The sequence below is a fragment of the Panthera onca genome, chromosome A2 (assembly GCF_046562875.1).
Source record: "Panthera onca isolate mPanOnc1 chromosome A2, mPanOnc1 haplotype 2, whole genome shotgun sequence".
NCBI lineage: Eukaryota > Metazoa > Chordata > Mammalia > Carnivora > Felidae > Panthera > Panthera onca.
Genome location: NC_138340.1, coordinates 90004229 through 90076317, shown reverse-complemented (window position 1 = coordinate 90076317; position 72089 = coordinate 90004229). Strand labels below are relative to the sequence as shown.

The 72089-nt window shown below is 36.1% G+C and overlaps 2 pseudogenes; one reads left to right on the top strand and one right to left on the bottom strand.

Moving 5' to 3' along the window:
* Positions 1 to 18055: 18055 nt before the first annotated feature.
* On the top strand, positions 18056 to 49893 carry LOC132676484 (transmembrane protein 138-like; annotated as a pseudogene).
* A 14099-nt stretch (positions 49894 to 63992) lies between these two features.
* On the bottom strand, positions 63993 to 64369 carry LOC132676473 (small ribosomal subunit protein eS21 pseudogene; annotated as a pseudogene).
* Between the last annotated feature and the right edge of the window lie 7720 nt (positions 64370 to 72089).

Here is a 72089-nt window from a genome sequence, read left to right as displayed (position 1 = left end):
AGAGTCAGACATTTAAAGGGCACTTCGGTGGCTTAGTCTGCTAAGCATCTGACTTGGGCTCGGGTCATGATCTCCCAGTTCATGGGTTTGAGCCCAGCGTCAGTCTCTGTGCTGACAGCTCAGAGCCTGAAGCCTGCTTTGGATTCTAGGTCTCCCTCTCTCTCTGCCCTTCCCCTGCTCCCACTGTGTGTGTGTGTGTCTCTCTCTCTCTCGAAAATAAATGTTAAAAAAATTTAAAACAATAAAATACATTTAAAAAAAGATTCTCATCAGAGTAGAACCTATGAATAAAATTGTGCAGTATCTTGATCACTTTGATTGTCAAGTATGATTTGGAACCTAAAATTCTCTATCTACATGGACCACCAGACAGGAATATTAGTAACAGTGACAGGAAAGTGATTTTGATATAATGCCTCAGCTATCATAACACCAAGTCATGACATAATTGTTAGTGATAAAAAAACAGAGACTATGTTATTTGGTGATAAGCAGTTAACAGTTACATTGTTGAGAAGGTACTGGGCTCAGCTAGGACTCTGGCTTTCAGTTATGATTCCTTCACCATTTTTTTTCACCATGCATATACACATGGCTTTATATTAAACAGGGAAAAAACAAAATAAATCAACACACTATATACGTGTCTGTCTGAAATTGTAATTATGAGACTAATAACTTATCATAGCGGTGCCTGGATGGCATAGTCAGTTCAGCGTAGGACTCTTGATTTTGGCTCAGATCATGAACTTATTCTCCTGAGCTACAGCACGGTGTGGAGCTCCACACAGGGGGTGGACAGACTGTTGAGATCCTCTCCCCAACTCTTTCCCCACCCCTCCCCACTTGTGCTCTTTCTCAGAATAAATAAACTTTAAAAAAATGATGCATACATTTCAAATATAGGCAAAAGTTATTTTTGTAGGCCATAACGTGATCATTTTCTTATGTTTATTCATTTATTTTTTCTCTATTAATTTCAAATAACTCTAACATAATTTTCAGTTATGAACTTGACTCACTCTCAATTTGCTTCCATGTTCCGCCTGTAATCAAATTTAACAGTTAATTTTCATATAAATGTAATAGTTTTCATTTCTTTATTACATTTCATTGGTCTCAATTTGTCAATGGGCACTTAACACAACTTAGCCCACATTGCAATTATATTAAATAAAATAATTTCATAAGTGTAATAGACATGGGATAAATGATTTCATCTAAATAAATCAATTACAGAGCAACTGGTACCAATTCAAGTACGAAGTTTTTCATTGGCTTCACTTCACTGCATATTTATTTTAAATGTTTACTTTGAGAGAGAGAGACAGAGAGAGAGAGACGGAGGGAGGGAGAGAGAGCTCATGAGTGGGGAGGGGCAGAGAGAGAAGGAAAGAAAGAATCTCAAGCAGGCTCCATGCTGAGGGTGCAGAGCCCGTATCAAGGCTCAAACCCATGAACGGAAAGATCATGTCTTGAACGAAAACCAACTGTTTGCTGCTAAACTGATGAACCCACCCGGGTGTCCCTGAGTATTTATAATGAGGTAACCAAGGATCATTTTCTTGAATATATATGCCAACCAATAAACTCACTTACCAAAATGTATCAGAACATAATTCTTCTTTCCTATCAAAAAATTATGAAAACATTTAGCATTTTTAGCAAATATACATCTACCCTCTGATAAGCACCAGTATGGTTTAAAATGGAAAAAGAGAAAGAAGTCACAAGCCATTTCAGAATGAGAAGCAACTACGTTGAAAATATAGAAGCAGAGGTAGCTTTATGGGTATGCAACTTGGGCAATCACACACAGAGCCCAGAGCTCTGAACCCAGAAGAACCCCACACTTGGTCTCATGCTCCTCTGTGGTTGTTAGATGTTAATAATTTAATACAAGTCCTCACAATTTCGTTTTCTCTTGGGCCCTGCAAATTATGCAGATGAGCATATACCTCAATGACGATTTCAACAAATCGGTACGCTTAATGAACACAAGTATGCCTTTAGGAAGAAAATCCGAGTTACTTTCTTTCTTTCTTTTTTTTTTTAATGTTTATTTGTTTTTGAAGGAGAGAGACACAGAGTGCGAGCAAGGGAGGGGCAGAGAGAGAAGGAGACACAGCATCCGAACCAGGCTCCAGGCTCTAAGCTGTCAGCAGAGCCTGATGCAGGGCTTGAATACACCAACTGTGATACCATAACCTGAGTCAAAGTCAGACACTTAACCAAGTGAGCCACCCAGGTGCCCCTCAGTTACTTTATTTTTACTCTCCTAAAAGACCTGGATTTTTCTGTGATTTTTTTTCTGTAATTTTTAATTTGTGGGTCCCCAGAGACTGAAAGCAAAATTGATAAGAATAATCATTTTTGAGGGGTTTTTTATACTTAAAATACATAGTTCAAAAAGGAAAGATTAAGTAGGGTTGAAATCTTTTCTAGATTTTATTTTAATAACAAGTCATTATTCAATATTCTCTTTAGCCCAGATATGGGTCTGAGCTGTAGGAGACACACACACACACACACACACACACACACACACACACACACACACACACACAGAGTTTCCTTTGATGTTAAAAACGGAGACATTTTTGTGTCGTGTTTTAGTTCTCTTAAGACTGTTAAAAACCAACTTTAAATTCAAACACAGATCTGTTAGGTCATACCTCTGGCCATATACACTTTAGAAATAATGTATTAAAATTAATTTGCTAGATCATTCCTTTGCTCTTAGGAAAGAAGAATCTTAGCTCATCTAAACTACAATTATTTTTCTAAACTAATTTAGGCCTAGTGTTACAAGATCAAAGGCCAAAGTATATACATGAGGTTATCTTCTGTCTCCCCCAATGGGTAGGGGAGATGAAATTATCCAAATGTGGCTTCCGTCTTTTAAGAATGTTAGCAAAAAGATTAGATGATCATGGGGTCCACTGAAAAATTACCAACCCCAAAGCTCAAATTTTAATTACATTCATTTATTAGAATTTGAGGACTTTAAGGTTAGCTCTCCCAAGTTTCTCCCAAAATCAGAACTCTGATCATCACTTAACTATTCAAACACATAGAGAGAGCCTAAGTTTCAAACATGGTGGCCCATCCTATAAATGGGCTGTATTATCTTACCTAAGGAGAAGAATTTTTCCCTTGGCTTTGGAGAAACTTTGATTCTCTGTAATTTATGATTTGTACTGAAATGTTAAAAATGCGTTGGGTGTTTCTCAAGATTTTTAATCCTGAATATGGTAAACCTGTCCCCTAAAGTTGCCTGAACATCAATTTCCCTAAAATAACGGAGATTAAATTAGTAAAATCACTCATGATAAGAAAGCCACTCTTGGAAAATGTAAGGCAACAACGAAGAGTAGGTGTAGGAGCCCAAAAGCTTTTCTCATTTGGCATGCCCTCCAAGACCCTGTTTACTTTCTAAGTCATACATAGCTTTTAGCCAAAGCTGAGAATGTTCATTTTACAAATGAAGATGACGACTAAATGATAGTTTAATACGATGATAATTTAATATACATTAAATTACTATAAATGATATTTAACATGAATTAATATGCATTAATGATGTAAACCAGTAAGTTATCATCCATCCCTGAATTAGGAAAAGTCAGATTTGAAGAACAAATACTTTAGCTATATGTATGAATAATGTACAGATGAAGATTTATACAGGCATAAATGCAAATCATCAGACTAACCAGGTGGTCTTAGAGTGCATTCCACTTACAACTTCACGTGATACTGACACCACATTTAAACAACCTAGTTCCCTAAGTTTTAAGTGATTGACTGAAAGGTTTTGATAGACATTTGTTAGAATTTTACCTACATCCTAAAAGCCTGAACACTATAGTAGTATGTTGCACATTTATGTCGACATATGATTTTCTATTTTCTTATCTGTGTATCACTCTCTATTTTAATATTCTGAAAGAATAGATAGTAGGCATTTGTAATAGAAAGCCATCAATTTAAGAGATGGCCTAGATTTCTGAAAATTACACTGGGGTTACATCTTCAGATTTTTAGAGAAACCTAACTACAGTATTTCCTTTTCTCCTTCGTGTTTGAAGGGAGGCAGTATTAACTCAGTGCTGGCTTGGTGGGGCCAAGGAGGGGCGGGTTAGGCTCCTAATGGGGAGGCCAGGGAGCACCAATAAGGGAGTATAGTTGAGATAATAACGTGCAAAACCTGGGTATCTGATCATGCTTTTTAAACTGCAGGCCCATATTCTTTGCCCCAGGGTTCATATGAATACCAAGGCAATCACAAAGTCTGAAATTAGCAAATGGGAGATGACATCATTATCTAATAACAAAGGGAAAATAGACTTAACAAGATTAGATGCCTGCACAATCTTTCTGGTAATCTGTAATGGGCTAATACTAAATACATCACTTCAACAACTTGATTTTAAGATAAGTAATTCTGGGGTCCTAAGATGCCGTCACATGCCCTTAATACTATTACTCTTCTCAGAGCTATGATCACAGTATTTATCTTTTTTTTTTGACTTTACAATAGAAGTTTTTTATTTTTTTTTAATTTTTAATTTTAATTTTTATTTATTGTTTAAATATGAAATTTATTGTCAAGTTGGTTCTTTTTCCTTTTTAATTTTTATTGCTAGTATTTGAAGTTCTTGAAGGGCAGTGACAAATCTGGCTTGCTGAGGAGTATTGGTCCATTGTCTAAAAAATTGTGGGCACTCAAGGAATGTTTGATGAGTGAAATTAGGAACCCAATGGTTTTGGTTCACTTCGGTTGACTCGAATGGTTGTTTAATGAACACCTACTACAGGCTGAGATGACACAGATTAATAAAGCAGGGCACTGCTATAAAAAGCAGCCACACTGACAGTACATGATATTGTCTACCTAACAGCCGATTATGCTGGAAGTCTGTGTGAGATGCCACGGGAGCACAGAGATAGTCAGAACTCTGCCAGCAAGCCCCAACAAGACGTTTTGTCTAAACTGAATCCCGAAATTAAACTAAGCATTTGCCATTTAAATCGGGATGATAAAAGCATTTGGGGCCAGGGAAAGAGAATAAGAAATGTTAAAGCATGAGAAAACATGATGTATGGGGGGGAAAACTAAGTCATTGACTATATACACATATATACATATATACATATATATTTATCAAGCAATGTTGAAACTCACTTTTGTCAAATGTTTCTAATTAGAAGGGTTATAAAACCATATAATCCTATTTTACACGTAATTTAATTTTTACCAAGAAGAAGTATCATGACATGAAAAAAAAGTTGTACTGTTTGGAGACATTTGGGCTCAGACTAACACAGCAGAATGAAAACAATGGTTCTAAGCATAAAATAGGCAGCTCTAAGGATACCTGGGTGGCTCAGTTGGTTGAGCATCTGACTTTGGCTAAGGTCATGATCTCACGGCTCATGAGTTCGAGCCCCATGTCAGGCTCTGTGCTGACAGCTCAGAGCTTGGAGTCCGCTTTGGATTCTGTGTCTCCTTCTCTTTCTGCCCCTCCATCACTCAGGCTCTGTCTCTCTCTCTCTCTCTCTCTCTCAAGAATAAAGAAAACATTTAAAACATTTTTTAAAAAGTAGGCAGCTCTCAGCAGAGTTCTCCAGAAGAAAATATACATTATAGTTAATATATGAAGATATGTTTTTGTATTTTTTCTAACTATGGTCAGAGAGGTATAAGTTCTTTTCCTTCACAGCTCACCTATATCCCTTAAAAAAAAATAATAGCTCTTGTATACATTCCTATTGTATGGACTTTTTCCCTAGTGGATTATGTATTACTGCCTACATATCATACTGGGCACCCAACAACTCATCATTACAGAAATTACTTAGAACATTACAATGAGGGCAAGTTTTAGAGTTGCCTCAACCCTAGTCTATTTATAAAATTTAGAAATAAAGAAGGAGTAGTTGTTATTCTGAAATCTACTTAAAGCTTTGCTTTAGGCGTCTTGAAATTCTTCATTTTTAAACAAGGGCCCCGCATCTTCATTTTGCATTCCGTTAAATTATGACAAATTATGTAGCCAGTCTTGCTTCTTATTTCTCTTTTGCTTAATGCGGACAATTATTATATGTTGTTGTTTTTAGAAGGATTATATTGCTGTCACAAAGAAAGATCTCTCCCCACTCTCCCTCTCTCTCTCCAAAGGTATGTATGTATGTATGTATGTATATATGTATCTCTCTCCAGATATAGATGCTTCCTTAAACCGGCATGGTACAACAAGAAAACAATCACCGTAACAATTGGAAGTCATCAATACATTCTCTGTTATTAAAATTAAAAGCCTGACTCAAAAGAATGAAAGGTATTTGAGTTTAATATGTATTGGTCTAAAAATAAAAGCGCTTTTTTTCCTCTTTTCTGAGACCTCAATCAGCACAACATGCCGTCAACTGAAACAGTCGCAAATTTTAACCCCAAATCAATTTGTAAAGAGAGTTTCCACATTTAGCTAGAATGATATAGCTTGTATTAGACTAACTCTTCTTGCAGAAATGAAAACAAAGTGGGTTTTTTAAGGTGTTTAAATCTATCAGAAAAACACAAAGCGAGGATTTAAGAAGTATCACTATCTTGGAAATCAAATCAAATGAGCCCCAAAGTCCTCACATAATCTCATCTTAAAATCAACAATACATGCATTGGAGGAGATGCTGAGAATGTTAAAACTGACACCCAAGAGGTTATAACACTAATCAGAGTTTCCAGAATTAGTGCTGCAAGACAGAAATAGGTATCACAGCCGGACAAGAATGAGAGGCTACTGTTAAAATTCAGGCTTTTACGTGAGCTCCTGAAAGAGGTAAATTCTAGAAGGTAAAACAGAACAACAGACAGAAAGAGAAACCTGAGCTGAAGAAAATTAAATGTAGTGGTGGGGAAACAAACAAAACGTCATCTAGGACCTTTGCTATTGTTCATGTATACTGCATTCAGTAAACATTATCCTGAGCAACAAGAAAGAAAACCAAGTGACAAAAATCAGGAAGAACATAAAGTAATAAATCTACAAGTAATCCAGCTACTGGAGTTTTCAAAAATGGACTCACACTAATAACTTTAATAAAATAGATTTACAAAGATGGATAATTTCACCAGGGAATTGGCATCTAATTTTTTAAAGGCAAATATTCCTAGATATTAAAAATATGCAAACCACAACCAGATGTTGCAGATAGGACAGAAAAGAGGACTAGCGACATCAAAGACTAATAATGAGAAAATATCCAGAAATAAATATGAAGAAAACAGATGGAAATTGTAGAAAAGTATGAAAGGAACACATAGATGTGATAGAAAGATGGAAAATTGTGTAACTGCAGTTCCAGAAGACAGAAGGTGAAAGAATGAATGTATTAAGAAATACAAGCAAAGGGGCGCCTGGGTGGCTTGGTCGGTTAAGCATCCGACTTCGGCTCAGCTCATGATCTCATGGTCCGTGAGTTTGAGCCCCGCGTCGGGCTCTGTGCTGACAGCTCAGAGCCTGGAGCCTGTTTCAGATTCTGTGTCTCCCTCCTCTCTGCCCCTTCCCTGTTCATGCTCTGTCTCTGTCTCAAAAATAAATAAACGTTAAAATTTTTTCTAAATAAAAAAATACAAGCAGAAAATTTTCCAAGATTTATGACACTTATCAAGCCACAATTTCAAAAATGAGTATGAAGGCATAGTAGTATAAATACTAAGAAAAAGTACAAGCAGGCACATGCAATTAAACCTCTGAAAACCAAAAGGAAAGAAACATTTTAAGCAAATAGAGGAAATCACACCAATTTCCTTCAGACAGGTAACTATAAGCTTAAAAATGTGTTTTCAATATAAATTTCTGTTAATTTATTCATTGTTCTTTTCTTCCCCCCTCATTAAACTTTTGTTTTAATGGGTCTCAAAATTCCACAACAGATTTTTGGTCAAGTTGTTTCCTTTAAATAGTACAGATTCTACAAACTAGTAACTTAAAACTGCCCCCCCCCCCCACACACACACGCATGCGCGCACAAATGATGCAAAAAACCTCCTTTCCTTTTCAAGGTTTACAATACATTGTTATCATTAACCAGGCTTCTATTTAAATTTAAAACGGCCAACTGACACTAACAGTTCTGTTCATCCACCAGTGATTAAGACCGGGTGGCAGGTATTGGAGATAATATTTATTTAGCCTTCTGAGCTTTCTGGGCAGATACGGTGACCTTGCCGGCCCCTGCGGACTTCTTGTTCACTGCTCTGATGACACCCACAGCAACTGTCTATCTCACGTGATGAACAGCACAGTGGCCCAGAAAAGGATAGTCAGAGAGGTGATCAAAACACATAGGCTTTCTACGAACCATATGAACGATGGCAGCATCACGAGATAGCAAGAACTTGGACCATCTTCCAGCTTTTCTTCTAGAATGGTGATCAATCTTCTTCAGCTCAGCAAACTCACAAGAGATGTGAGCTGGGTGACAATTCAGCACAGGTGTGTATCCAGCACTGATCTGTCCTAGATGGGTCAGGATATTCCCTAAGCCATGAAGCCAGCTGCTTCTACTGGTGGGTCATTTTTGCTGTCACCAGTCACACTGACACGATGAACATCTTTGACACATGTTTTCCTGACACATATCGTCCCCAGCAAGAGACTCTCTCAAAGCTTCATGGTGTATTTCAATAGACTTTACTTGAGTTGTGACATTGACTGGAGCAAAGGTGACCCCTTTTGCCAGGTTTAAGAACACCAGCCTCGACCTGGCACACAGGGACAATACCAATACCAACCAACTCTGTAGACGTCCTGGGGGAGTAGATGCAAGGGCCTGTCAGTTGGACAAGTTGGTGGGAAAATGCAAACCAGAGCTTCAAGCAGCATGGTTCCTCTGGCATTGCCATCTTTACTGGTGACTTTCCATCCCTGAACCAGAGCCTGTTAGTTAGCACTTAGCTCTAGGACTCTTACCATTCCAACCAGAAATCGGCAAATATGCTACTATGTTGGGGTTGTAGCCAATTTTCTTAATGTAAGTGCAGACTTCCTTAAAGATTTGCTCCTATATCTTGTGACTCTAGGGGGTCTCAGTGAAATTCATTTTGTTAACAATTAGTTGTTTCACAGCCAGTATATAAGCAAAAAGGGCATGTTCCTAAGTCTTCCCATTCTTGGAGAGATCTGCTTCAAATTCTCCAACACCAGCACCAATAGTCAGGATAGTACAATCAGGGTTATAAAGCCTGTGTGTCCTGGGGCATCAGTGATGGTTACATCATACTTGCTGGTCTTGAATTTCTACAGGGAGGTATCGATGATACCACATTCACAGTCAGCTTCCAGTCTAGCCAAGACCCAGGCATACTTAAAGGAGTCCTTTCCCATCTCAGCAGCCTCCTCAAATTTTTCAGTAGATCTTTTGTCAGTCCACCACGTTTGTAAATCAGATGACTAGAAGTGGTAGACTGGCCTGACCTATATGCCCAGTAATGATACTGTTGATAGGAGTCTTTTCCTTTGCCATTTTGATTCAGGTTTAGTGGTGATTTTCACACTTGTGTTCCGGTGGCGAACCCACTGAGAAAAAACGATTAATTTTTCAAGATTTTCTAATGTGATAGTCGTTTTAAGCTGTGGCTACACAATAGTGGATTAAAAAATTAACAAATTATTCATGTATCACACGAGCTTAAGATAAAAAAAAACATATTTGAGATGGGCATAATTTAGAATAATGCAGGAAAAAGGCTAGGGTATGACAAGAAGGTTGCTATTTAAGCAATTTGAGAAAATATTTGAAAAGGAAGCCATGTAGACATCTGGGGGGAGAGAATTTTCCAGGCCAAGGAACGGCCTATTCAAAGTACATGAGAGGGAATATGCTTGGTGTGTGATTAAGAGTAAATGGTCAGGGTCAAATAAGCAAGTAGAACAAAGCCTAAGAGGGGATCAATTCACGAAGGTCCTACTACACTCTATGAAGAATTTGGCTTTGGGATGCCTGGGTGGCTCAGTAAGTTGAACATCTGACTCTTGATTTCAGCTCAGGTCATGATCTCACGGTTGGTGGGATTGAGCCCCACATCGGGCTCCACGCTGACAGTGTGAAGCCTGTTTGGAATTCTCTCTCTCTCTCCCTCTCTCTCTCTCTGCTCCTACCCCACTTGCACTTTCTGTCTGTCAAAATAAACTTTTTTTTAAAAAAGAATTTGGGGGCACCTGAGTGGCTCAGTCGGTTAAGCGTCCGACTTCAGCTTAGGTCACGATCTTGCGGTCTGTGAGTTTGAGCCCCTGTCGGGCTCTGGGCTGATGGCTCAGAGCCTGGAGCCTGCTTCCGATTCTGTGTCTCCCTCTCTCTCTGCCCCTCCCCCATTCATGCTCTGTCTCTCTCTGTCTCAAAAATAAATAAACTGAAAAAAAATTAAAAAGAATTTGGGCTATTCACTTAAAATGAGAGGCAAAACCAATGGATAATTTTGAGACAAGGAGTTACAGGATCTGACTTGATGTTTTGATAAAATAACTCAGGTTGTTGAGCTACTGATAGGCTATAGAAAGTCAAGGACAGAATCTGGGAGACTTGTTTCACGATGTATTTTCTACTACCTCTTGACTTCCAGAGTAACTGCTATGAGGTCTCCTGTCATTTGACTATCACTTCTTTAAGATAATCTGTCTCTCTTTACTGACTTTTAAAAAAGTCAGAATGACCAACATAGAAAGGAAGAAGATTACAGAATTTGTAGAAAATATGGAGCAAATAGAACTCACACACTGCTGATGGGAAAGTAAACTGGGATGACTGTTTTAGAAAATTGTTTGGTGGTATCTATCAAAGCTGAACAGAATCATTCCCTGTAACCTAGCAGTCCTCCTCCTAAACATATACCCAAAATAGACATGTACACGTGCTGATTAACAGACATGCACAAAAATAATCATAGCAACATAGTCCTAAATAGATCTGGACTGGAAACTGCCAACTACCCATCAACAACGCAATGCATACAAACATTTTGATATATCCATACAGTGCAAACAATGCAACAAGAAGAATGAAGTTTAACAGTAGGTAGCAACTATGTATCTAACCAAAATAATGTTTTGTCTGATTGAAATGCCTCCTTTATACACTGAGCACCTCCTACTTTCTTTTTTATACCCTAAGATGTTCCAAACTCATCTTGCTCTCTCCTTGCCATGCAATCAACCATTTATTTAAAGAGCCTTGGTTATTTTATTTGAGGATGGCTTTAAAAACCAACATCGAGAAGACTGGGGTGCTCATTTGTCCCATGATGTCATTGCTTCTAAGGTCTTTTAGAGAAGTTTCTTCTCTACCTTAATCATTGTGGTTTATCAACATCATCTTTTTCCAATGGGATTTAACCATTTAAAAATGTTCCTTTTCATTGTTAACACTTGTAGGCTTAAATAATACTTGGTCTGATAATATAACTGCTACCCCTACTTTCTTACTGTTTCTATTTGCCTAACATACATTTGACCATTCCTTAAAACTTTGCCTTTGTAAATCAATTTCAGCCTACTTCTTGAAAGTAACATAATCGGGCCTTGTTCTGTAAACAAATTGAGTATCTTTATTTTTTTTTTAGTAGGTAAGCTAAGCTCGTTCCCATTTATTGTTCCGTCGGTATGTTTGGTTTTATTTCTGTAACAAGATTTTATAATTCAGGTTTGTGTTTTAATTTATGCTTCTTTATATGATTAAATCTTAACTAAAAACTATATTTTGGAAGGTTTGTATCTTTGTTCTAATTACCTTTGTATTTATACCCTGTGAATGCCCTTTAAAATTTTTTTTAATGTTTACTTATTTTTGAGACAGAGAGAGACAAAGCACGGATGGGGGAGGGTCAGAGAGAGGGAGACACAGAATCCAAAACAGGGTCCAGGCTCTGAGCTGACGCGGGGCTCAAACTCATGAACCATGAGATCATGACCTGAGCCGAAGTAGGCCGCTTAACCAACTGAGCCAGCCTGGCTCCCCAATGCCCTTTAGCTCCCAGTTTTCGTACTCCAACTTTTTTTTTCCAATATATGAAATTTATTGTCAAATGGGTTTCCATACAACACCCAGTGCTCATCCCAAAAGGTGCCCTCCTCAATACCCATCACCCACCCTCCCCTCCCTCCCACCCCCCATCAACCCTCAGTTTGTTCTCAGTTTTTAAGAGTCTCTTATGCTTTGGCTCTCTCCCACTCTACCCTCTCTTTTTTTTTTTTTTTCGTACTCCAACTTTTAATACCTGCTTTGCCCGATTTTAGTGGCATTTTTTATTTCCTATTTATTGCCTATACATGTGTCAAGGAGTATACTTTAATAGAATGTTATACATCAATTTAAAAAGAATTAATGCTCTCATTCGAATTCCTTCTTTGAATTTTTTCCTCCCGTTAAAAAAAAAAAATGTACTATGCCACCCTACATAGAATTCGTACATTAGCAGTCCATCCCATCCCCACTTTTTAGCATTAAATTTAAATTGCATATATTAAACTTCTTGGTATCTGTCCTTTTGTTGAAATTTCCCCAGGCATCTCTTGTTTTAGTGGAGCTCATTCGAGTTTCCCTAAGAAGGTCTCATTAGTCAAGAATCCCCTAAATTCATAGATGTTTAAAACTTTTTCCATAACCTTCTTATTTAAGGAATGTTTAACTAGATATAAAATCCTTGGTTCACACTTTCTTTTAATGATCTTTTGCATATCCTGCTCCATTACGGTCTTGCTCTGAATGTTGCTTTTAAAAAAATTGAATATCACCTTCATCCTTTTGGCCTTGTAAGCTATTTGATCTTTTTTGGCTAAAGAACTCGAATATTTTTTTCATCTCTATCTTCAAAGTTTAATAGTTTCACGAGGATACTTCTAAGACCTAATCATTCTGAGATAATTTTCTATTTGCCCTTTAATTTGTAGATTCGGGTCTTCATTTATTTTTTTTTAAAGATACTCAAAATGGTATTTTAAAATCTTGTATTATTTCTCCCCAAGGGATACCGTTCCTTTTTCTTTTCTTTTTCTCAAATGCTATGTGTTTCAAAGACAGCCAATTCACATTGCAAGAACTTAAGTTTCTTCTATGAAAATCATGCTGTGATCGTTCAGAACACTTTACTTTTAAAAAGTATTTTTACTATTACAGCTGTCAGACTCTTAAGGGCAATAGTTTTAGGTTAACTTTAGATCTATTGCCCACTCCCCTGTTCTCCCTTCTAGGGTTTCCTCCCCCACCCCTCCTCTCTCTCTCCCTCAGTCCCTTTCTCTCCCCCTCTTTCTGTCTGCTCTCTTCAACACAAAGCCTTGCAGCAGGGCAGGATTAAGATATAGTGTCCACTGGGATCTAATAACGTCTCTACTTATTCCCCCCCTTTTTTTTTTATTTTAAAGTTTGAGCATGCTCCATTTTCAACTTATGAAAGCAAAAAGCATGACTTTAGTACATTCTCTGTTCTTTTTCTTGTTCTTTTTAGTTTCAGAAGGAAATATTGGGAGATACACACCTAGGTAGTTACCCTTGTGTTATCTACCTGGAGATCTTTTAAATATATTCTGTGATACAAGAGTAAATCTATATACAGTTTCATTTTTTCTCTTTCATATCAAAATGGAATCACACTATGCATACTATTATGTATTTTTTTAAGAAAAACTCTACATTTATCTTGAAAATTTTCCCATAGCACAACTTATCATTTATCATGTATCTAATGGATATGTTGCTAAAAATTTCACATGTTGCTGAAACAAACACCTATGAGGAACAATAGGATTAGAACAGTGTCCTCAGTATCAATGGAACTTACAGCCAGAATCCTAACAATAATTACTAAGGAAAAATACTAGTACCGGTAAAGACATGGCAGATCATCGAATAAGGCAGCACTGTTACAAATACATGATCTTAAATTGTGAAGATAGCTCAACAGAGGGGGTGGGAAGAAGAGTTGACGCTATTGAACTGTGGGGAGACTAATGGTGACCACCTGCTAGCACTTCCAAGTCCAAGCTTGTGGCAAAAAAAGGAAGAACGTGGAGTGGATCTGCATCGTGTGCTTGTTGCCTTCAGCTGACACAGTTGCATTCAAATATTGGTGCTTGTGAGCACAAAATATTAAAATGCTGGGAAAATTCTCATATAAACCAACATGCAGTCCACCCGAAAGTGATCATCACTCCTCCAGTTTCTAATCATATAGGACCTTATTTGTATTTCATCAATAGGCTGTATTCAGTTGCATCGCACGCTCTCTCACACACAAACGAGATGCAATTTCAAAAGACTATCCTGGGGCGCCTGGGTGGCTCAGTCGGCTAAGCGTCCGACTTCAGCTCAGGTCACGATCTCACAGTTCGTGTGTTCGAGCCCCGCGTCGGGCTCTGTGCTGACAGCTCAGAGCCTGGAGCCTGTTTCAGATTCTGTGTCTCCCTCTCTCCCTGACCCTCCCCCGTTCATGCTCTATCTCTCTCTGTCTCAAAAATAAACAAAGTTAAAAAAAAATTAAAAAAAAACAAAAACAAAAACAAAAGACTATCCTGCGTCAACTATTTTTAACCTCATTTATAGAGGTGTCTGAGATCATGTATTTTTTTAATTTTTTGACATTAAATCATTTTTGAAAGAGAGAGAGAGAAAGAGTGTAAGTGTAAATCATTTTTGAAAGAGAAAGAGAGAGAGAAACAGAGTGTAAGCAGGGAAGGGGCAGAGAGAGAGAGAGGGAGACACGGAATCTGAAGCAGGCTCCAGGCTCTGAGCTGTCAGCACAGAGCCTGACGCGATGCTTGAACTCATGGGCTGCGAGATCATGACCTGAGCTTAAGTCTGACACTTAACAGACTGAGGCATCCAGGTGCCCCAAGGTCTTATATTTCTAAGGCTCTTGTGTATACTCTATTCAAGTTTTTTTTTTTTTTAATTTTTTTTTTTTTTTAATTTCTGACCCTGGGTTCAGTTTTCTTATTCCATTTGTGATGCCTCCCATCTTCTTAGATTGAATGGTTATCAAGTCCCCCATTTTGCTTTTTTTTTAAGATTTATAATTTTTGTTTGAAGCTTTCCAGTGGCATTTTTATTGCGATAAAGCCCCTGTTGATTATATAATCTCCTTAAGTATTCAATGTGCAATTATTTGTATAATCAATGTAACTATCAATAAAAACACTTTATATTCCTTTTAAGGCTACCAGTTTCCAGATTCTGCTAAAAACAAACACTAAGACAGACCTCACAATGTAACATTTTGGTTAGCAAATTTGGTTAGAAATTTTGAGTGAAACAACCAATATTTGAACTTTGGCTGTGGTGTTTACCAGCTAGGCAACTTTCAACAAATAGCTTCAGCTTTTTGATCTTCAGTTTTTACAATATGTATCGATTTTATGGGGTACATTAAGTGTGAGTAGAGATGTTGACAAGACTTCATAAATGCTGCATTTATAAATGCACTGCAGAGAAGGTATGTCCAATCACTTAGTTATCTTCCCCTTGTCAAAACTGTTAGAGGATGTGTATTAGCAGGACTCAAAAGTTAGCTAGAAAAGAACCCTAATGACATAAATGGGATGGGTCTGACCCTAGCATAGGTCATTGCTAGACAATGTACTCATTTTTTAATTTTGGCTGGGTAGAGTTTGAGCCTTAGAGGAAAGGAGACCTGTGTTGAAACACACTTACCATCTTGCAGAGAGTCAATTATAGCTGTCTTGGATGGTGATGAATGCCTTCTATTACATAGTAAAACGCTGAGTGTGAGTAAAACTAATGCGTATGACACCATACTGAATGGAGGAATGTTATAAACATTGCCTATGTGCTTCCGAATCTACTGTAGAACCCAGAATTCTTTTGTTAATGTTAGCTAACCACAAACCTAAAAACCTATTTAGGAAACTGAAGACAAATCTGCAAGTCAAGGATTTCTTGAGTCAGCAACCCTCTGTCACCTCATTGGATTGTTCGTCTCCTGAGACTAATAGAGAGCTTAGCGATTTTGTTTAGTCAGCCTTGTGGTTCAAGCTTTCTTCTTTATCAGCACCCCTTCATATGATCCTTGAACACAGGCATAAGGATTACCAAGTACTACCTAATTTTCTTTTTAAAAAGATAGTTCAATGTGAGGCTGACCTTAGTTTTGGGGATGAAGACTGAAATTTCCTACAACTTTATCATCAGCGGTAATTGCCAAATTTCAAAAACCTTAACCATAATGTCTTGACCTGCTTTCACATCATTATCTGTCTCCCCAAAGGATCTTAATTTTTTTTTAATTAAAAAAAAATTTTTTTTAACGTTTATTTATTTTTGAGACAGAGAGAGACACAGCATGAACAGGGGAGGAGCAGAAAGAGAGGGAGACACAGAATCTGAAACAGGCTCCAGGCTCTGAGCTGTCAGCACAGAGCCCGACCCGGGGCTCGAACTCACGGACCGTGAGATCGTGACCTGAGCCGAAGTCGGACGCTTAACCGACCAAGCCACCCAGGCGCCCCAGGATCTTAATTTTTGAATATTGATTTGCAAGTCAACTATTTCTCTTCATGTTTTCCACAGGAAGTTTCTGTACACCATGAATCCTAAGACTCCTATGTCATCATTTAAAGTCTAAGCTTGCAAACCTGATTTTATTGATACTCATAAACTTCTTTTCAGATGACTGGATTATCTAGATGTGTCTGTGTCTCTTCACAAGATTTCAACACACCTATTCAATAATGTAACTGCTCTAATGTTAAGAAAAACTACTGAAATTACAGGGGTTTTATTAACACCTAGCATTTTAGATTGACTTAAAATATGTGTATTTACTCAAATTGTATCATTTTCCAGTATACACATATTACACGGGCTTTCCTGTAAATATGTCTTTAAGTAGACACATCTTGAATGCTATATTAAGCCATACATTTCTTATCTCGTAAGTAGGTCAGGATACACTTGAGACATGGATTGCTAATATAGATAAGCCATTTGTACTCATCTTTCATCCATTCAACATGTTTTCTAAGTGCTTCCCATATACAAGGCATGCTTTTTAGGCTCTGTGGATACAACACAAGAAAATAAGTGAAGAGGGGCACCTGGGTGGCTCAGTCGGTTAAGCACTGGAGGGGAGTTAGAGCCCCATGGCCGGCTCTGTGCTGACAGCTCAGAGCCTGGAGCCTGCTTGGGATTCTGGGTCTCCCTCTCTTTCTGCCCCTCCCCGACTCATGCTGTCTCTCTCGCTCAAAAATAAATAAAACCTTAAAAAATTTCTATAACAAAAAGGCAAGAAGTGAAGCAATTTCCAACAAACATGGAGCTTGCATTTTAGGAATGATGGGAGAAAGTAAGTTAACACACATGCCCATACAAACACGACACAATCACATAGTCACACACCCCCGCACACAAACGCATGCTATAATTAAGAAAACTGGAATGGGTAAGAGAGGTGGACGACAGGTAACTAAAACAAAAATAGTCTTCAGGCCCGGGAAATGGAGTCCGGGGTTGCAGGGTGGTCCGCTCCTAGCATGCCAAGGTGCTCACCCCAAACCCAGTCCCTCTGCCGGCATATCTTCCCCCAAGGAGCGCGACCACAGCTATGCCCTCATCCCTCATCCCCCCATCTGGTGACCACGGAAGTGTTTGGGCAGATGTGAAGGCTCTTGCCTGGGTCTGCCCCTCACCGAGGCCTTGGGCAACGGCTGCCTAGGAGGGTCAGGAGCTGGGCGCAAGGATCTGGGAGGGCAGGAGAGGAGTGGGCCCAGCAAAGCAGGGGCCCAAACACAGTGGCAGGACCGGCCACAGAGCCCTGAGCGGGAACCGAGGATCAGCGGGTTACCATTGCCCAGACAGGGCCCGCGCCCACCGTCCACTTACGGAATTTAAAACCAGTTTCCCCAAACCATCATGTGGTTTCCTGACCATCGACCCAGGCAGGGTCTTTGAAGCCTTTGTCTTAGAGCAAGGGAAACAAGCTGATTTTGACTAACGGGTGCTTCCTTCAGTACTGGGAAGAAAGCCAGGAGCTGTTTTCTGTGGAATGTCACCCAGGCATCCCAAGAGATCAGAGGAAAGCTGCTTATACAGCCTGGTGCTCTCCCTGCAGTTCCTGCTGCTATCATGTGACCTCTTTGTCAGTTCCTTCTCAGAGCCACCCTGACTGGCCCCTGTCATTTAGCTGGTGTTTTTGTTTTTGTTTTTGTTTTATTATCCAGGTTATTGCAATCCTTTTCCTCATGTTCTTCCACACTTCATATTCCAGGCTGGCCTGGCCAACATTCTATGCCCTAACTTCATCCTCACAGCTCTGTTCTTTGCTCTCAGCATCTCCCTTCATGTCTGGGTCAGGAATTTACCCCGCAAAGACTCCAACCACTTGGTCTGGACAGAGGGACTTCAAACATTGTTTGTATTCCAGAGACTAGCAGCAGGGACTCTGGGTGATCCTCGCTTCTCCCAGTACTCTTCAGGGCTGCAGGAGGAGTTCACGCAAGTTCAAGGGTGGGAGGGAGGCTGGCTCATGCACAGAAAGCAGCTTAACTTTCCTAGGACAGGCTCAGGCCTCTTCTATTCAGCAGTCATGAAGGAAGCTCTTCCCTCTTGCAAATTAAAGTGCTTCCCAGTAGACTTCAGTGCATAACCCTCCCTGGCTTCCTCCCTCAGTTCTGCCCCTTTTCCTGCCTGCCGGCTACCCCTCTTCCTCACAGAAGGCTGTGGGATTTTATCCTTGGGAAGCTGTCACTTAGCCTAGTACAGGAGGGGCTCCTGGCACCTGCCTTCTTTGCACCAGACACTAATTAATGACTGAATGTTGCAGAGTGACATTTCTAAGCTCGTGACTGATCACACTATAGACATTTTGATTTTATACCCAAAGGCACTTTTTTTTCCCTTTTTATAAGGGAAGAAACTGCTTTCTTTTTCCATAGAAAAATAGTTGCTCAATTGAAAAATCAGTATTAGAACTCTTAAGTTAAAGTGTTGACGCATAAACTAACACTAATTTCTAAGTGTCGTCTTTTTAAAATGTATTTTTTTTGTTAATAATTTTACAATAACGTAAAGGTAACCAAGTTTGGAGGCTAAAAAATACTCTAGATGTCTTGATTTTATATATATATATATATATATATATATATATATATATATATATATATATATAATATATATTTTATATATATATTATATATATTTTATTATAATATAATATAAATATAATATATATATTATATATATACACACATACACACACATATATATACACACACATGTATATAGGCATACACACACACACACACACACACACACACACACACAAAGTATTTTCCCTAATTTTACTCTCCTAAATTTTATACATTTACAGAAAATTTTTGATGGTTTTAATAAATATCAGTATATGTGCACACACACACACAAGCCTATGTATGAACATATGCTTGCCCATGTTTAGGTTATATGAAAAGAAGGAACATGTTACCATATTCATCTCGTTTCTCAAAACAAAGCTTGGGTATAAGTCGTAATTCCTGATGGACACCTACTTCTTTGCAATCCCTTTTTCTTATCAGTATATCATTCGTTTCATCACCATGACCTTAGCATATTTATCAGATCCTAGTATCTTTTATAAGTGTACCATTCACCCATCTATCAAGCACCTGCGAAACAAAACCGGATTCAAAATAAATTAATCCGTGTTAATTTCTGTTATTTACTAATATGTTACTAGGTTGTAGTAAATTGGTTTTCTTTGGAAAATAGTTTTGGAAAATGAATTTTAACCCAAATGAAAATGTTTTAATGCTGAAATTCCAAGTATGTGACATGTCAATCAACAAGCATTTTATCTCCTAGTAAAAATACTTATGTATCATGCTAAACAGCAGCTATTTTTGTATAAGTTTCAAGAATATAACTATCACACACACACACACACACACACACACACACGAAATAATGGCACTAAAAATGTAAGAAATAGCTTTCAAGTCTTCCTAACCTGAGATTCACCCCCTTGCCTTTTTAGAGATAAAAAGACTGCCTCAGAGAAGAGACTGGATTTAAAAGTCTGTTGACTTTTAATGCTGTTGAGCTCAACCAGATTTCTATTTAAAAGTATAAGTCTAAGTGCTGCTACAGGCAGATAATAGTCATTTCAAGTAAGCTTAACAATTGAGGTAATTTTCACAAATGTCACTATCATGGGGCCAAATAGACAAGAATGTGGTTTTCTAGGACTATTTCCATCAAAAATGTAATTCTGTAACGATAGGTAGAAAATATGTGATAGAATTGCTTTGGGTAATATTTTATGAGAAAAACAAAAGAAGGTCACTTCTCTGGTACCCACATTATTTCATTAATTTAGATAAAATTCTCTCTGCCCTGCTATACATTTTTTTGAAGAAAATCTTGGATGGTACATATACTCAGAAAATGGCCCTGAAAGTCATTCTTTGCTGAGAAAGAAAAGTTGCATGTTACACTCTACTGTTAAGCTGGATTTAAATTTGAAAAACTAGTGTACTACCGCTGTCTCCATGACCTCCCTGAGCATCTTAGAAGCCTTATTTCACATTTTTATGTTTTATAGATACAGGGAAAATGTTTCTCAACTCAGCTCTGAACAATATTGAAGTAAGAGTTTACAATTCTCACTCAACTATTTTATACTTATACTTGAATAGATTTGTTCATAAAAGTATGTTTTCTTTTGCACGTTCTCAAAATCTAGATTAATGAAACTTGTTACTTTTCCAACGTGGTCTTTTCATTCAATACCGTATTGCAGAGCTGTAGAAAGAATGATGCATTGTCGATGTTGATCATATTCTATTGCATCTGTTAATCAGTTTATTTAGCCATGTATGAGTAAACAAATCCACTTTTAGATCAACTAAATATAGAATCATTCCAATACTTCACGCAATTTATCTTACCTCACCATGAGAGATAATGTGGTGAAAAAAGAGCTACAATGATTACTATTTCGTTTGACCACCTTCTCTGATTTACACTTAAATAAGAAACAGTTTTTACTACCGTTAGTGCGGCTATTTTTATTTCAGCAGAGTTCAGATATAAATCCTATGCCTATAAATTGTAGGCAGGTAAATCAAGGATTTCATTTGTCTACTGGCCTCAGATTGCAATGCAGTCGTAGAGTTTCCAATAGAAACGCACACTGCATGGGAGCAGAACGTTATGATTCAGATCCAATCCAATCGGGCACTATGTTATCACTGGATACTTCAGGTATTATATAGATCAAGAGCTTAAGAATCACTTTTAAGTATAAAGAATATTTAGTATAACGTATTTTATGACTGCTTCACAGATCATACCACTAGGAGAGCATTAAAATGGGTCTGTGTGTGATGGATGAAGCAGCATTTGCCATGAGGGAGAATCTTCTAAAGATCCTTCCTTGGAAACAGTAATCAATTTTATAATGAATTACATTTTAATGTATTTTCAGATAGGGCACTTTACCACATTTTTAGACAACTCTGTAAAATATGCAAGGTGCATATCGTTATCCAAGAGGACGAGTCTTCTTATGAAACCAGATCGGGTAAATGGAAAGTGAAGCATTTTTAAAAGATACCAGATATTTTATATGTAACTCAGGGTTACTGGAATACACTCATATTCATGTTTTCCATTAGAAAAAAATCAGGTCTGATGTTAGTGCAACATCCGATTTCATTTTAAAGCATGAGAAAGATCAGAACAAGATGGACAAGCTAAATATCCCCCACTCTGAACCTAGCCTGGACTCTGACGATCTCTGAAAAATTATGCTTCCTAAGACAGACTGAGGACTATATCCAAACAATATTAAATACCCATTTTAGTGTATACATAGTATCTCTTTAAATATACATACACATTTCTGATGAACAAAAGTCTGGTAAGATATTTAGTACTAAAATTTACTACTAATTACAACAGCAGGGTGATTATAGGTTTTTCTTTTTATAAACATGTGTTACATAAAAAAAAGTATTCATTTACAAGTGTTTACTAACACTATTATATAGAAGCAACTGTTTTAGGTTTTGAACGGTGAATAAGATAGTGTCTTTATCACGGAGACTATAACATTAGAATAATTTCTATTTGAAAATAACATAAATTTGTTATGATGACAATTTTGCAGTATTTTGTGCTTGAAAACGGTGATTATTTCTGCATGATGAGAACAAGAATAGTTTTTAATTCTTTTTCTGGTTGTTAAAAATGTCATAAAATAAAGTAAGACTATTATTACAAAAAAAAATTAAAAAAAAACTGCCTTAACTCCTTACATCCAACTATTTCAAAATTATGATTTACATTTTTTGTCTCTTCTAATTGTTCTCTCTCTGAGAAAACTCGCATTCTCAAAGTAGATCTTTATTTTATTACATCCCTGTCAACCATATTGTTTTCTCTGTTTATCAATGTTAAGTGTCTACATGATTAGTTTTTTTAACTTAAAATTCTGCCTCCTGCTATTTCCAACAAATACTATAATACAGTTACTTTCTTCCTAAAAGTTTAATTTTTCTTTAGCCAGTCACTTCCTTTCAACTTAAATTCTTTTCCTCGCATCTCTCTTCTCTCCTTGTGAATTTCTCCTTGAATTTCATGGATTTGTGTTCTATTATTAACTGAAACCCATTTTCTAAGCTATCTTCATTGTTAAATTTTAATTTCAAATCTAGTTGGTTAACACACAGTGTAGTATTAGTTTCAGGCACACAATGTAGCTATTCAACACTTCCATACATCACCCGGTGCTCATCATGACAAGTGCACTCCTTAATGCCCATCATCTACTTCACCCATCCCCTGCCTTCTCCCCTCTGGTAACTGTCAGTTTGTTCTCTATAGTTAAGAGTCTGTTTCTTGGTTTCCTTCTTTCTTCTTTTCCCCTTTGTTCCTTCATTTTGTTTCTCAAATTCCACATGAGTGAAATCCTATGGTATTTGTCTGACTGACTTATTTCACTTAGCATAATACAGTCTAATTTCATGCATGTCTTTGCAAATATCAAGATTTCATTCTTTTTATGGTTGAGTAATATTCCCATTGTATATACACGTATTTACACTCACCACATATTCTTTATCCATTCAGCAGTTGATGGATACTTGGACTATTTCCATAATTAGTCTATTATAGATAATGCTGCTATAATGCATGTATCCCTTTGAATTAATATTTTTGTATTCTTTGGGAAAATACCTAGTAGTTCAACTCCTGGATCCTAGGGTCGTTCTACTTTTAACTTCTTGAGGAAACTCCATACTGTTTTCCGGAGAGGCCGCACCAGTTTGCACTTCTATCAACAGTGCGAGAGGATTCCCCTTTTCCCACATCCTCACCAACCAACACCTGCTGTGTCTTGTGCTGTTAATTTTAGCCATTCTGACACATGTGAGGTGATAGTTCATTGTAGTTTTGATTTTTATTTCTTTTTGTATTTCTTGATGATCAGTGATGTTGAGCATCTTTTCATGTGCCTTCTGGCTATCTGCATGTCTTGTTTGGGAGAAGGGCTATTCATGTCTTCTGCCCATTTTTTAATTGGATTACTCATTTTGTGGGTCTAAGTTGTGTAAGTTCTTTATACATTCTGAATACTAACTCTTTATCAGGTTTGTCATGTGCAAGCATCTTCTCCCATTTCATAGGTTGTCTTTCAACTTTGTCGATTGTTTCCTTTACGGTGCAGAAGCTCTTTATTTTGATCAAGTGCTGGATAACAACATGCACAAGAATGAAACTGGACCAATTTCTTATACCATACACAAAAATAAATTCCAAGTGGATTACAGACATAATTTGTGAGACATAAAACCATAAAAATCCTGCAGGAGAGGGGCGCCTGGGTGGCTCAGTCGGTTAAGCGTCCGACTTCGGCTCAGGTGATGATCTCACGGTCTGTGAGTTCGAGCCCCACGTCGGGCTCTGTGCTGACAGCTCAGAGCCTGGAGCTGGTTTCCGATTCTGTGTCTCCCTCTCTCTCTGACCCTCCCATGTTCATGCTCTGTCTCTCTCTGTCTCAAAAATAAATAAACATTTAAAAAAAAAGTCCTGCAGGAGAACATAGGCAGTAACCTTACATCGGCTATAGCAACTTCTTTCTAGATATGGCCCCTGAAGCAAGGGAATTAAAAGTGAACATAAATTATCTTCTGATTACTGTAGGAGGTATTTTTTCTCAAGTATGGCCTAGCATCCTCTTTTCCGAGTGGCATTCCTTCCCATGCCACTGATATTTGTTGTTGTTTTTTGTTGACTGTTCTTTTTTTCATTTGCACAGTATGTGACCAGGGTATTTTGATTAATACCTACTTGGCAAGGTATAAAGATTGTCCACTCAATGACCTACAATATGCTGACTCATTCTCATTTTTACTCTTATGGCAGGAATGTGTGTTTATACCGAATGGTCCAAAGCTTGTCTACAATGTATTTTTTGTGAGTTTCTATTTGACTCAGTTGGGAAGCCTTATTGCCTGAATCTCTAGAAAACATAAACCTGTAATTCTCAGTATACATGTTTCTTAGTCTTTCATTTCCAAGTATTTACCCAAGACAACTATAATTCTTGGGATGCAGTTGAGTCACCCCCAACTGTGGGTATTTTCGCCCAAGTACTGTTATATTGATAGTCACAGTAGCTCCAAGCACGATTAATTTAAGACCAGATCCTCAAGTGCATTTTTAAAATGGTACCATGCTATTAAAAAAAAAAAAATCACTAAGGAATGCCACTTAAAACCCAGTAATTATTCCAAGACAAATACTCAAAAATCATAGTTATTTTAAGCCGATAGAAAGTAGACATGGGAATATAAACCCAATGTACTAAAATATAAGAGTGTAACAAGCCCCCTGCTCGATGAGATCCATGGTGGATTTAACCTTTAACAGAGCATTGAGAGGAGGAAGTCACCTCCCTAAATGCTGGTCAGAGGGAAAAAGCTAAAATTTGAACATGAAATGACTGTCTGTCTCTTGAATAGAAGCAGGAGAAGTAAGGGTCACTAGCTGCCAAGGGACAGAACAAAGGCCTGATGGAGAGTAAGCATGTATGTGAAGGAACGAAGAGAAAGCCAACAGGTAGGAGCTTACACAATCCATCAGGCCTTCTATCCTTCAATCCTAAATGGATGATTTGGAAGATGAAATAGTCTCATTTTTATGAGAATCATAACAATTTACATCAGCTTTTTTAATCAAAGTATTTCACATTTTATCAAATATTGTGAAATGTAACAACATATTACTATCCAAAAGAAAGAATACTTTGAGACCCAGAAATGTCCCACTGTTAGAATTATCAGAAATGGATTTTAAGGTAATTATTATAAGCCTGTTACAGAATTTAGACAAGAAAGCCAACAACATGAGGGAATAAATGATGCTTTTTACTAAAGAGATGGAAATTTTCAAAAGCACTGAATGGAAATTCTAGGATTGAAAAAAAATCTCACATTTGGCATTGAGATTTTTTGGAAGGGGGGAGGTGACTTTCCAGAAGACTGGAAGCAGCAGAGAAAGGATCAATGAATCACAGACACTTCAAACAAAATCTGGAAGAATTTATCTGTAGCAGAACTGCTAAATAAAATCTGTTAAAAATAATTTATTTACTTTTTATTTATTTTTTTTTATTATTTTTTTTTTTTTACTTTTTATTTTTTTAATGTTTATTTATTTTTGAGAGAGAAAGACAGACAGACAGACAGAACATGAGCAGGGGAGAGCAGAGAAAGAGGGAGACAAAGAATCCAGAGCAGACTCCAGGCTCCTAGTTGTCAGCACAGAGCCCTACCCAAGGCTCGAACTCACAAACCATGAGATCATGACCTGAGCCAAAGTTGGATGCTTAACTGACTGAGCCACGCAGGCGTCCCTAAAAGAATTTCTTTAGATTAAGAACAAATGATTCCATATAGAAAACTAATTCTGAAGGAATAGAAAATGCCCAGAAGAAAAATATATGGTAAATATAACCTTTAAAAAAAACCTCTTCATCAATTAGTAATTAGCCTCTTTTATACTCTTCCAGTCATTGATAGAAGAATTAGGCAAGAAAATAGTAAGTATATGTAAGATTGAAGAACTGTACCAAATAATATGATTTAATTGATATTTATATAACATCACACCCAATAGTGGTAAAATATACACTTCTCTCAAATGTTCCAGAAACATTCCATGACAAAAGCCATGTGCTGAGCCATAAAACAAGTCCAAACATTTTGTTAGATACAATTTGTACAGAATTTGTTATGAACTATGTTAATATCAAATCATAAATCACTAACTAGTATGTATCAAGAAAATCTCCACATGCTTCAAGATTAGACAATCTATCTCTAATAAATCATGGGTCACAAGAAAAAACCTTAACAAAAATAACTGATGAAAACACAATTTGTTAAAAGCTTTTTCATGAGCTATTCAATGCTTAGATTTATATATAGCATTAAATTCAAGAAAGAAAAAGGAAAAGGAAGTCAAACCAATAATATAAACTTCCACGTGAAGAAACTAGTTTAAGAAAATAAACCCAAAGTCAAAATTGTCAACATAAAAAAAAAACCTTCTATATAATTCAATTAATATTAAAAGAGGAACATTATATGTTAATGGCAAAAGAGACAGAAAAGGTACTTGAGAAAATTCAATATACATTCATGATAAAACCTCTCAGCAAATTAGGAGTACTAGCAAATTTTCTCAACCTGATAAATTTAGCCTCAAAAACAAAATCAAAACCAAAAACTGTATGTGGTATTATAATTAATGGTAAAATACAGACCATCTTACCCATGATCAGGGAGAATACAAGGTGTTTTAGTCTTACCAGGGCAATTCAACATTGTATTGAAGATCATAGCTAGTGCAATAAGGCAGCAGTCCAGAAGACAAATTACACCTAAAAACAGTAGTAGCTAAAAAGTAGGAACCAGAATGACATTCAACAAATAAGTTATTAAGAAGACTGAGTAACAACCACAACAATCAACAATGTAAGGAAAAATAATTGAAGACTCTTCTTCTCATGTCTTCCGTATTAAACACACACATACGCGCGCACGCACACACACACACCCCTCAAACCCTTAGCAATATCAGTATTATCTAAGATGTTCCAAAATTAAATGTACCAGCCAATCCCTGTTTTCACTGTGCCTCATCTAGTAATAGCAAACTATGGTACATATGTCGTGGTTTCTAGTTTATCTGTAGCTCTTTCTCAGAACTTTCAAAAGAGCTGAAGGTAGGTGATTCAGATTTTTGGCCTCAATTATGACCCTAAAAATAGTTCTTAACCCATTAAAAAAATGTACTTTGTACTCTCATTAGAATAAATTATATAATCAAAATCATTTGATAGTTGAGAGAAAATAAGGAAACAATTTAAGTCACAGTACAATTAAGTTTGGAGGTGTTTTATAGATTTATAGATCATAGCTTTATATGGGATAATCAGATGGTTATTGGTAACATATAAATATGAACCCCTTATGATATAGTTAGTAGCACCATCCTCTTTTATCCACAAAAAAGTGAATGTTTTCCTCTGTTATAACCTTACTGTCATCATTACTTGTTTCCATGCCTCCTCTCCTAGCTCTTTGTCTGCTCCCCAGGGATACTCCTAGGGCACTGTCTCCTACTCATCCTCAAAGGGGAGCACAGTTCCTAGCTCAATGTAAAAGTTTTGAATTGAATTAAATTGAAGTATAAGAACAGACAAAGTAGTCGTCAGTAGTCATCCCTAAATTCTAGATAGAGGACAACTGTTAGGATCAAACACAAGATCCTGGACCAACTAGAAAAGGCACCCACAAGGAGGATTTGGACATCACACTGTTTAAGAAAAACCTTGAAGAACTTTGTAGTAGCCTAATAACACAAAGCAAAAAGCAAACAAAAACAGTTTGTTCAGCACAGTGAAGTATTTTAATAGCTACAACAGTAATATTAATGTTTAATGTGACAACCTATCTATATACGCATAATTCCATTATGCACTCTGGAGAAACATCTGGAATAAAACTATTGACTTGAATATCTAAACAGATGTCTAAGTCTGCTGTTGAAAGCATGATCATTTCTGAGAAAGTCTGACCATTTTGAGATTGCCTTAAGTCCTCACGTGGCTTAAAGATCTTCAGGCACTATTGCATTTCGGATTATAAGTAATAATAACACATTACCTCCTCTTAGAATAGAGCAATGATACAGTAACTTGTAAATGGAATTAAGTAGCAATGGAGCAGCACTGAAGATTTATGTTAAAGTTTCAGCTAGGGATCAACATTTTATGAAACTAACAGGTAATACATTGCTTCTTAAATTCTACTGAGTCTTAATTTAGTTATTTTTAACCAGAAATATCAGTATTCAAAGCAGAGACTGTGCATTTCCAAAATTTGACATTAATTAGGCTGACAACATTTTTTCACTGACAGATTTGAACTTTTTGGGTAACCATGAAATTAAATTTCATGAATATAAAACAGACTGAAATTATTTCCTTTTCAGAGAATTAATCAATTTTATAATTCCCCTTAAAAGTTTTTAATAATAGCAACCGTCCGTATAACAAACTTTTACTAAATAGCATTCTATAATCTAAGAACTCTGAGGCTCTTAATATGAGATACATATTATGAGTAATTTATATATAATGGCAGTATCCAAAAAAAAAAACAATATAGAACACAAGATGGTCTGGGCGCCTGGGTGGCTCAGCAGGTTAAGCACTGGACTTCAGCTCAGGTCACGATCTCAAGGTTCATAGGTTTGAGCCTTGCGCTGGACTCTGTGCTGGCTCTGAGCCTGGAGCCTGCTTTGGATTCTGAGTCTCCCTATCTCTGTCGCTACCCCACTCGTGCTCTGTGTCTGTCTCTGTCTCTCTGTCTCTCTCTTTCTCAAAAATAAACAAATAAAAAAAATAAACTATTTCAAAAAAGAACACAAGAAGGGCTATTCTTTACATTCCTTAATCAGGAGAAAAATGCTCATGCATGGAAATAAATACAAGTTTAGCCTTTGCATAGATTAGTACCATTTTAACAAAAGTAAACAAAATTTAATTTTGGTAACAAGAGTCAAAGTTATGTTCATTTGTTCATTGAATAAATAAAAAAAAAAAAAAATAAACATCTACCATTGTTCTTAAAGTCATGGTGAGTGTGTTAATAGAAAAAAAAAGTACTTGTCCTCAAATAGATTTTAATCTACATAAGGACATCAGATAACATGTAAATTTTGGAAATGAAAACAAATGAAAAGAACATCAGGTGTTAGAATATGTGGTGCAGAGTGAAGTAAATGCTAGTACTTTTTGATCTTAAATGTCACTTATGATACAAATCAGAAACCCAGACACAGTGATATTTTCTAAAAATCAAGGGGATGTTTGTGTTTTTTTTATGACCACACATAGTCTAGTCTGGTTTATGGATGATTTATTGCCTTCTCACACCAATGAACAATAGGTTAATAATGTCTGTATCTCTTTGAAGTGATTTTTTTTATTACTTGCATTGCTATTTAATTTACTAATTTAAGTATAAACCAGATAAAATTATGTAGTTAATGCATAATGAATTTCAAACAAGTTAGTGTAATAAAAAATACTAGCTGCATTATCCAAAGGTATAGATCTTTCCTTATCTTTTCTAGGAACTTGAAAATTACTTCTACAAACCTCAGTTTTCTTGACTCTAACACTTAGAGGACACACAACATACATTTGGTCTAACTCACAACATTTTAAGGATCAGATGCTACAAGTGTGAAAATATTTTTTTCAATGACAAAAGATACACAAATATTGGGTAGGTTAGAATATTTGCAGAGAAAAAAATAGTTCTAATGGGTCTCTGTCTCCCCTACTGTAATATACAAGTTCTTTTCAAGGGTGCCTGGGTGGCTCAGTTGGTTAAGTGGCAGACTTCGGCTCAGGTCATGATCTCGCGGTCCATGAGTTCGAGCCCCGCGTCGGGCTCTGTGCTGACAGCTCAGAGCCTGGAGCCTGTTTCAGATTCTGTGTCTCCCTCTCTCTGACCCTCCCCCGTTCATGCTCTGTCTCTCTCTGTCTCAAAAATAAATAAACGTTAAAAAAATTTTTTTTTAATATACAAGTTCTTTTCTGCCAAAAAACCAACCACATTTATTGGTAACTTACAAAAATAACATTTATTTTTTAACCTATGTTATGTGAAGTTTGCTGGATGATTGTAGCTCAGATAGTTGGTTCAATTTTTCTAGGCTCTGTTAATTTGACTGGTTTATAGGAAACTTGAATTGAGATGTCCATATGAAAATATTCCCTCTGAACTGAATTATTCCATGCAGATATCTTAGCAATTAATTTTATAAATATGGGTCCTTTAAATTTCTCTTTGCCCAAAACGGTATCTTAAGTAGCAAAATGTTATTCATTTCACTTCTCAAACTCATCTATTATAATTTTATAAAGAAACAGTCACAACTTCTGAGGCTCATTACAGATTTTCTAGAACATTTTATTTTTTTCAGTGAGTTCCTGATTGAAAACAGTTGAACTCCTTTTTGAATTAAACTTCTTGTAGTTCTTAATGAGATGAAATTAATAACATACAACTTGCAATATTAGCATTCTTTCTCAAACTTTTTCTACCAAAATAAGTTCACTAGGTATCTTTTCTACCGCCCACTTTAACTAGGCCAACACTTTTCCTTTGCCAAAACAAAATATGGATCACTACTTTTTCAGTCTTCTTTAACAGTAAAATTTATAAGCTCAAGCTACCAAAGGGGGATAAAAATACAAGAGAAGACACAAGTTACAATTACCAGAAGCTTAAGAGTGCCCATCACTACTGAACCCATGGACATTACAATGTCAATAAACAAATAATATTAACAGCTGTATGCCTACAAATTAGATAACTTAATGAAATAAAAATTCTATGCCAGTCATAATCTAAAGAAACTCACACAAGGAGTTATATCATCTGAATAGACCTCTATTACAACAACCATATCGGGGAGCCTGGGTGGCTCAGTCGGTTAAGCATCAACCTCAGTTCAGGTCATGATCTTGCGGCTTGTGAGTTCGAGCCCTGCGTCAGGCTCTGGGCTGACATCTCAGAGCCTGGAGCCTGCTTCTGATTCTGTCTCCCTATCTCTCTGCTCCTCCTATTCACTCTCTCTCTGTCTCTCTCTCAAAAATTAATAAACATTAATAAAAAAAACTTATCAATAATTAATAACCTTCCAAAATGAAATTACCTGTTGCAGGTGGTTTTAATAGTGAATTCTAACAAACATCTCAGGAATAATGATACAATTCTCTGTAATTTCAAAACATAGATAGCTAGCAATCACTTCCTAACTCATTCTGAGGCCAACGTTACTCAAATAACAAAACTGGAAAACAACATGACAAAAAAGGAAAAAAAAAAAACTACAAACCAATATCCTTCATGAAAACAGATATAAAAACCCACAACAATATATTAGTAAATAAAATTCAACTGTGTATTAAAATAATCGTATACCATGAACAAGTAGAATTGATTCCAGGTACATAAGGCTGGGTTAGCATTTTAAAATTAATTACTATAATCCATCACACCAGGCTCAACATGAAAAACCTTATTAATAGGTACGCAAAAAGTAGTTGGAAAAATTCAGTATCACTAATGATTAAAAAACAAACAAAAAATTTCCAACTAGAAACGGAGGGGAAATTAATAAACTTGATTTAAATTTAAAGAAATAAAAAACTAAAAAAAAAAAAACACTAATGTATGTAATGGCAAGAAACAAGATACTTTCCCCCTAAGAAGGCAAGAGTATCTTCTTTCCCTACTCGTATCAAACAGTGCACTGGAAGTCCTTGCTAATGCGGTAAGGAACAGAAGTACATAAAATGTATACAAAGTGAGAAGGAAGAAACAATACATATGGCAGATGAAACCACAGGAGACACTGCTCAATATCCTATGTCATTAGGGAATCGCATATTAAAACATCACAATAACGCTATGCATCTAGAATGACTCAAACCCAGAACACTGACACCACCAAATGCAGAGGACAATGTGGAGCGTCAGAAATGCTCATTCACAGCTTGCAGGAAAAATTAATGGTAAAGCCACTTTCATTTAGAATATACTTTGGTAGCTTATTATGAAGTTAATCACAGTCTTATCATATGATCCATCAGTTACACTTGTAAATATTTACCCAAGTGAGCTGAAAACTTATGTGCACACTAAAAGCTGCCCATGAATGTTACACAGCTTCATTCATAATTGTAAAATACTGGAAGCACCCAAGATGTCATGTAATTTGTGAATAGATAAACAGTGGGTCATCCTAACAGAATACCGCTCAGCAATGAAAGGAAACTAACTATCAACTTATGAAAAAACACTGGGAAACCCTAAATATTTATTACTAAGAAGCCTGTCTGAAAAGACTACATACTGTATCATTCCAACTTAGTGACATTCTGGAAAGACAATTATATTAAAACAGTAAAACGATAAGCGTTTGCTGGGATTTAGCGGTAAGTAGAGAGTGAAAGATGCATAGATTAAGCACAGGGATAGATTAGGAAAATAGAGTAAGCAAAGATTAGGAAAATATTCTATATGATACTGTAATGATATATATGCAATATTATGCATTTAACAAAACTTTTCCAGAATATTCAACACAAAGAATTTACCCTAATGTAAACTATGTATTTTAGGAGATAATAGCCTATCAGCAATGATTCAATTTTAACAAATGTATCACACTAATGCAAGTTATTAATTATATGGGAAAGTAAATAGAGGAAACTGTGGAGGAAGAGGACATACAGAAAACTTGTAGTTTCTGCTTATTCTATAACCCAAAACTAATCTAAAATATAGTATATTAATTAAACAAAACAAAAACAATTTCCAGTCTTAGTTCACCATGTAAGTAACTTAAAAATTCGCACTGTGTCATAACAAATAAAAAAGCCAAACATTTGGGGCGCCTGGGTGGCTTAGTTGGTTGATCATGGGACTCTTGATTTTGGCTCAGGTCATGATCACAACGTTAGTGGGTTTGAGCCCCCTCCTTGGGCTCTGCACTGACAGCGCTGAGCCTGCTTGGGATTCTCTGTCTCCCACTCTCTCTGCCCCTCCCCCACTCGCTCTGTTTTCTCTCTCTCTCAAAACTAAATAAGCATTAAAGAAAAATAGCTGAACAGACTGAAAATCAGTAACTCTTCTTGGATTTAGGAAAGAAGGGAGGACACGGGGCCAACAAACCACTACCCCCACGACTGGAGAGCCAAACAAGCAAACAAGGGAGTTATGACTTACCTAGTAGAGACTATAGCGGAAACCAGCGTGGAACCAAAACTAGTTAGGAAAACCCGAACTGCAACTGCTGAATTCCTGGAGGGTCAATGCAGACAAGTCAGAGAGTTAACACAACTCTGCGGGAGATGAGTCACAGAACGCCAGGCTCCCAGGATCAACCTCAAGGAACTTCAGCAGGTTCTCCAAATAAATAATGGAGAAAACTACTCCCCCTTGTTTCCGGCAGGGAGAAGGGAAAGTAAATTATTTGAAACTGGCAAATCGTGATAATTATTGAGGATGAAATGCTCCGTACATTGACGCTTATTATACTGCTTCTTCGACTTTAGTGAATGTTTGAAATATTCCACGGAAATAAAAACAATGATAGAAAGTTAAAAAAAAAATTAGAAAAAGGAATGAAAAGGTAAATGAATAACCAGAGACAGCTGCTTTCTTCTTAACGCAGCCTACCCTCAGGGGAAACTATTTAACCAGAGTCTAACCGGCTGGAGTGTTATCAGAGACAGCTGACCCGAGGGAAGAAAAATAGCCAGATCCTGCCAGTTCTAATTTTGCACGTGGAAGAAGGGAACTAGCCAAGTCCAGCCCATTCTAGCCATCCTGTAACTAAAATACTAACTAAAAGATTATGAGACCTAACATCATGTCTGACTATCAAGAATAAAAGACCAGTCATACCAAAGGGCAAAGAACACCATTTGACCAAGCAGAGCAAGCATCCGAACGAGACATAGTAAGGATATTGGAATTATCAGACCAGGAATTTAGAACTATAATTAATATGCTAAGGTTTATAATGGATGAAGCAGACAGCAAGCAAGAACATGGGCAGTGTCAGCAGAGAAATGGAAATCCTAAGAAATGACCCCAAATAAATGTTCGTAATAAAACACACTGTGGTAGAAATGAAAAACACTTTTGATGGGCTTTTTAGTAGACTGGACCCAGCTGAGGAAAAAGTCTCTGCCCTTGAGAACATCTCAATAGGAGCCTCCAAACCTGGAAAAAAAAAAAAAAACAAAAAAAACAACAAACCTCAAAACAGACACAATACAATCAGCAGCATTATCATCAACTTAGCTCAGGGCTGCCTACCAACGAATTCTCTAACTTTCAAAACTTTGGAAAAAAAGTTGTCCTCATCATATACAATGGAAAGGAAAGCTATTCAGTTTGTAAATTGCCAAGACGTTGTGTTTTGTTGAAACTAAATACTGAAATGCAATAGATTCATATATGAGTCTTTCTTGTTTTAAAGATGGTTGTGAATTGCAAAAAAGAAAAAGAAAAGAAAGAAAGAAAACTGGAACTATTGGCAAATGGTGCATATTTACTAGAAGTTCATATTTTAAAACAATGTAACTGGAATTCTAGAGAGCCATAAAAAGAATGTGTGTGTGTGGCTTTCTGTTGATAGATGAAGCATGCCAATTTCCTGGTTGTGTTTGAAGGATGGGAAAATAACTGAAGAGTTTCGAATTTAGAAGACATATTTATAGTTGAAATTGAAAAATAACTATCGATGAAATTTTCATGATACCATATAAGCATCTATTTAAAAGAAGAGACTATTAGAATGGAATAAAAGAGAAAACCTGTCATATATAGATTATAAGAGATATATTTACACAAGAATGTTATCAAAATTTTAAAATCAAAGGAATGTAAAAATATATGTTAACCAAATGAAAGGTGAAATGGGGGGGGCGGGTATTTGTTTATATAATACAAAATAGAACTAAGGCAGAAATCTTGAAATTTACTATTGCTGAATATAACTGTGAAGAGGGGGTTAAGCAAATTGTGTATAATTGCATCATATCTCAATAAAACTTTTTTTAAAGACTTCTTTTTGGCATGATCATTAAAGCAAGCAAAAAGGAACATTTCCTGACATCCAGTCATAGGTCAGCAACTGAATACCTTCATTAATGTATCACACCCTTTCCTTTTTCCCCCCATACTTCCTAAGCATCACTGGGCTTATATATATCCAATTTAGAATAAATTTATGGTGCCTTCGAAGAGAGGCCAACACATGAGCTGGGATACACCACTGTCGAGATCCAGTGATTGAGTAGCAACGGTATTTGACCACAACACTATCACTATCATTCTGATTTTCATCCTGTTCTTTATCCACCACCTGAATAGTTGAGTCGCCTAAACCATTTTTTCCATTTCTCTTCTTATCATTTTTATTTTTCTATTAGCCATCTTCCTTCTTTTGAATGGCTTCTACCTTTTTCTCATTATTAAACAATACATGGCAGATATGGTAGCAAGAGGTCGCGTCCTATATGCCTTATCACCTCTCAACATGAGGTTGAAATAAGGTGGCCCAAGCAAGAGAAATTGCCTGTATCATAAACTATATAGTTGTTTGGACCAGAGCCGTATCAAGGTGGTTGGGTCATTTCTTGTCATCATACAACAATCTCGCCTTGCTTGTACATGTAACATTTCAAGGACTTGAGGGGATATTTCAGTGTTTAAATTAGGTAAGAGAGTCAGGTGATAATCTTTTCACCCTAAACTTGCTCACTTCATGCCTTCATTCATTTCAAATTGGTCAATTCAATTACATCTAAATTCTGGGGGATTTTCTGTGTGCTGAACACTGCTGGGATTCTACCTGAACAATCCATTCTGTTCAATTATATCTACCCCGAAATTGTAAGTCTCCTGATCATATAACTAACAAATCTGAGAGAACTAAGACGTACCAGGCGGTACTAATATTTTCAAACAACGTGTCACACTCTTTTGAACTACATTCATAAACGTCCATGGTCACCTTATTGCTGTGTCATAGAGGAGACTATGGCTAATCACTAATGGTCACACCGGAATAAAATCATAACTGATCACTGTAGTTCTCAAATTCCCAACAAAACCTTCCTTGTACAATCACACATTTTTCAAGTGCTTGTTTCACCTGCTATAATTGACTCATATTTTTGGCAATTCTACTTATACTAAAAATCAATTAAGCACTCACCCAGGAATAGTTGTTCTCACTCTCCTCTCAATCTGCCTTTCCTTATGAATTTATTTTTCCAGTTTCACACTTTTCGCTCACAGATATTAAACAAACACCAAACAAACAAACCTCCACCACAGAAATTCTGCCGCTGCACACTGAGAGTGGGTCGGCAACTGCCCTGACATCAAAATCTGAGCTCTTTCTTCCATCTTCACTGCCTAACCATCCAGTACCCTTGCCATATTGAGTTGTAGGTCTGGAAGTCAATGCTCTTCACGACGCCAATCTGTAAGATCTACAAATCATTCAGTAGCGGCAGTGGTCTGGGATTCTGATCGATAATCCAATTCATAAGGCAGAATAGCCTTCACAAAGCATCAAGTTTATTAGCTCTAATGAAGGATAAATATCAGGGAACAATATGCACAGTGGCAAAAGAGCAGTTGTCTTTTGACAACTTGAATTTCAATAACAGCTTCTGAATATTCCCCCAATTCCATATTAAGATTATGGCTGAGATTTGGTATTGGATTTAGTAACACTGAGCTTCATTGATTACTTTGACAAAAAAGTCATAGTGTTATCATGGAATATAAGTCTGGTTACAGAGGGTTAATGGGAAATAGAGGAGACATAGGAAGAAACTATAGATAACACTTTCAACGAGATTTGTTATAAAGGCAACAGAGGTATGGCAGAAATTTGAGGCAAAGGTCAAGTCAAAAACAGCTTTGAAATGGAAGCATTTGCTGATGGTAATAAACCAATAGGGAAGGGAAAAGTAAAATACGCAGAAAGAAGAAGGAAGCATTGGTAGAAGGATGTAGTTGTGTAGGCAACAAGAAGTCAGTACTGAACACTGCTGGAATACTCGGAATATTTCCACATTGTTTCCATGTGTCACTAAGCTACCTATTGTCATCTCAGGCTTCAGAAAAGATAATATATATGCCAGCAACTATTTGTTTCATTGCTAGTATTTTTGGATCCTTTTTGAATATTTGGTATTATAATTACTTGTTGAAATGCTTTAGGGTGAATTTTAACTCAGACAAACGGGGAAATCTGTTAATCGTGTCTCCATTCCAGTGCACTATGAAGAAATGTTTTCCAATATTTTAATTTCTCAGAGGAAACTAACAAAATCAAAATCAGGGTAAAGGATCCATGCATAGCTGATATTTTCTAGAGCTTTATGCAGGAAAAAAAAAATGTAGCTCGCACAACAAGGGCACTCTAATCAATGATTTCTGCTGAACTCTTCACAGAATATTCACTGCAATTCCGGGTGTGTTTAATATGCAGGACATGGATCCTTTCAGTCAAAGAAGGGGAAACATTTGCAGACAGGAGGAATGCTGCTCTATGTTCTAGTCTGTGGTCCCCAGCATACTGATTCTGTTGACAGAGTTTTATTTCTCCCATTTATTCTTGCCTTTGTTGTTGATACTATTAATACGTTTTTTAGGAGCCAAGTATCCAGGGGTAACCAGAGACATGTAGCCCACATCACTAATACCTAGGATGACAGAGAGATATTACTAGCCAAAAATCTACTCTCTCAGTACAAGGCCAATCAGAAAAAACAACACGGAAGCCATACTTTTCCTTTTCTACTATTTACTCACCAGCGATCTTGTTCTTTCCCCTAATCAGATTTCTTTAAGTCCAAAGCTATTTAAACATAGCCATATTTCCCTTTGCTGAACACTCAAATTTGGCCTTTTTTGTTTTGATGCCCTTATAATACAGGAATAAATAAAGGACTGAGAGTTATATAGATTTTAATTTAGAGCATTAACAATCTGGCCACAGCTACCAGCATATGGTATTTAAGGGAAGGGTTTTTACTCCAGCATTATTTTCTTTTACTTTCCCTTCACCTAGCATAAATTTGATTGCAAATGGCTACAGCAAAATGAGTGTGACCCAATTTGAAACATGACTTTCAAGTAACTTTGACTTACTCAGCACTCTTATATTCCTAGGGATTTAGATAATACTTTCCAACATGTTATTTTCCTCTCATATTAGCAAAATCCCTAATCTAATTCCAATATATAATTACCATCCTTTCAAGATACAATCTTGTTTTTCAAATAAAATTGAAATAAATTACGGTTTGAAATGTATCTGTCAAAATGAAATTCTGCCAAAAACGGAATGTTCTGTAATTCATATGATTAGTATGGTTTTGCCATTTCTTTTCCATTTGGCTCATTTTACAGATGATACCGGGAGGCTCAGGCAAGCTAATTAATCTCAGGTCACCTAGGTTATGTAGCATGCGGTCATATTAGTGCTTCTACACAGCTACCAGGGAAAGGCAGCACGACAAAAAAAAAAAAAAAATGCCATGGGACATGAGGTCTTCTAAATGACCCCCCTGTCATTTTTCAAATTGCTGCCAAATGTCTTCTTCAGAGCAGCTGTAAATGTCAATTTGGGTATTTGTTCGGCGTGGAATCACTGTTCAAATAGCGAGAGAAAAACAGATCACATGCTCTCTGGTGCTGGAGAGAGGAAGAAAGAAGGGCCACTGATTATATCTATTATTTGGAGACAATATATCTGTTCTCTGAACTGGAAGATCGGTGTGGCACTGGCTTTGCCTAAACTAGGCTATTAGTGTGCTGACAGAATTTAACAGCATGAGATATTCTTAGCTATGGCCATTAACGTGGGCAGCCATCACTTCCTTGCCACCATCTGAGCAAAACGGCCTATAACATCAGACTTTCCTGGCGATGACAGTCACTCTACCTTGGCCATGTTTAAACACTGCACAGAAATCAAAACAGGAGACTAGAACTCGGATGTCTGGTTGACTTATTTGCACGTTTGTCTACAAAACAGTGCATAGCAATATTAAAACCTACACGTTTGGAGAAAATGTTGATTTTGGGGTGGGTGTTCACATATAAGGATCAAAGAGAAGTTTAAATCCTTTCTGTTTTGATCGTCTTTATAGTTTATAGAAAAAGATGCAAGATATTGGTGCAAGGTTTGGGGATGGGCACTATTTAGGCAGAGGGCTCAGTGCTAGTCCAAACAGAAGAATTAGATTCTTTTGTCTGCTTTCTTCAAAGGCTGTCTATACCAAACAATGATGGACTCTTACATTCCACAATTAATGCAAATCACAAATACTACTATCCCGTAGTAATTTTTCTTAAAGCTCTGCAGATGAATATGAAAATCATTCATTTTATGGGGCGCCTGGGTGGCTCAGTCGGTTAAGCGTCTGACTTCAGCTCAGGTCATGATCTCACAGTTCATGAGTTCGAGCCCCGCATTGGGCTCTGTGCTGACAGCTTAGCGTCTGGAGCCTGCTTTGGATTCTGTCTCCCTCTCTCTCTGCTCCTCCCCACTCATACTCTGTCTGTCTCTCCTTCAAAAATAAATAAAAAGATTAAAAAAAAAGAGAATCATTCATTTTAAAACCATGGTTTTAACAGGGAGGAAGGAAACGAGAGCTCAGTAAAACTCAGTAAAACACCTCACCATCAACTCCGGGCAGCTCATCCCACTTATCTAGCTTTTTTTTTTTTTTTTTCTTTTTTCTCCAGAGAAGCCATCATTACCTGGGCCTTTACGTGATCATTTTTCTACTGTGTCTTTCTTTTAGAGAATGTAAGTGCCAAATGGGCAGAAATTCTGTCGTATTCACTATTGTATCGTCAGTAAAACTAGTATGTGATATACCCTCAATAAACATCAGCTGAATGAATGAATAAAGGCAGAAGAGGTTATTGGTTGCCAAAAAAAAATGGAGAAATACACTGAACAATGAGGCTGAGAATTATAAAGACAAGAAAGGGGGGTACCTGGGTGGCTCAGTTGGTTGAACGTCCGACTCTTGATTTTGGCTCAGGTCATGATCTCGCAGGATCGCCCACATCCCAGCTCTGCCCTGACAGTGTGGACCCTACTTATGATTCTGCCTTTCTCTGTCTCTCTCTCTCTCTCTCTGGCGCCCCACCCAATCTCTCTCAAAATAAGTAAATAAATTTTAAAAAATGTTTATGAAGAGAAGAAGGAACTATGGTGATTTTGCTTTACACCTTAGGCTTCTCTCAATTTGGTAGAGAATACTGATATAACTGTGTATATAATATATACATATATACGTGTGTGTGTATGTGTGTGTGTGTGTTTGTGTCAAATACAATCTCGTAAAGGTTTATATTGTGAGAATAAACATACCTTTAAGGAAAGGTAAAGGAAGATATACAAGTGATACAAAAAAAAAAAAAAAAAAGAAAAAAGAAAAAGCTACCTACATTCACATCCATTTTCTGCCCAACTCTTGCTTCCAGAGACCTATGTTTTATTAGCCATCTCTAGGTCAAGACCCTTGCTTATCTTTTGGATACACAGGGTGCCATAGTAATTGTGGTCCCCTGGTTTCTGGAAGTTAAAAACTCCCACGTTCCCTCTGGTGCTCCACCTTTTCTATTGGTATAAAGCCAAATTCTGTGATTGTCTGTCTTGCCATCAGCCCTGGCCTACAGAAGAAAGCCAATACTGAACAAAATGGTGACAGTGCCTCTATCACCACTGTGTTCCTGATGGCTTTGGTAAATCGATGTGTCCTTTGGACATTCTTGCAGAATATAATCCTCCATTGGGTGCTCTGTTCTCACAAAATATGTTCCTTCTGGCAAGGTCACTTTTCTGAATGATTTGACCCCTTCTAGTACTGTGCCCCAGAGAAACTCAGGCATTCCCACTTTGCTCAGTGTGGACAATTATTTTCTTCAGGCTTCTATGAGCCACTCTAGCAGTGACCTTGTCCTATTTTCTAAGTCTTTGCTGGGTGTTAAGCTCTATGTTTGGGAAAGTGCCCCCAAGTCTATGATACTTGCTTACCCAGCCTCAAGTTCTGTGCCTCCCTGCTCTGCCCCCCTATAAGCCAGCACCATCATATTCCTCCCGGTACATGTTGGCTAATTCTGCACCTCCTTTGGGATGCTCAGGACCAGGTAGCAAGGTTCTTAATTAGTTTCAAAACCTGCTCACTCTTGTGTATGCAATCCTTGTTTTCCACTTATCTGTATACTCTTTCCACTCCTGATCTGGTCTTACTGTAGAAACATTGCAAAGTAAAACAAGGAGATGGAAGAAATCATGCTCTATTTTTAATATGTGTGTAGGAACATACATATATACCTACATACAAACACTTATGGACAAATAAGACTCACTGAGTGAGACATTTTCAGACTTAGAGAAATATAAGGGATGCAATTAATATAGGGAGACAACTTGCTTAAAACGGATATAGTCATTGTTTCTTTCCTTTTAAAAGGGAGGCTTCATCAAGTGAAAATAGAGAAAGCTGATGTAGTTTTTAAAAAGATTCACTTCAGGGTCGCCTGGATGGCTCATTTGGTTAAGCATCCAACTCTTGGTTTCAGCTCAGGTCATGATCCCACAGTTTCATAGGTTCAACCCCTGCAACAGGCTCCGGGCTGAAAGAGCAGAGCCTGCTTGGGATTCTCTGCCTCCCTCTCTCTCAGCCCACCCACCACTCATGCTCTCTCTGTCTCTCTCAAAATAAATAAATAAACTTTAAAAAAATAAATAAAATATTTACTTCCATTATATTCATTTATCTGAGAAGGAAATCTGTATCCTTATGGATGTAAGGTGAAAAGAAAATCCTTTTTAGGAAGAAACACAGTGTTTAGAGGGAAAGTAGCTAAGAACTAGAGAAGCCTAAAAGGTAAGTATTTTCTATTGATAGTACTTCAACAAAAATCCTGATGAATATTGACCTCTAAATTTTCTCTTTAGTATTGCTTTGAATTTGAGTTGCTAGCACCCATTATAGTTATTGCTATAATGATATCATTAGAAACATAGATTTTCGGGAGTTTAAGACATTTTGGAGAGGCTGTGACTTACTGAAACACTCATAGTTTGCTTGGAAATAAATTGCAAAAAGCATTTAAGCAGCCAATTTCCTACTTGAAAATACTAAATCACTTCTTCTGATTTACTTTTTGTGTTTTACTAAAAGGGAACTTTCATCTAATGTCCTATTTCTGACAAGATTGATACTTCCTGTGTTTCTGATAGGTGCTGTCATTACCATCCCTCATAACCTTATATAACGAAGTCCATTGCCTAAAAGACAAAGGGACGTTGGAAAAAGGAAAACCAACATGCGTTTATGACATATATACATATGTACCTACAAACAAAAACTTCCTGTCAGCCAGCTCTGAGAGATGGTACCAATTACCCAGTACAAATTACATACATTCATGTTTTTGAGTTATCTTGTCAAAATTATGTTATTGTTTCATAAAAGTCTTGTTGTTTATTTCTATGTGTGCTACTTGTTTTGTGTCAATAGCCTATTGGTTTTATATAATTAGGTTTAAATACTTTAAATATTTTTTGGTCTCTATTGAAGTACTAAAATATATTGATGGGTCAAATTAAAAAAAAAAACCCAAATAAAATTTATTCACTTTTTTTTAATGTTTGTTTATTTTTGAGAGAGAGAGACAGAGTGCGAGTGGAGGAGGGGCAGAGAGAGAGAGGGAGACACAGAATCCCAAGCAGGCTACAGGCTGTAAGCTGTAAGCACAGAGCCAGATGTAGGGCTCGAACTCACAAACTGCGAGGTTATGGCCTGAGCCAAAGTCGCACACTTAACCGACTGAGCCAGCCAGGTGCACCCAAATACAATTTATTCTAATTACCAGTTTATATGAATGAGATATTTATTTTATTATTTAATTAATGCCCCATAAAATACTCCCCAAAGGTTTTTCTATTTTTTTTTCGTGGTAGGGGAGGGGATTGATAAGGCTGTTCAGTTGATAAAACAATAGACTTATAGCAGCTATAAGCCACTTATATATGTCATAATTTTTCCTTTCAAAAAGGGTATCTTAAATAAAGTATCATATAGTTTGGAATTTTGGAGAATAATGGCAGTAAATTTAAAAATATTTTAAATTAACCCAGGGTATATTTCTCAAACTGGAAGCTCAATTTATTCCTTTAGCACTATGTATCTCTCATAGTTTATCAATGTGAAGTAAAATTGGAAACCATAGCTTTTATCCACTGAAATGTATCACTAAATAAAAAAATAGGAAGTCAGTCAATGATTACTTTCCCTATTGTATATATATGTGAAGAAATATATTTAGTCCACAGCAGTTCCATCAACAATATCAACGAATAATCTCTACTTGTATGGTTACCCCAAATATATATATCTATATTATATATCTAATTATCTAATTAGATATATATATATATCTAATTAGATATATATATCTATCTAATTATCTAATCTATATATATGTATATTATATATATATCTATATTATATATCTAATTTATCATACTTTGATTTCAAGTTGGAGTATAATGACTGACTCTCCCTCAAACAATAAGAGTCTGATCACCTTAATTTCAACACGTCAAGTCTTGTTTATTGATAATTCTGAAATGTAAGCCTGTGTTCTAGCAGTACAAATGGCATTATTCATAAGATGAATTTGTAATTAGTTTCCCAAACAAGGAAAATTTGAGAATAAAAGAGGCACTGTTAATTGTAATAAGAGAACAGAGGTTATAACCTAGGATCATCCCAGGCAAATATGCATTTATAATGACTTTAATTATTAAGTATTAAGAGTTTATCAGTATATCCATTTCTAAATTCAGTAGTTCCTATTTGCCTTCTTTTTGCATTCTTGATCCCTACTGTAGGGTCTAATTCAGACAAAAAGAATGAAGTTGAAGAACAAAGAGTCGGTACCCAAACTTCATAGGTTCAAATTTCAGTTCTTCCACTTACTGTGTGTACTATCTTGGCAATTTACTTAAACTCTCAACGACTATTTCTCTTATCTATAAATTTCAGTAAATATTTCATATTATTTGTGAGGATTCAATTATTAAATATAAAATATTTAAAGCAATACCTAGTGCATAGTAACTGATGAATAAATATAAATTACCCTTATCAGCAGAAATACAGTATAATAAGTTCTCAATATAAAAATCAAAGCGGGTGGACCGAAGTATGTTTTCTTAGTATGTTATCTTACTTTTTCTTAAACAGAAGAATTAATGGGAAGTTAAGAATATACAATGAGAAATGAAGTTTGGGTGACTAGATGTCAGAAAGAGTCTGAATTTTGGTTAAGCTCACATCCCTGCGGATTTGTGTGTGCATGTTGTAAAAGAAGTTTATTTATTTATTTCCAAAGACTATTTTTAAGAGAAGTTTTAGGTTTACAACCAAACTGAGAGATTTCAAACACACCTCCTGCCCTCACACATGCAGAGCTGCCCCAATTATCAATACCACTCACCAGAATGATACATTTTTTACCAAAGATGAACCTACATTGACACATTATAATCACTCAAAGTCCATAATTTACCTTAGGGTTAACTCTTGGTGTCATACATTCTATGGGTTTGGACAAATGTATAATCACATATATCCATCACTATAATATCATTCAGAGTATTTTCACGGCCCTAAAAATCTTGTGTGCTCTACCTATTCAACTCTGCCTCCTTCTTTCCACCACAACCACTGATCTTTTATTGTCTGGAAGATGGTCTTTCAAGGACTTGCTCCATATCACCTAGGTTATCAAATTGGTGAGCAAATACTGTTCATAGTTTTCCTTTCAATGTCCATGGTAATTTTTGTTATGTCTTCTCTTTCATTACTGATATCAGAAAGTTGGTCTTCTTTTTTCTTAGCCTGGCTAGAGGCTTACCAATATTATTGATCTTTACAAAGAATCAGCTTTTGTTTTTATTGATTTTCTCTATTGACTTATTATTTTCCATTTCATTGATTTCTGCTAGAATTCTTATTTCTCCTTTTCAGCTTACTTTGTATTAATTGTCCCTTATTCTTATAGTGTACTAAGGTGGAAACTTAGATGATTAATTTTTGATCTCTCTTCTGTTCCACAAATGCATTCAGTGCTGTAAATTTCCCTCTAAGAGCTGATTTGGCTGCATTTCACAGTTTGATAAATCATGTGTTCCCTCACTTAGTTTAATATATTTTTTATTTCTCTTGAGATTTCTTCTTCAACGAGGTGTTATTCAGAACTGTGTTAATCTCCACCTTTTTGAATATTTTCCAGTTATGTTTCTGTTACTAAATTTTAGTTGTATTCCATTGTAGTCTGAAGCAGACATTTTATCATTTCCATTCTTTTAAATTTTGCTAAGGTGTATTTTATGGCTCAGAATGTGGTCTATCTTGAATGTTTCATGTGAGTTTGAGAAGAAGGTGTATTCTCCTATTGTTAGTTTGGAGTAATCTGTAGATGTCAGTTATATACAGTTGATCGATGGTGTTATTAAGTTCAAGTATATTTTTACTGATCTGGGGTCTGCTTGATCTTCCATTTTTGAGAGGGGTGTTGAAGTCTTTAACTATGATAGTGGTTTCATCAGGTTGTCTTTGGAGATCTATCGGTTTTTGCCTTGCATAGTTTGACACCGTGTTGTTAGGTGTATACACATTAAGAATAAGAGACTCTTGGAGTGCCTGGGTGGCTCAGTTGGTTAAGCATCTGACCTTGGCTCAGGTCATGATGCCACGGTTTGTGAGTCTGGGCCCCACATCATGCTCTGGGCTGACAGCCCAGAGCCTGGAGCTTGCTTCAAATCCTGTGTCTCCCTCTTGTTCTCCACCCCTCCTCCTCTCACGCTCTGTCTCTCTCTTCCTCAATGACAAATAAACATTTAAATTTTTTTTAATAAAAAAGAAAAGAATAAGAGACTCTTACATACAGGCGACAAGGTGAAGGGTGCTAGAGGGGAGGTAAGTGAGGGATGGGTTAAATTGATGATGCTTATTAATGCGGACACTTTCTGGGATGAGCACTGGGTGACATACGTAAGAGATGAATCACTGGGTTCTACTCCTGAAACTATGACAACTCTGTATGTTAACTGATTTAAATGTAACAAGAAGAAGAAGAAGAAGAATTGTTATGGAATTCTGCTGGGAGAACTGACCCCTTTATGTAATAACCCCATCTTTATCTCTGATCACTTCACTTGCTTTGAAGTTTGCTCTGCTTAAAATTAACATAACATGCCAATCCTGGTTAATTTTGATTAGTATTAGCATAGTATAATTTTCTCCATCCATTTACTTTTAATCTATACGTATCTTTTTTACTTTAAGTGGGTTTCTTACACTCAACATATAGTTGGGACATATTTTTGATTCACTCGTAACCTCTGTCATCTAATTAGTGCATTATATCATTGATATTCAAAATTTTATTGATATAATTCAATTAACATCTACCCTAATTATCACTTTTGTCTATTTGTTTCCCATGTTCTGTGTTTCTATTTGTGTCTTCCACTATTTTTCTGTCTTTTGTGGTTTTAATTGAGAATTTTTGGATTCCATTTTCTCTCTTTCTTAGCTTACCAGTTGTATTTTTTTTTTTTACATTTTTAGTGGTTGTCCTACAGTTTACAATACACATGTATAACTAATCCAAGTCCATATTTTTTTCAAATTTTTATTTAAATTCTAGTTAGTTAACATATAGTGTAATAGCGGTTTCAGGAGTAGAATTGAGGGATACATCACTAACATAACAAGTGTTCATCATAACAAGTGCCCTCCTTAGTACTCATCACCCATTAAGCCCGCCCCCCACCTATCTCCCCTCCATCTATCCTCAGTTTTTTCTCTAGCATTAAGAGTCTCTTATGATTTGCTTCCCTCTTTTTTTTCTTGTTCCCTTATGTTAATCTGTTTTGTTTCTTAAATTCTGCATGAGCAAAATCATATGGTATTTGTCTTTCTCTGACTGCAAGTCCATTTTCAAATAGCAACAGGTCATTTCATGTGTAGTGTGCATACTTTATATAAACGGATTAATCCCAATTCCTTCCTCTCATTATCCTGTGTCAATGTTTTTATTCATTTCACTTATATGACACGCATAAAGATAAACAGATGAATATACGTGAAGGTATATATGAGTAGATGAATATGCATAGCCTATATAATCAAATGTATCATTACTATTATTTTTAACAAACAATTATCTGTTGTATTAATTAGGAATAACAAAAACAGGGGCACCTTGGTGGCTCAGTTGGTTAAGCCTCCGACTTCAGCTCAGGTCATGATCTTGAGGTTCATGGGTTTGAGCCCCATGTTGGGCTCTGTGCTAATAGCTCACTGTCTTCTGATTCTGTCTTCCTCTCTCTCTGCCCCTCTCCCACTTGTGCTCTGTCTCTTTGTCTCTCAAAAATAAACTTAAAAAAAAAAAAGAATAAGGAAAACAGGGTGGCTCAGTCAGTTAAACACCTGACTCTTGATTTCGGCTCAGGTTATGATCTCACAGTTCGTGGAATTGAGCTCCACATCGGGCTCCACGCTAGCACAGAGCCTGCTTGGGATTCTCTGTGTTTACTCTCTCCTTGACTCACTCTCTCTCTCTCTCTCTCGCTCTCTCAAAATAAATAAACTAAAAAAAGGAAAAAAAAATCAGAAAAATAAAAGTTTTTACTTTACTCTCATGTATTCCTTCTTTGATACTCTTCCATTATTTTTGTAGATCTGAGGTTCTGTCCTATATTATTTCCTTCTCGCTGAAAAACTTATTTTAACATTTCTTGCAAAGCAAGCTATTGACAGCAAATTCCTTCAATTTTTGTTTGCCTGAGAAAGTCTTTATTTCTCCTTCACTTTTGAAAGATAACTTTATAGGGTACAGAATTCTAGATGGGTGTTTTGTCTTTCCGTACCTGAAACATTTCATCTCACTCTCCTTACATGGATAGTTCCTGAGGAGAACTTGGATGCAATTCTTATTTTTGGTCCTCTATAGGTAAGGTATTTTAAAAATTTTTTCCCTGTAGCTTCTTTAATTTTTTTTTTGTCTTTGATTTTCTGTAGTTTGAAAATAATATGTGTAGGTGTAGTTTTTCTGGCATTAATCCTGCTGGTGTTCAATGAGCTTTCTCGATCTGTGGTTTGGTGTTTGACATTAATTAACTTCTTAGTCATTAATGTTTCAAATAGTTCTTCTGTTTCTTTTTGTCTTTTTTGTCATTCTGGTATTCTTATTAGGTTTATGTTATACCTTTAGAGTTGTCCCACAGTCCTTACATATTGTGTTCTGTTCTTTCCAGTCTTTGTTCTCTTTTTTCAGTTTTTCAGTATTCTATTGTTTATATCCTCTAGCTCAGAGGGTCTTTCTTCATGTGTGTCCAGTTTACTAATAGCCTTAAGTATGTTTTTTATTTCTAGCATTTCTTTTTGGTTCTTAGGATTTCCATCGCTCTGCTCACATTGCCTGATGTTCTTATATGCTATCTACTTTGTCCATTATGGCCCTTAGAATATTAGCCATAATTGCTTTGCCTTTTTAGCCTGGTTATTTCAACATCCTTGCCATGTCTGATCCTTCTGCTTTTTCTGTCTTCAATTTTTTTTGCCTTTTGCTATGCCTTGTAATTTCTTCTTCATAGCTGGACATGATGTACCAGGTAAAAGGAACTGCTCTAAATAGTGGTGAGGTGTGGAGGAACAGGAAGCATCCATAACGGTATTAAGATTAGGTCTCAATCTTTTAGTGAACCTGCCTCCAGACTTCTAACTTGTGAACTTCTCTGCCTTGGGTGGGACAGGATGATTAAGTCTGACCAGAGTTGAGGATTTTCCTTCCTTCAGGTTAGGTAAATTCTGATAAAACCCCAGCAGGTTAGGCTCTGGTTAACTAGTTTCTCCTGAGGCAGGTCTTGTTAAGAAGAACAGAGTGTTCTGGTTTATTTCAAAAGGGGACTTTATTCCTCCCCTCGCCAGAAACATGAGATTTATCACTGGCATTTACTGTGGAAATCCGGGTAAGCTCCTGGAGTATGTTTTATAACATTGCAGGAGTCTTCCTGTGGCGGGGTCCTGTGCTGCTTTCCACTCTCAGGGTTGCCAGAACTGAGCCTCCAGAAATTCATCAAATACAGTTCAGGTTTTCCTACACCAGCACTGGTTTCCACTGTCGTTTCTATTTGTGATTCCTTGTTTTTGCCTATCTCTCCAATCGTAGGCACAGTAATTTTTATTGTGCCCTCAATTCTCATAGGGATCCAAGAAGTTAATGATTTTTCAGTGGGATCACATTTTCACTTACTGTTAGGACAGAGTGGTGACTTCTAAGCTCCTTATATGTAGGACAAGAAGTTGGAAGTGTTCCCCTATGGATTTACACATGCATAACCACAGTGGACTCAGCTCCAACCCCCTTTTCCCCAGGACCTTGGACAGTAGAGCCCAACTAACTTACAGCTTTCAGGTTGTAAAGGTCTGTGAATCATTACCCTGCATAATTTCAATTTATCTCATTTCAGACAGGGAGGCTACCAATTGGTCTGCTGTTGTCAGTGGTGCAGGTATTTGCCTTTGAACAGGTATTATGTCTTCTGTACTTCAGAAAACCTATGATTCAGTACAGCGAGGGCACAGATGGGTAACCTAGCATCTGGCAATCACATGTACCGATTTTGTTCAGAAGTTAGGAACAAAAAATCAGGCCCAATGTCAAATTTGGCTTCCAGAAGTGGACATATCAGAGGTGCCCACTGCACATTGTCTGCAGAATCTATGCCCATTGGGAGGGCATCTCTGTTTTATTTCTTTGGGTACTGTTCCCAACTGTGTAAACTCCAAGTCTTGTTTTTGGCTCACCTAGAGATTCTTTAAGCTACGCAATACACTTTCAATATGCTATCTACAGCTAAAATCCCTGATACTTCAGATTTTTATTTTAGACATTTTTTTTCCTTAAATAAACTTATGAAGAAGCAATCAAGAAAGGAACACATGTAGAATATAAGATTTTCAAACAAACGCATCCATTTTCATGAGTGGAGATTATTTTTACCTTTACCACACACACAAAAAAAACGTTATTTTGTCACCTTTGAATGAAGCACACAATTATTCTATATTTATCATTTTGCAACCTCCATCATTCATACTTCTCAGAAAATACATACACATACTATAGGTTTTAACTAATCATTGTTTTCCAGCATGTATTTTATGTTTTAACATTCTTTCATTCATGAAATCATGTAAAAAATCATGCATAAAGAGTTTTCAGAAATTCTCTGTCATATTCTGTCACATTCATGTTCATGTTCTTTGACTACCTGGTGCTATTAAAATGTGGGCACTTCAGCTTGAAAAATCTCAGGGACCTAACAACAGCAACAACAAAAGACCGCTAATTAAAAGACATTGACTGTGTTCTATTTATGACATTAAGGTTTAAAAAATATATGGAATGAAAAATAAGGACAATTGAGAATTTTAAAACGACCTAAGAAGGGATGTATTTGATTTCTTTATTTCCTCTTGACTTTCCTAGCCTCAGTTACCAGTCTACAGAATTGCTTTTTTGGGAGTTCACCCATCCTTGTGTATTCTCTGGAATTGTACTGCGTCTGTTTCTGTATATCTTGTATTTCATGTGTTAAACTAGGCATTTGTTCTGCACCCTCATACTCCTGAAGTCACACAGTTACCTTTTTTTTTTACAACACCCATTTTAGAACATCCATTCTCTTTATATTCCATGATTGCTGGTTCACTCCACATTCAGACCAGCTCTCTTCAGCCTTCACTTTTGAAAAATAGCTTCTGGAAGAAAGTGACTTGAGGGCAGTAAATGGCTTAGAATTAATCCTGAGTTAAATTTGAACTGGACCTCTGATTTCCTGGATTCCAATCCTTTTTTTTAGGAAATTCAATTAACCCAACCTTCAGAACCTAATTATATTCATTGTTTCAAATTAAAACTCACTTTTATCCTTTCATTCATTAAACATTTGCTAAATTTCTGTAATTGAATGTCTTCACAAATCCAAAGAAATATGCTGTCAGAAATGCTTTGTCTTCTACATAAATTTCAAGTTTATACAACTCATAATTTTTTTCAATATGCTTTTGTTGTCTTATGTCTCTCCTTTAGTTCATTAATACTTATGGGTAATCATTGTATCACTCTATCACTCCAGATCACATTTCAAACTGTCATACATCACAACTTCCCTACTAAAGCTTATTAACCCTCTGTTTGTGAATAATTGAATTCGATAACCTTCTCCCCCAAATGCTAATGTCCAGACGGTAGATTCAACATTTTTTAAGTTAGAAAGCAATGGAGAGACTAAGCCAGTCATCTCAGATAACAAAAAGGGAAATGACACTAAAATGAATAAAAATTAAAAAAAGAAGAAAATCTGGTCAAAGGTACAGTAATACTTATAGATGGCAGAGTAGACTAGGACAAAGTAGTCCAATATTCTCACTATCTAAACTATACTTCTGATTCTATGGTCACTCTTGCCACTTCTACTTTTTGGCTTCCTTTAAGTATACAGCATCACCATTCTTTGTGTATTATCAATCTATATCATCCATCCATCTATCTATCTATCTATCTATCTATCTATCTATCTATCATCTATCTCTCTGTACATAAGTTCCAAGTATAAGCAACCATATTTTTTAATTTATTTCAGAACAAAGTAACTTTACATTAATTGAAAATTAAGGAATGTTAAAATATATTTGTTAGCAGCAAAAAGAATGTAAGTGTTAAAAAAGGAAAATGGCTGGGTGGTTTTGAGATAGATGAGGACACAGAGAAGCCAATGTGCTTTAAAATGGAGAATATAGGGGGCGCCTGGGTGGCTCAGTCGGTTGAGCGTCCGACTTCAGCTCAGGTCATGATCTTGCAGTTTGTGAGTTGGAGCCCCGTGTCGGGCTCTGTGCTGACAGCTCAGAACCTGGAGCCTGCTTCAGATTCTGTGTTTCCCTCTCTCTCTCCCTGCCCCTCCCCCACTCGTGCTCTCTCTGTCTCTCAAGAACAAATAAACATTAAAAAATAATAATAATAAAATAAAATAAAATGGAGTATATAAAGGACTAAAACTTTTGCAGCCTTCTTTTAAGTGTCTGCCACAAATAGAAGACAGTGTCAGTTAAAAATATTCATTTAAAAATCACCGACCTTTAGATACTTTGGGATCTGTCAAATGACGTTCAGAGCAGCAAATGAGAGAATGGTATTCAATGATTTAATATATATTCAAATGAACATTATAATAGGAGATAAGTTTCTGAAAAGGGTATATACTACTTCAAGAAATACTGGTAGAAGATTAGGATAACTTCAATTGTATGAGTATAAAGAGACTAAGAGAGTCTTTTTGGTGAGTTCTGATTATACTCTTTTGCTTTAAAAAAATTTCCTGTAATGTCAAAGAAACTTGACTAGGCTAACCTTTTCAGAATTAGAGAATTCTGACTTGCCCTGAACTGCTGATCTTTAGCCAAGTGTCTAGGGAATAAAGAGCGATTCTTTAATTTCCCAATAAGTACGAGGTTGTCACCTACACAGGACCAGGTGTCTTTTATCTTATTTCTCCACCTAGGTCATAAAAAAGACTTTGTTGGTGGTGGTGGTTTTCATTTTCTATGTGTCATGTGCCTTAGTGCTGTATATTAAAATCAAAATCACCACGATGTAATATATTGAAATGTGTGTGTCTGTGTGTGTGTGTGTGTGTGTGTGTGTGTGTGAAATTGCTTGGCTATCACTAAATAATTTGATCTAATTGACATTTATTAACTACTCCATCCAACAATACCAAAATATACATTATTCTCAAAGCAAATTGAACATTCATGAAGATATGATATACTTTGGGTCTAAAAGTAAACTTTAACATATTTAAAATGAAAGAGATCAAATAACATATGTTCAAAACCACAGTGGATTTAAACTAGAAGTAAATAAATAGAAACAAAGCAGGATAATCCTTATATATTTAGAATTTAATAATGCATACATATAAAAGAAACTCTCAATTAAGGATTCATGAGGATGGAATCCTTGCTTATGGACTGGAAGACACTGTATAATTAAGATATTAATTCTTTCAAGTTTAATCTGTAAATTGAATGCAATCCTAATCTAAATACAGAAAATAATTTTAGAATTTTGATAATCTGATTCTAAAGTTTATATGAAAGCCAAAAGATAAAGAATAGCCAACATGATAGTGAAGAAGCATGAAGTTAGAAGACATACATCACATAATTTCAAAATTTATTATAAGGCTACAGTAATTAAGACAGTGTGGTCATAGTGAAGAACAGGCATGTAGATAAACAGAACTGAAATTGCATAACTCAAGATGTATTATAAGCTTGCAGTAAACAAGATAGTGTCGTATTGTGAAAAAATAGGCACACGAATAGCAAAGAAGACAAAACCCTGAAACAGGCTCACACAAATAGAGACAACTGAATTTCACTAAAGACACAAAAGCAATTCCACGGAAAAATAGTAGTCTTTTCAACAAATGGTGCTACTACAAATGGGTATCTATACAGACACTGTTAAGAGAATGACGTTATGACGTGGAAAAAGTATCTGCAAAACACCTATCCGATAAAGGGCTTGTATCCAAAATATGCAAGAGATCTTAAAGCACAACAGTAAGAAAACCCACAATCCAATGAAAAAATGGGTAAAATATCTGAACAGACAACTCACTAAGGAAGATACATAGATGACAACTAAGATTATAGAAGATGCTCTACCTCACTTATTTTTGTTAATTTAAAAAAATTAATGTTTATTTATTTTTAAAGAGAGAGAAGGAGCGACAGAGTGAGAACAAGGGAGGGGTAGAGAGAGAGAGGGAGACAGAATCAGAAGCAGTTTCCAGGCTCTGAGCTTTAATACAGAGCCCGATGTGGGACTCAAACCCATGAGCCTGGAGATCATGACCGGAGCTGACGTCAGCACTTAACTGACTGAGTCACCCAGGCACCCCTCTACTTCACTTATTATTAGGGAATAGCATGTTTAAAAGGCGAAAGATTTATGCAATCTGAAGAGAAACCAGAGTATTGGGGAATAGCATATTTAAAAAATTCGGAACCACTACATTACCTATTAGAATAGCTATGACAACAATTAAACAACAGCAACAGTGGATAAACCAGTGAAACCTGACAAAACCACATGCTAGTGAGAATGCACATTGACAGAAACTCTCAATCATTTATGGAGAGAATACACAGCCACTTGGAAGATAGTTCGGCAGTATTGTACAAAGCCAAACATAATTTCACCATGTAGTCCAAAAATCACATTCTACATATTTATCCAACTGGTATATAAGCTTAAGACCACACACAAACCTACACACAAATATTTATAGCAGCTTTATTCATAATTTTCCCAGAACTAGAAGCAACCAAGATGTCCTTCAATAGATAAATAGATAACCTAATTAGAGAAAAACATAAAATGGGATACTATTTAGCAATAAAAAGGAAATTTGCTGTCAAGCAATGGAGAGATATGGAGAAACTTTAATAAATATTGCTGAGCAAAAGAATCCATCCTGAAAAGTATATTGTTCCATAGCATATTATTCCAATTACATGATATTCTAGGAAAAGCAAATCTGTGAAGACAAAAGAGATCAGAGAACGCCAAGCATTGGGGGTGGTTAGGGTGTGAAGGTTTTCTACGTAATGCACAGATAATTTTTAGCATGTGAAAGAATTCTGTGTGACAGTGTAATGATGGCTATGATATTATGCATTCGTCAAAACACATGGAACATTAGTGCACAAAAGGTAAACCTTAATTTATACACATTTAAAAGAATATTTGGGACGTTGGAACTTTCTAATAAGGTATCCACACTATGATAGGAGACTCTAACAGTACTAAAAATGTGTGAAACACCTTCACTTAAGTTGGGGGGAAGCAGTGCCAATACAAATCAACTTGGAAATAAATAAAATCTGTAATATTAAAGACAAAAGGAATTTCATGTATTCTAGTTTATAAAATATTTCCAAAGGCTATGTGGACATGGGTTAGTAATTGTGATACTACTATACACATATATTGAAATTAAATTAAGTAAATGGTGGTGGATTGCGGGAGTTAATTCTCTTTGTTTTGTAATTAGATGCTACAGATAAGCAAGGCAATGAAAATAAAATGATCTATGTGGTAATGGATAAGAATTGAAAAAAAAAGAAAAGAATTAGTGATATCACATGTACTCATGTTTTGCTTCATGTGGATGTAGATGATTGCATATAGAAATATTTATAATATGTGCCTGTATATTGGTTGATATGTATACTTATATCCTTGATCTGTCAGATAAGATGACCTCAGAGAAAACACACCCCCAGCAACAAATGTAACACCCAGATCGTATATTTAAATAACGGTCTCCAATTAAAACAACCAGAAACAACCAAGGCTTTTTGGAGAAATATACTAAGATAAGCTTAAAGCAGAAAGCAAAGAAATGCTAAGAAGAACAAAAACATGCAAAAACTAACAAGCAAACAAAATAACAAAACAAAAACATAACTCACATTGATGAATCTGTGTTGAAGACAAACATGAGTCAACTGAAAGAGCTCCTAAATGACAAAGCTGGAATCATTTGAATAGTGTGAAACGCAGAAAGAAACACACACACACACAGAGAACAGTAATTTACAGTGAAAAAGCTTGACAAACACTATTTTCAACAGGTATTCAAGGTCAACATCAACAATGATAAACCATGTTAGTATTTACCCCGGATGTAATGGGGAAAATGGTATTTGACTTCTGCCGTCTTCTTCCCAAAATTCATAACCCAAATTTATGACAGAAACATCAAAGAAATTCCAATATAGGAGGATCTCAAAAATACCTGATAATTATTTTTCAATATCGTCAAAGTCATCAAAAACCAGGGAAGTCTGAAAAACTGTCACAAGAAAGAAGAGCCTAAGGAGACAGGACAACTAAATGTAAACTGCTATCCTGCATGAAATCCTGAAACAGAAAATAGACATTACCTTAAAACTAAGGAAATCTAAGCCTAATCTAAATCTACATAATCACTGATGAATTGATACACAAGTTGTTTTTAGTTTTCATTTTTAAGCTTTTATTTATTTCTCTTTAAACTTTTCTTTTTTAAGCTTTTCCAGTTAGAAAACATACAGTGTAATATTAGTCCCAGGTGTACAATACAGTGATTCAACACTTCCATACAGCACGCAATGCTCATCACAGCAAATGCCCTCCTTAATCCCCATCGTCTATTTCACCTGTCACCTTATCCATATCCCCTGGTCGCCATCAGTTTGTTATCTATAGTTAAGAGTCTATTTCCTAGTTTGCCTCTTTTTCTTTCCCCTTCGCTCATTTGTTTTCTCTCTACATCCCACATACGAGTGAAATCAAATGATTTTTGTCATTATGATTTATTTCACTTAGCATAATGTTTTCTAGCTACAACCATGTTCTTGCAAATGGCAAGATTTCATTATTTTTTATGGCTAAGTAATATTTCATTGTATATATACATAAAACTTCCTTAGCCATTCATCAGTTGAAGGAGACTTGGACTATTTTTACAATTTGCCTATTATAGATAACGCTGCTATAAATTTCAGGTGCAAGTGTCCCTTTGAATTAGTATTTTTGTATTCTTTGAGTAAATATGTAGTAGGGGAATTGCTGGTTCATAAAGTAGTTCTATTTTTAACTTTTTGAGGAACTTTCATACTGTTCCTCAGAGTGGCTGCACCAGTTTGCATTGCCATGGACAGTGCAGGAGTGTTCTCTTTCCTCCATATCTTCACCAAGACTTGTTTATCTTGCTAATGTTACCCATTCTAAAAGGTGTGAGCTGATAGCTCATTGTAGTTTTGGTTTGCATTTCCCTGAGAAGTGATGTTGAGCATCTTTTCACGTGTCTGTTGACCATCTGTATTTCTTCTTCAGAAAAATATTTTTATGTCTTCTGTCCATTTTTTAATTGGATTATTTATTTTTTCACAGAATGAATTTGAACGTTTTTCTTCCTTTTAATTTTTTTTAGAAGAGTTTGAGAAGAATGGGTATTAACTCTTGTTTAAATCTTTAGGAGAATTTGCCTCTGAAGTCATCTTGGTCCTGAACTTTTGTTTCTTGGGAGTTTTTTGATTACTGATTCAATTTCCTTGTTAGTAATAAATCTGTTCAAAATTTCCATTTCTTCCTGATTCATTTTTTTAAAATTTTTTAAATGTTTATTTATTTTTGAGAGAGAGACAGAGCACGAGCAGGGGAGGAGCAGAGAGAGAGATGGATACACAGACTCCGAAGCAGGCTTCAGGCTCTGAGCTGTCAGGACAGAGCCTGACACAGGGCTTGAACCCATGAACCATGAGATCATGACCTGAGCCAAAGTCAGACGCCTAACCAACTGAACCACCCAGGCTCCCATTCCTGCTTGGGTTTTGGTAGATTATATGCATCTAAGAATTTACCTATTTCTTACAGGTTGTCCAATTTGTTATCATATAATTTTTCATAATATTCTCTTATAATTGTTTGTATTTCTCTGGTGTTGGTTGTTATTTTTCCTCTGTCATTTGTGATTTTGTTTCTTTGAATCCCTTCTTTCTCTCTTTTAGTTTGATTAGAGATTAATTACTTTTTTAATATTTTTTCAAACAGCTCCTACTTCATTGATCTGTTTTATTGTTTTTTAAATTTCTGTATCATTTATTTCTGTCCTAATCTTTATTATTTCCTTTCTTCTGCTGGCTTTAGTCTTTGTTTATTGTTCTTTTTCTAGCTCCTTTTTGTGTAATGTTAGGTTGTTTATTTGAGACTTTTCTTGTTTCTTGAAGTAGACCTGTACAACTATAATCTTCCCTCTTAGGATCACTTTTGCAGCATCCCAAAGGTTTTGGTCTGTTCTGTTTTCACTTTCATTTTCATGTATTTCCATGTACTTTTTTATTTCTTCTTTTATTTCCTGGTTGACCCATTTGTTGTTTTGTAGCATGTTATTTAACTTCCACATATTTGTGGTCTTTCCCAATGTTTTTTTGTGGTTAAATTCTAGATTCATAGTATTGCAGTCAGAAGTGGTGCATGGTATGACGTCAGTCTTCTTATATTTGGTAAAACCTGTTTTTTGGCCCAAGATGTGGTCTATCCTGGAGAAGTTCCATGTGCATTGTAAAAGAATGTGTATTCTGTTGTTTCAGGATGGAATTTTCTGAATACATCTGTTAAGTCCATCTGGTGCAGTGTGTCATTCAAAGTCATTGTTTCCTTGTTGATTTTTCTGCTTAGATGATATGTCCATTGATGTCAGTGGGGTGTTAAAGCCCCTACTATTATTGTATTAATATCAATGGTTCCCTTAAGTTTATTACTGTTTTTATATATTTGGGTGCTTCCATGCTAGGTGCATAAATATTAACAATTGTATTATCTTTTTTTTTTTTTAATTTTTTTTTTAATGTTTTTTATTTATTTTTGGGACAGAGAGAGACAGAGCATGAACGGGGGAGGGGCAGAGAGAGAGAGGGAGACACAGAATCCGAAACAGGCTCCAGGCTCCGAGCCATCAGCCCAGAGCCCGACGCGGGGCTCGAACTCACGGACCGCGAGATCGTGACCTGGCTGAAGTCGGACGCTTAACCGACTGCGCCACCCAGGCGCCCCAACAATTGTATTATCTTTTTATTGGATTGTCCCTTTTATTTTATGATGCCCTTCTTTGTCTCTTACTACTTTTTTTGTTTTAAAACCCACATTGTTCTAAATATGTATTGCAACTCTGGCTTTCCTTTGTCCACCCTCTCACTTTCAATATGAAGGTTTATTTATGCCTAAAATGAGTCTCTTGCAGGAAGCAAGAGCAAGACAGGTTGTGTTTTTTATCCATTCTATCACCCTATGTCTTTTGATTGAGTGTTTAGTCCATTTACATGCACAGTAATTATTGATAGGTGTATTTATTGCAAGCTTTTGCTTGTTTTGCGGTTGTTTATGGATATTTGCTCTGATCCTTTCTTGTCTTTCCCCTCTTTCATGTTTTGCTGATGATCTCTAGTGATATATTCAGATTTCTTTCTCTTTTTCTCTTTGCATGCTTATTAGTGTTTCCGGTATTCAGTTACCATTAGGTTTGTAAATAACTTCTGCAAATAGTAGTTTATATTAAGTTGATGGCCATTAAGTTTGAACACATTCTTTTCCCCTCTCCTCTCTACATCTTAGGTGTACGTTATTATATTTTATATCCTTTTTTGGTGAGTTCCTTGACTGATTTTCCACAGAAATATTCATTTTTACGGCTTTTGTGTTTCCTGCTTTATACTGTCACTTATGGTCTTTCCTTTCCAGTCAGAGAATCCCCTTGAATATTTTTTTCAGGGCTGGTTTAGTTGTCACAAACTCTTTAGTTCTTGTTTGTCTGGGAAGCTCTTTATTTCTTCTTCTATTCTGAATGATAACCATGATGGATAGAGTATTCTTGGTGCAGATTTTTCCCATTCAGCAGTTTGAATATATCATGCCATTCTTCTGGCCTGCCAAATTTCTGATGAAAAATCTCCTGGTAGCCTCATGGGTTTTCCCTTGTAAGTGAAGGACTTTCTTTGTCTTGATGGTTTTAAGATTTTTTTCTTCACTGACTGCTATATTTTCCAAATTTAATTATAATATGTCTTGATGTGGGCCTGCTTTTGTTGATTTTGATCGGAGCTCTCTGTGCCTCCTGGATCTGAATATCTGCTACCTTTCTCAGATTAGGGAAGCTTTCAGGTGTTATTTCTTCAAATAAATTTTTTGCCCTCTTTTTCTTCTGGGACTTCTATAATATTAATGTTATTGTGTTTGGTGGAATCAATGAATTCCCTAATTCTATTCTCATTTTGCTTAATTCTGCTTTCTCTCTTTTGTTCAGCTTCATTACTTTCTATGACACTGTCTTCTAAGTCTGCTTCTTCTAGCCTGCTGTTCATTGCATCAATAGTGTTTATAATCTCATGTATTGCACTCTTCATCTCTGATCAATTATTTTTTAACTGTTTTATCTCTGTGGCAAAGGCCTCACTGATGTCTTCTATTCTTTTCTCAAACTCAGTGAGTATCTTTACGATTGTTGCCTTAAATTCTCCATCAGGCATGTTACTTATATCCATTTAATTAAGTTAGATCTCTGGCCATGGCCTTCTTATTCTGTCATTTTGGATACATTCCTCCATCTTGGCATTTTGTCTATGTCTCTGCCTTCTTCTCTGTGTTAGAAAAGCCACATGTGTCTTCTGCTCCTGAAAAATGCCTTATGAAAGTAAATGCCTTATGAAGAAGAGGTCATGTAGTGCCCAGGGCCTAGCATTTCAGGGAGTGCCTCCAGTGCCTCTGCTATTGTGTTTTGACTGCTCTATCCTTCATTCCAGTCATCTGCAGAGGCTCTCCTTTTCTACCGTGAGGAGTGTTTAATATTCCCTAGCCTGAATGTGGTGAGTTTTAATTAACTGTGCTCTGTTCTGCTTGTGAGATGAGATGTGTCACCATCTGCTCTGGAACTGACACCCTGTAAAACTCTCAGGAGACATGGTTGGGCAGGGGGCCTGTGCTGGTCTTCTGGAGGAGGGGTCTGACATGCTGGGAATTAGCCAAGTATGACTGAGGAGGTCAGTTCCACCAGAGTGTAGATGTATGAGGCTTGGTGTAAGCAAGTTAGGCAGCCAATGTCCACACTGTGCTACTTCCTGCAGGTGGCTCTGTGTTTATGCTGAGAGGTGGAGGAAGGAAATGGCACATCTTTGTACTGGAAAAGTGTCTCTACAAATGCTGTGTCTCAGGACATGCTCCAAGAAGAGCAAATAATCTTCCCACTGTGTGCTCCAGGAGCTCTTCAGATCATTGTTTCCATGCTGGATGCCACCCAGGTTGTATGTCTGCCTTTTCTCCAACAGTAGCATAGTGTCCATTGGCCTGTACTCCAGCCAAGTCCACTGACCTTTAAAACTCCAGGCTTTTAAGCCTTGGTGGTTGCAATAATTCAGGCAATTCAGCCCCTCCCACTTCCCAAGCCAATGGCTATGAGGAAACGTTCTCCTTGTGCCTTCCCCTGTGAGCTCCTCTCTTACCCTTCTCCATCACCATGCCTCCTACCCTTCTACAGCAGGCAGGATTTGTTTCACCCTTAAACCACATCTTTACACTTTCTGATTTCTTCAGTACAGCCTCTTCTCTCCCATTAGTGTTTTGTCAGTCTTCAGGTTGATTTCTGGGGAATTTATGATGATTTGATATTTATTTAGTTGTATTTATGGGACAAGGTGAGCCTAGAATCCTCCTACTCTGCTGACATTTCTGTCTCTCCAGATCTGTTTTTAGTTTTCTGATGGAGTAGGATGCTCAACAATAAAAGTTACATTTAAGGTATGATTTCTGAAGCATTTTAATTAACACTAAATCCCCCCATTATCAAGAAAGGTGACCCATAATAACAAGGGATACTAAAACTTATTTAAAAAAGCACCATAACTGTTATTACTTGAAGGATTAAATAATATCTTCAAATACACAAACCAGTTGGCTAAGACAAATTCATTCAGATCCACATGGAACATAGTTAACCTTGAATATGTTCCTACCACTTTAATTCTATCTATAAAAATATCACTTTATCCTAATGCTAACAACTATATAGGAAAACTATCACTTTGTTTCATTTGTTACACTGTATTCCATGTTACACTCTTAGTACATTATTTTAATTTCACCCCATTTTCATAGTACCACTTGCAAAGGTACTCCTTTAGTGTTTTTTTTTTTTTTTTTTTACATTCTGCTAATGGGATTTGCCAAATAAAAATTTAATACCCAGCTATTCTGTCCAACGCATACAGGTAAACCTCTCTGATTCAGTCTACTAGCCAGCAAATGTATGTAACATTATAATTAAGTATCTGAACAGAGGCTATGACAGAAGATTATTCCTTTTAATAGGAATTTGTTCTGTGTGAAATGAAAAATAACAATGGCCAAATATTTCATGAAATTCTGTAGATTCTGTTTTAGCCAACCTTTCTTAGCTCTTTAATTAGCACTGTGAAATCTCCTCTTATTTCTCCTCACACAAGGAGTGATTAAGAGAAATTGCTGTCCTGAAAGCAATCAGAATAACTAGAAAACCTAAAGACAAGTCAGGTCTATTTGACTGATTAAGAATTGCATATATATGTGGTACATAGGTTTTCTAGATTTTATTGCAAAAGTACACAATTCCAAGAGAAGAGGAAGGAGAAGGAAAGAAAAAAACTTTTCAAGAGACAAAGCAGTCAATGTTAACAAGACACTAATAAAAACATACTGTTTAAAATGTAATTGGAATCCTAGAAGGAAAGGAATACAGAGTAAACTTTTACAGAAAATGTCAAGAAATTTTCCAAAAATCATTAAATCAATTAAACAAATATCTTAGAAATACCATGATTCAAAATAGGTTAAAAACCAACATATATACACATGAACAAACACAAGTTCAAATGATATGTCCAGTACAGCAAAGACAAAATTCTGAAAACCAAACACAAAGAAATGTTAAAGGCAATCATTGAAAAAAATGTACATTGAGGTGCCTGGGTAGCTCACCTGGTTAAGCATCTGACTCTTGGATTCAGCTCAGGCCATGATCTTACAGTTTATGAGATCGAGTCTCATGTCAGGCTCTGTGCTGACAGCATGGAGCCCACTTGGGATTCTCTTTCTCTCTCTTCCTCTCTCCCTCTCTCTCTCTCTCTCTCTCTCTCTCCCCTGCCACTCTTCTGCTCATCACACAGACACTCTCTCAAAATAAATAAATAAAAATTTTAAAAACGTACATTATTTACAGAGGCATAAGATTATAAAATATGTAAGATTCATTACTAGAGACAATGCAAGCCAGAAGACATTGGAGAGTCATCCCCTATGTAATGAAATAAAGAAGAAAATTCAACTTAGAATATTATACCCAGAGAGACTATCTTTCAGAACTTAAGGTGAAATCCAGATTTCTTAAACAAATGAAAGGTGAGACAATATATTACATGCACAGTTGTATTAAAATAAATCTTAAAAAGTTTTATGAAAAAAGGGGTATAAAATCAGATAAAACTTTGGATTTAGACAAAGATATGTGGAGGTCTGGAAATGCTAAAAAATAAGTTAAAGTTACAAATATATATTTTTACTTATTTTAATAGGTTTAAAATATAATTAAACTTCTAAAATAAAATAATAGCTGTATATTATACACATTTGCTTTCTGTCACAATGGAGTACTTTGCATTTTTTGTTTTATATAAATAGAATTGTCAAGTGAATTCTCTTATATGCCTGTTTTTTTCACTCAGCATAATAAAGATGGAATTTACATATGTATCATATTTATATTTTTATTGCTGAGTAGTATTATATGACTATGCTACAATTTTTTAATCTACTTATCTGTTAATAGATTATTACATGATTCTGGCTATTACAAATAAAGTTTCCAAGAACATTTCTATACAAGTCTTTATATACACAGATAAATAGCTTTTACTCTCTTGAAAAAATATCTAGGAGTGGAATGACAGTATGGTATGGTAAACACAAAAACAAGCAAACAGTTTTCCAAAGTGGAGGTGCCATTTTACATTTTCTTTCTTTTTGTGGGGGAGAGGGGTTGCTATTTATTTATGGTAAATATTCCACATCCATTATCCTCTCCAGGCCGAAGTTCACTGAAACAGTGCCCAAGGCCTTTGCCAGTCCGAGGATGGAGTCATGTGACCCATCCATCCGGCAAATGGATGCACAGATATCGTTGGTTTTAAATTAGCTGTTGAACTTGCCTGTCACCTTGTCAATCTTGATCACATTCATCTGGATGGACGGTCGTCCTTGGTGATGATGACGCGGTTCTGAAAGAGCATTTAGGGGGCAGGTACCCGTCCAGGAACTCACAGGCAATATTCTGCATGCACAGGGCACACCTCCTGCCACAGCCTCCAATGTCAGTGCAGAGAGGCTATTTTACATTCTCACCAATAGTGTCTTTCAGTTCCTCCATATCCTTGCCACCCCTTGTTATGATGGTTTTTTTTTTTCTTTTTCTCTCTTCCTTTTTCTTTTTCTTTTTTTTTTAGTTAAGCCGTTACAATATGAGTGGAGTGACATCTTATTGTGGTTTTGCTTTGGGTTTCCTTACTGATCAATGATTTTGAGCATATATAAAACATACATTTACTGGAAATAATATATATGTTTACTGAAATCATATACTTATTGGAAATCTATACCTTCTTTGAAGTAGCTGTTTAAGTATTTTCAGTATTTTTTTCTTAGTGACTTTTGAGAGCTGTTTGTGGAACTTGTCTACAAGTCTGTTAGCCAATACATGATTTACAAAAATACTCTCCCAGTTTGTATTATGTGTTTTCATTCTCTTAAGAGTGACTTTTGAAAAGCAAAAATTTTATTTTTCACAAAGTCCAATATATCAAATTCTCTTCTATGGAATATGCTTTTGTTGCAATGTAAGAAATATTTGCCTAACCAAGTGTCACAAAGATTTTCTCTTAAGATCTCTTGAGAAACTTTCATAATTTTAGATTTTCATTTTTATATATGATCCAATTTGAATTAATTTTTGCATATAGCATAAAACATTTATCAAAGTATTTTAAATATAGGGATATGGTAATTTCAGTAACATCCATCAAAAAGATGATTCATTTTCTCCTGAGTATACTTTGCACATTTGCTAAAATCAGTTGTCAATATACATGTAAGTCTAATCCTGCACTCTCTATTTTATTCTATAGATCATTTACCTTGACTTCACCTCCATACTTTTTGATAAGTATAGTTTTATAATGAGTCTTAAAAGTAGGTTGTGCTTATCATTGCTTTTCAGACTTTTGGTTAATCTAGTACTTTGCATTTCTATTTGATTTTTATACTCATTTGTTAATTCTACAGGGGAAAAACACCTGTTTGATCTTTGATTGGGAATGCATTATATCTACACTTTGAGAAATTTTACATCTTAAATATATTGATAGTCAACACACAAAGTATATTCCTGCTTTTATTGAGATCTGTAGTGACTTTCAACAATGTTTGTAATTTTTAGTGTACAAATCTGACCATTTTTGTCAGATTTTGTGTACTTTTGATGCTATTATAAATTGCTTTTATTGCTTCAATTTCTTGAGAGTATATAGAAATATAGCAAATTTTTGTCAGTTGTCTTCTAAAACCTTACTCACCACAATAATTCTAGCATGTTATTTTAGTTTTCATTACATTGTCTACATAGCCAATCATGTCAACATCTCATGTTAAACAAGAGTTTTATGTCTTTTTTACCAATCTGAATTCTATTTTTCTTTGTCTTATTGCACTGGCTATAATCTACTACAGTGTTGAAGTAAAAGTAGTAAGATATTCTTGTCTTGTTCTGATAATGACCATTTAACATTAAGTATGATGTCAGCTGTAGGTTTTACATAAATGACCTTTATCAGGTTGAGAAAGTTTCTTTCAGTTCTCGGTTTGTTGAAAGTTTTTCTCAGGAATGAACACTGAATTTTGTAAAATACCTTTTCTATTGAGATAATCACAAGATTTGTCTTCTTATACCTGTTAAGATGGAAAATTATACTGATCCTTCTTGAAGTTAAACCAACATATATTGAATGATTTGTTCATAACAACAATAACAAAAATAATGTAGTTTCTTCACTGATAAGTATGATCTCCTCTGCATAAGATTGGGAGTTAGGGTTTTAGCGTTAGAGAAGATTATAGGACCCAAAATGTCAATGCTCACTAACCTATGGTTTATTTTAGGAAAAAGATACAGGATAGGAACAGTGTTAAGAATAAGTATTTTGACCGATGATTATAACACATACTCAAGTTTTCATTTTTCTTGCTTTATAAGAGCTATGATGGTCATTGTGATTATTCTGACCTGATCAGAAACTGCCACGGTGGTCTTATAACACAGAGGAACCAGGAAGCTTAAATTAGAGTCTCAGCTGGGGGTTCTTATACCTTGCTAGGAATGTAGGCATATTTCTTGCTATGTAAAGAGCGCCACGGAAGAGTCCTCTGGGATTCTCAGAAGGTATAAATCATCAATCTAACTGATATTAATAATCACCACTGCCAAGCTTAAACAACCCGTCCCAAATTTGTATTAACTCTTTGAATTAACCACTGCATTTCGTAATTTAAGCAGGAGCCTGTGCCCTTTAGATACTTAAGTCGCTCAGGTCAATTCCAGGCCAACACAATTAACTCCTCATAAACCTCCCTACCCCTCAGAAAAATCCACAAAAGTTTCTCTGTTGTTAATACCCTTTTCTTTATTAGTCATCAAAATTAATGTGACTTATGGGGCGCCTGGGTGGCGCAGTCGGTTAAGCGTCCGACTTCAGCCAGGTCACGATCTCGCGGTCCGTGAGTTCGAGCCCCGCGTCAGGCTCTGGGCTGATGGCTTGGAGCCTGTTTCCGACTCTGTGTCTCCCTCTCTTTCTGCCCCTCCCCCGTTCATGCTCTGTCTCTCTCTGTCCCAAAAATAAATGAAAAACGTTGGAAAAAAAAATTAATGTGACTTATAATTAGACATTCATTTGCTGAACTAAAAGGATATTCTTCTAATTTTTTTGATCCTCTAACAGCAGAACTTGAAACAAGGACTTGAGTGCAGATATTTTGGGGGAGGATGAAGCCCAGAATGGAGATATAATAGAACAAAGTAAGCAATTCAGAGAATAAAGAAAATTCTGTATCAGGATGTATTATATATGTCACATTAGTAAAAAACAGATGCACAGTTCTACTAGCAGCCCTTGATAACTGTTTAAAAAGCCTGCTTGAATTGACTTCCTAACAGATGAAAGGCTAGAGCATTTATCTATCAGCTGCTTTCTTCTACTGGCAGAGGATGGCCTCCAAGGTCTTCAACTCTATTCTGACCTTCTTAACAGCATGTGCTCAAAGGCCAAGATATAGTGGTATTGGAAAAGTCATTGGGGAACAAAAGTGGCAAGATGTTAAGTGTAGGAATGGGGAGTGTCAGCACCAGGTAAGTCTGTTCTCACCAGAACTGTCTACTACAACTTATATTAACTGAGGCTAATATCAGAGGCAAGGTAAGGAGATGCATCACAGAAGGCAAGAGATGTGTGTGTATTTATTTGTTTATTGTCTTTTTTATCTGCTAGACAGCAAGCCATACATTCTGTGTGTGGCTAAGAGCTGTGACAATTTTATATACAATGCTGTATGATCTCTTAGCTTAGAGCCTAGTGTGTAATCAACACTTCACAGATATTTATCAGAAGGAAGGAAGAGAGGAAGAAAAGGAAAGAAGGTAAGTTGGCATAAGTCCAGTTTCCACGCAAAGGTACACATGAGGAATACAGGGTGGCTGGTGTGGCACTAGTGGTTGCAAAGATTGCAGAGTTAGGAACTATAGTAGAATGAAAAAAAAAAAAGTATACAATAATCCCCATTAAGATTCCCAAGTTGAAAAGTCATCTACTTTACAGTTTTGGTTCAAGTCTACTCTGGGTACTTAATTATTCTACTATCAATATCAATTAGCAGTATATTTCAAAATGAAACTATCGTTTGTATTCATTCTTCTGGAACTTTCTAGAGCTGAGATCGCTTGAAAAAAGATCAACACAATTCGCTCTTTCCTTTTATTTTTAGGATGCTCACTGAAATCCTTTCTGACAACTGTCAGATTTTCTACTGCTTTATCAAGGAAAGTGATAGGTAGCCTTACAGCCCTTGGGAATGTACGTATCGAGTCAGAAATCAACTCTTGTATCGACTCACAGTATACAACATAAACAGATGATTCTATATTCCCAAAGAAGTGTTTTCATACATTTATTTATTTTGGTGTTCACACACACTTCATGACTGATAGATTAGTCACTGAAAGCTTCTTGGAAAAGATTGGAATCACTTACAATGACTTGAATGAAAAGAAGATGCTATGTTTACATTGGATCTGTTTTTGTTTGCTTAGGGGATAAATAGTACTATTTTTTTTCTTTTTTTTTCTTTTCCCTTCTTTTCTTTCTTTCTTTCTTTCTTTCTTTCTTTCTTTCTTCCTTTTTTTATTTGCTTTCAATAGTCTCATTGTAGATTTTTGAGCTCACACTTAAGAAATTTTTGGAAATGGTTACAATTAAATACCAAAAAAAAAAAAAAAAAGAGCAAAGAAAGTATTACTTTTAGATGGTTCTACTGTTTCTCAGATTTCATTTTTATTTCCTGAGCATTTTATCAAAAATAAGAAAGGTAAATAATGGTAAGTTAATAATAAGTGATAAAGGTTAGTAGGTATTAAAATTAAATTAGTCACAAATAGCACTCAAGACAAGAATTAGATTTTAACAAACTAGTGTTAATGTGAATTTTCCAGGTAGTCCTTATTTAAAGAAAATGTATTTTATATTGCATGTAACATTTCGTAGCATAGAAGAGTCCAAATGAGGACTTGTGTTTAAGATTATATTAAAGTTCCAGTTAAAAATATTTACACGTATGTTGCAAAACCTAAGTAATTCAGTGAAAATTGAATATTGGAACACCCTGAAGTGAATTAGTGAATGGATGGATGGATGGGAGAATAAATGTATGAATGAATAAAGAATGAATGAATATGTACCCAACTAAATAAATACTGTTATGCTGCTTTCAAATATCTAAAATAATTACCCTCCCTCCCAAAAGAGAGACATGATTGCCTCCAAAAGTCATACCTTTAAAAGTGGGTGAAATTCATTTTTTAAAACCGTTTCATTTTGAAATAAATTTAAACTAAAAGAACAGTTGCAAAAAAGTATACAGATTTCCCTTGTCCCCTCCAATCAGTTTGCCCTAATTTTAACATTTTACATACCCATTACTGAAACTAAGAAATTAGTTTTTAAACTATTTAAGTTACTCGTATTTCACCCCTATCTTTTTTTCATTCTGGCATCCAATTCAGTGTTCACATTTAATTTATCATTCATTTTTTTCATTTTCCAACCTATGACAGATCTTGTCTTCCCTTGTTTTCTTGATGTTGACAATTTTGAAAAATACGGATTTAGAATTTTTTAGACGCCCTCAATTTGTGGAGGAATTTTTTTTAGAGTCTGATATCAAGGGGAATATTATATTTATATGTATTAAAAAGGAAACAGATAACAACTCTGCAGTGTCTGCCATATTTCTTCAATATAAATATTATCCTGTTTCCATTCTAATAAACATATATTGAGGAAAACATCTTTTAAGTCTATGAAAATATTGTTTCTCCTTATACTCTCACCCACAAGGATTAGTATGGTCTGTGAACCTAGCCTTCAGTGATTACCACCGTGTATTTTTCTATTTCATTATTTTTATATTTGCTAATTGGGATTTCCTGCAAAGAAGTATTAGCTTCCCCTCTATTTTACCCATTGATTCAATCATTTATTTATATCCGTGTGTGTTCACGCATATTTATTTTATTATTTAGGTTATAGTCCAATATTGTCATTTACTTTCTGCTTAAATTGTTCCAACTTTGGCCAGTGGGGGTGTTTTCAGTCCCCGGCAATCAACATTCTATTTGGTGTTTCCATGAATTTGACCTCTGTAGATATCTCATGTAAGTTGGATTACACCATGTTTGTTCTTTTGTGTCTGGTTTATCTCACTTAGCACAATGTCTTCAAGTTTCAACCATTTTGTAGCCTGTGTCAGAATGTGGCTCAGGAGTTATTTTTCATGTTTTATGTGATTAACATTCTTATAAAATTTTCTTTTCTTATGATATTGGGGTATCACTTATTATTATAATGAGATGGTCTTATGTTTATATTAAAATATGTATTCTCTTGTACTCTTAATAGTATAAGAAATATTCTGATACTAGTATTTATAAATATTGAAATTTATAATTTGCAAAGTGGGAGAACTATTTAAGAAAGCATGGCTTGAAACTTTTGCTTCCATCAGAACACGTAAGTATGCAGGGCATTGTCACTCTAACAATAAAAATGAGAACAAGAAAGATAATTTACACATAGAAACATTTTAAGCCCAACTGAGATCTTAGGCTCCAAAGTGATATAATTACCTGAAATCCAAAATATGACAAATTCTTTCTGGCCAAGATGTAGCACATAACTGTTTCAACTTTGGCAGTGCAGTGGATGGGGAGGGAAGTCACCATACATAGGAGAGAAAGAAGCAGATCAACATTAACAAGTTTTTCCAACTTTGAAGTACAGGGTTGAATTGCAATTTAGACTCTAGGAGTCCCAGACATGTGGTGAATCCGCATCCAATTGCTCTATTCCAAAGATCCTGTGCAGAATGCTCACGAGGGAGATTAGGAATTAGGTATAAAAACTCACAAACTGACTTCACTCCTATGAGGACTTTAAGAGACAAAACAGATGAACATAAGGGAAGGGAAACAAAAATAATATAAAAACAGGGAGGGGGACAAAACAGAAGAGACTCATAAATATGGAGAACAAACTGAGGGTTACTGGAGGGGTTGTGAGAGGGGAGATGGGCTAAATGCGTAAGGGGCAGTAAGGAATCTACTCCTGAAATCATTGCTTCACTATATGCTAACTAATTTGAATGTAAATTTTTTAAAAAATTAAAAAAAAATAAAGTTAAATTATAAAAAAAAAAAAAAACAAACTCACAAACTGGGATGGGCCCCTCTGACACACAGTCATATCAGTCATTCTGTATTCTGAGGGAATAGAGAAATAAAGAATAAAGTAAATCCCTCCTGTACTACACATACTACAGTGGGTAAGAGGCAGTAAACATCCACCCTTATGGGAAAGACAGTGTACCTAATATCATGACTGGAATACTGATCCACTTTTGATTATAAGTAACATGATCTGTTTCTTTTGAGATCTGATGTTGGAATACAATGCAAATGTCTTAATCTCAGCGTGCCTCTTGAAAACCTCACTGCTTTGGTACTGCTCTTGCTAAAAGATTCGACTTGGATTGGCTCATAAAATTATACAGGGATGTTCATTACAACTCCTCTCTCCTCTTTGTGATCAGGTTTGGATCTGGCTCAGTACACTAGTAAATCCCCATTGCATAGTGTCTCTGTAAAAAGAAAATTATCCGTAAGCACAACACTGTTCTCGGGTGCACTGCACAAATGAGCATTTTTTCTGCTGTGTACCTCAGTCACGCGGGCATAAAATAAAGATGTAGCCCGATTGCTCTGCATAATAGTAGGAGAGGGAGAAGAGAAAAGGAAGCAACAAATGTGAGTTTAATAAAGATGGCTTAGCCTTTTTGATGCATGATCTGACTCCATCCAAATGCCCCCCCCCCCAAATATTGAGTAAATCTAAAAAGAAATGAATGTTTTGTGTGAATATGTTTTGATTGAGAGAACAAAAGAAGGCCACTAAAATGCATGTGACTCTCAACACGGAGCAGAACAAAGGTGATGGTTAAAGAAGTTACCACCCAAGAAGGAGAGGAGGCCAGAAGAATGAAAACACTGAAAAAATTAGCACAAATCTTCAGGGGAGATTTGGATTTTTCTAGGCCATGAAATTGGTTGGGGGATTCAAGATTTTATCTGGATCTCATATGCAACTAGTCTCCTGGTGCCAGCTTGGTTCTACTTCCTGTACAATTTCCCTTGCTCGTGCTAACGAAGGTTGAGAATCCTGAGCTATCAGTAACCTAGCCACACTCCATCCACACAATATTCTATTCTGTCATACA